We start from the raw sequence: 72,089 nt of genomic DNA, 5'->3' as shown, positions 1-72,089 counted from the left end.
ACCGACTGTTAACACCATGAGCCGGGGCTACGTAATATCTCCTTTGCCCCGCGGGGTTTTCCATACCGCCCCGATTAACCAGAATACCACGAACTCTTTCGGGCCGTTCCGCCCGATTAACCCTATCTCGACCCCTTCCATTTCTGTTAACGGGTTCAGCCCGTCTTCGAATTACCGGCTCTTCCACTTCTTCTTCATATTGATTATCACCCTCAACCTTTGGTTCATCAACCTCATTCTCGGGCTCAACCGCCCGATTCCTCCTAACACATTGTTCTACCTCATCATCAGCTGCCCGAAAACCTTCATTTCCATTATTATCTTCACCGTCATCCTCATCTTCAGTCGGAACACTCTATCGAACATCATCAATATTTATCCGAACACGGCGGTTTGGGTTATTGTTTGGAGCGGATGGTCCGGCTTGGTCGAAGTTGAGGTTTAAGTTTCGGTTAAGGTTTCGGTTTCGGTTTTGATTTCGGGTTCTGGAAGCACGAGCTGAGTGATTTTGGTCATTTGGGTTATTGAAGTTTGGTGGGTCAGGTATGTTGTCTGGGTGAAACTGGTTATTCTGTGGAAGTGGGTCTTGGTTTTGGTTGTTGTTCTAGTTCTGATTCTGGTTCTGGTTCTGGTTCTGGTTCTGATTTAGATTCTGGTTCTGGTCTTCCATTTGTGAGTTTCTGTTTTGTACTCGGTTCTGCCGAGCTACTTTCTCGATTTCAGGCTCGTAAACTAACGGAGACTGTCGGCCAGAATGGCGGGTGCGCATAAACCTGTGATCTGCACAACTAACACAACCTGCATAAAATGAAAAAATACAAATAAAACAAAGTAAAATTAAAAAAAAATAAAAACTGAAAATTAAATTAAACAAGAAAATCAAATAACACAAAAAACAAAAAGCACACTAACTCCCCGGCAACGGCACCATTTTGATGTCCGTCGTTTGAGTCAATCAAAAACCTAATTATTCTAAATAGATAGAGCAAGTAGGGTATCGTATCACAAGGAGTATATGGTCAATGCAATTTGGGTAACAAATTTATAATTATTAAGTAACTGGTTTTAGTGCTGATCACACAAGCAAATTTAGTAAATGTAGAGAACAAAGCAACGAACAAATAAACGAGTTGTAGACAGTTAACAAAGCAAATCACACCCGAGAATTCAAGTAACCAACCAAACAGTATCTCATGCAACCTAACAGATTTATTATTAGCGATTAACTGAAAACTGATCAACCAGACAAAACCTTATGCGTCAACAATTACTTTACACACGGCACTGGTTATCAAACAGTCCTTGCCAGTGTGACTCAGTTAAGGGTAATTGTACATTTTATCGTATTCAATATAACCAAACAGTTATATGACTAATTATCTAGCAACTGGTAACAGATCGTTCAGACCAACGTAAACCTAAACCAATCGAACACACATAAATACTAAACATCAATAATCATATATCAACCTTCAATAACAAAACATATGTATTCTTAATCACAAGAGAAAAACTGTAAAGGGTTACAAACTATACATCCTGGGTGCGATTCTAGGAGATTAGCCGAGCCTAGACATCACTGAATCTTCGATATGGATGATAGAAATCATATGTAGGGTCTTGACACGAGCTAGGATAGTGAAAATCGCCTATAGGACTGCTGGAAATCGCCTCTTGGTCGTCAAAAACGAAGTTAGGGTTTCATATGATGAAAAATATGATAATAACCAAAATTTCCGGTCTGCACACCCGTCGCGGTACGCGATGATTGACCAAAAAGTCAAAGCTTCATTTATGTCCCATCGCGGTACGCGATGGGACCCTCAACACACCCATCGCGTACCGCGATGGGTTCTGCTACAGCCAACTTCAACAAATGTCATCGTTTTGCGTGCTGGACATCCCGGGTCTTCATTCCGTGTGACAATAGGTCCAATTTGAATACTTTAACACCCGTGACCTGAAATCCAATAATACACTTATGAAGTATTGATAGTTCTAGAATAAACAGTTAAAACTAAATAATAACGAACTAAAACATATACAAATTAACCGACCATCATTGGCTCAAGCTAAGATTCTGCACATGAGCGTAATGGTATATGCCTGCTTGATTGTGATACCGACTGGTCTAACAGAGATGAAAGTCGGCCATAGTGATCCGGGAGTCCCGTGTGGAAGGGCTCTCACTCAACGGATCAAATGTACGTCGGGGATAACAGGCAGATGACTCCCAAGAGCTCTTATCGACGGAGTCGTTTGGCACCTCGATGTCGACTAATCACATCCTGGGGTTGAAAAAGGTCCCCAAGGGTTCGGTTGTTCGCCGATTCAAGTGGTACGCCAGTTGGGTTTAGAACGTCGTGAGACAGTACGGTTCCTATGTACTGTTGGTGTTAAAGGGAGAACTGCGAGGAGACAACCCTAGTACGAGAGGACTGGGTTGGATTAATCTATGGTGTACCAGTTGTTATGCCAATAGCAGCGCCGGGCTACTAATTTGGTATGGAAGAACTGTTGCGCCGTGGGAAATCCTTCTCTATACAAGTTCTCGGACGAGGATTTTGAACAGAACTTCGATAGGCAAGAGGTGTAAGCATCGCGAGGTGTGAAGCGATCTCGTACTAAACGAAAGAACTTTCACTTTCCATAACCAAAATGAAGAGGTAGCGACTAGGGGGGCGGCTTTCTTATGGCAGTCATTGAGAATGAGCAAGTAGGGGGGCAGCAACTAAAGAGGTAGCGAGACTGACCGCAATTGCAGGATTAGGTTTACTTTCTTTCATTTTGGTTATGGAAAGTGAATGTTCTTTCGTTTAGTACGAGATCGTTTCACACCTCGCGGTGCTTACACCTCTCGCCTATCGAAGTTCTGTTCAAAAACCTCGTCCAAGAACTTGTATAGAGAAGGATTTCCTGTGGCGCAGCAGTTCTTCCATACCAACTTAGCTGCCCGGCGCTGCTATTGGCATAACAACCAGTACACCATGGTTGGCCCAACCCAGTCCTCTCGTACTAGGGTTGGCTCCTCAGAGTTCTCCCTTTAACACCAACGGTAGATAGGAACTGAACTGTCTCACGACGTTCTAAACCTAACTCACATACCACTTGAATCAGCGAACAACCGAACCCTTGGGGCCTTCTTCAACCCCAGGATGTGATGAGTCGACATCGATTTGCCAAATGACTCCGTCGATAAGAACTCTTGGGATTCATCAGCCTGTTATCACTGGCGTACCTTTGATCCATTGAGCGAGAGCCCTTCCACACGGGACTCCCGGATCACTATGGCCGACTTTCGTCTCTGTTCGACCAGTTGGTTTCACAGTCAGGTAGGCTTATACCATTACATTCATGAGCAGAATCTTAGTTTGAGCCTACCTTCGCACACCTCCGTTACTCTTTAGGAGGCATCCGTCCCAGATATACTACCCACCTCGCAGTGTCCCCGCCCCCCCCCCCCCCGAATGATCGGTGCGACAGTTAGGCATCCTTAGAAGAAAGAGTGGTCTTTCAGGATTGGTCGTTGTGTGTCACCACCTCCCACCTATCCTACACATTCGATCAAGGTTGTCATTGCGAAGCAATAGTAAAGGTGCACGGGGTCTTACCGTCTAGCAGTTGGTACTCCGTATCTTCATGGATAATTCAATTTCACAGGGTCCATATCGGACACAGCGGGGCAGTAGTTACACCATTCGTGCAGGTCGCTACTTATGCGACAAGGAATTTCGCTAACTTAGGACAGTTAGAGTTACTGCCACCGTTTACCAGGGCTTCCATTCAAAGCTTATAACACTTCTCACTCCGACTTTCAAGCACCGTCAGGTGTCAGACTCCATACATCGTTTTACCACTTAGCAGAGTCCTGTGTTGTTAATAAACAGTCGTTATCCCCTGGTATGTGCCGCTTTCCTAATCAAAAGATAGAAGAGCACCCCTTCTCCCGAAGTTATGGGGTCATTTTGTCGAGTTCCTTCGACATGGTTCTCTCAAGCGCCCTAGTATACTCTACTTGTTCACCTGTGTCAGTTTGGGGTACGATCAGCTCACCGGGAGGATCGCCCTCCCAGTTCGAAGTTTTTTCCTGGAAGTTTCAACCTTGTTGACTATGACAACAGTCGCGACTATAAACAGACTCGTGACTATGGCAGGGCGGTACGCTCTGCTCTCTCGCGACCCCTACTCTAATCAAAAGACTAAGGCCCGATTCAAAGGGCGAGCACTAAAATAAGAAAGGCTTGTAGACTCGTGACGCTGAACGAGACATTCGAAAACTAAAGCACACACTAGAAAGTGCTTCGAAAGGTGTCAGCAGGTGCGCGGAGCCGAAGCCCGGTATGTTCGCCCTCTGGGTCGAGTGTTCTCCCACTTCCAAGTCTTCACCCTTAGATAACAAAAAGTGTCCGCCCCTTAGGTCACCAAACTATAACGAGAGTTTCGCCTTTTGAAGCGTCAGCCGCGTAATGCGACCGGTCCAGGCCGAGTCAGAAAGGCTTTGATGACTCAAGGTTCTTTTTAGGGAAAGGAGAGTGAGGGGAAGAGGGGAAAGCCCTCGGCTCGATAATCCAATTCGCTCCAACAGACGGGCATGGTTCTCTAGTCAAAGCAACAGACACGAGGAAAGAGAAGGGACAGGGGAAAAGACAATTATGCCCATCACTTTTATACACATGGGGCTGTTTAACGGGATAAGTTAACGGGTGTTAGCTTAAAGGAAAAAAACCATGTCAAACATCCAAATAAAGGACAAAAAGTGAAATTATTTTTAATAAAGGACCCATTCCATAATCTATGTAATTCAAAAGGACAAAATTTGTAATTTTTTTCTCTAGTTAATGATTAACACATCAACGGTGTATGGTCTTGTGGCCTTAAATCATGTGTTGATGGGATGCTTTAAATTTCTGTACACCATTGGGTCTTTGTGAGGCTTATCATCTGGGTTAATAAATGTGAATATTAAATTGCCTTATAAGCGAACCCAATATAAGTCATTAAACTTGATCACAAGTACTTCATTGTACAAATTCACTACTAACTGATCATCCACGCGGTTAGTCATACATTGTTCCTCCATTGATCGTGTCTTAATACCAGTAAGAAACGTGCTATAGGGGATACAATGTATGCAAGTCATACAGATGAAATTGTGCATACTCATCCATGGAAAAGGAAATTTGGGGTGTTGCTTGATCAAGTTGGTAACAAAGTTGAAAGTTGGGATTGCCACTGGTTAGATGATAGTTGGGATTATTATTATTAGCCAATAGTTACTAGTTTGGATTACTCAAATCCAATTTTCCTAAAATATATAACATACACATGATATGTTATGCTCTCATTATTTTCCACCCGTGGGTAATATGGGTAACAAACCTAGTAAACATTATAGTTATCAATATTGCATTATATTGTTAAATTAATATTATCAATACAAGTTCTAAACGATGAAACACAATAACACGTATGAACACTGTAACACGTTTTTAGTACAATATAGAAAGAGTATATACCATTAAAAATATATTAGAGTTAGACTGGGTGTAAGTGTAATTTGAGTGAAAAGTTCATACGCAAGTGACTCTTCGCGTATGACATGATTTTCAACTTGCAGTACTGTCAATAGAATTAGACACGAAACAACAAAATCATGTATCAAATAACTAAAATATCTACCACAATAAAAGAAACTAGTTTGCTATATTTTTGTACTTAATGAAAAACTTGCCTCACTTTAGCAATTTTAAAGTGAGGGAAAGGAATTTGAAGGCATTCCCTTTATTGAAACAATTAGGGGTGTGCAGATTTAGGCACGAACCGAAAAACCTGACATAATCGACCCAAAAATAACCGAACCCGAACCGACCCTACACTTCCCTGTTTTTTTTCTCGGTCTTGAAATAAGCTAATACTCCGTCTCGGGTCATGTTCGGGTCCAGACCCGGTGAAAACCCGACTAACCAAGGGAGACCGATAGTTGAAAGTCAGATATAGTGACATGCTTCTTGGCGAAGGCTTTGGTGAGGTTTTTTTTCGATGCGTTCATATTTGCATCATACAGGGACGAGATGAATGCTTGAGATGCAAACTACAACCTTCTAACTATCATGTATGACTCCATAAACGCATAAGAAGATAATGGTTTTTTTATGCTGAAAGAGATGTATGAAAGGAAGAAGCAAAGAAAGAGAGTGGGATGAGTAGCTTGTCTCTGTCATCAAATAGCTTTGCGTGTAACTTTAAATTATGATGTCATAAAAAGAAGAATAGACTTAGGCCATGTGTAGTGGGCGTGGGCTCGAACGAGAATTGGGTGCGAAGGGGCTAGAACACCCCCCCCCCCACCCGGCGATAATTAGGAGAAAAGGTGCGGGTGCGAGTTGTATTTGTCGCCTGATGGTTTAGAAAATAATAATATTATATATAAATGACCGTTGACAACGGTCAAATGTAAAAAAAAATAATTAATTAAACAATATATATATATAAACATACACCCTTCTTCTCCATTTTATGTCCATTTTATACATAATTCATACTCAAATTCTTACAAAAAATTAGCAAAATGAATCTTAGAAACAACCCGAACTACCAATTCCCTGCTTTCGGTCAAACGTATGGTTCGCAACCGAACCAACTGAACTCACAATGGAACCCGATGAACCTAAACCAACAAAGCTATCCGTTTCCATTTTCCGACCCGAACCTAAACATGTACACCAACTATCTCAGCCCCCAAAACACAATGCCGGCGTTCGGGTCTACACCACCGGAGTCGGAGCCGGTGACGGTGCCGGAGACGCAAACGGCACGGGCCTCCGGTTCAAGCAAAAAAGGCGACTCGTAAACACAAAAAGAAACAACCGGGGGAGCCGATGGTGCAACGTTATCCTTACAAGCATTGGAGCGGGGAGGAGGTGGTGGCCCTCGCAAGGGCTTAGATCGTCATTTCGGAGGATCCCAACGTCGGTAAGTTTTTTAATAGTAACTATTCATTAAAAATGTATTTAGTGTTTATTAAAATGTATACTAATTGTGACAAATAATTTTAATTTGTAGCTAACTTTCAAGCCACCGGGGTGTTTTGAAAGAAAGTCTTTGAAGGTTGGCTCACGATAACCAATAAACCCGAAGACTACCGGGGAAAAGAAGCGGTTGTAAAAAATTACCGGGATAATTAACTGGTTGCAGGGGTCCGGCTGGCGTAGCGGGCATAACGACGGCGACATTATAACTCAAGCCTTGAGCGACTTTCGAGCTCAGGGCCAAACTTTTGAGCGGCCCGGGAAACCGTTCAAGTATTTAAATTGTTGGGAAAAACTACGTCGTTGCGCGAAATGGAACGGGACACCAACCGTTCCGGTCGCCCGATGAGCTGGCTCATCCGGCCTTCAAAAAGGTCGAAGACATCGTCATCGACAAATCCGAGCACACCAAACGTGCTCGTAGCTTCTTCCTGGACGACACGATTAATTTAGTTGACGATGCTAATATAGCCGACGACGAAGAAGTAGAGGAGTTGCCTCGACCACGTGGGAGATCGAGAAAAAATAAGGGAGAAGGTTCGTCGTCAACACGATTCAATACGTCGCCCGATGAAATAAACGAGTTGGTGGGTCTTTTGGAAACAAATGCCACGGAAATAGGAAACAACCTTCGAGCATCCAACAAACAACAAGAAAAGCTTAACCAGACGTTGGAATTACGTTAAATGAAAGAAGACTACGAATCCCTCAAAGCGGAGGGGTTTCACGAGGAAGCCAAATTATTGTTTCAACGATGACGTGAAAAAATGCGCGAATATTACGGATATTAGTTTGTTTTTTAGTTATGTTTTTTTTCTTTAGTTATGTTTTTTTATATTTTTAGTTATGTATTTTTTTTAGTTACGTTTTTTTTTTTTGTATATCTTTTTAATTTTATTGCATTTTTATTTAATTATTTAAATTAATTGGTTTTTATTTGTTTAGTTTAATTATAAAAAGAAAATTATAAAAAAAATATTGTGGGCCCAATTTGTAGCCCCTACACCATTACATCCCAAAAACAAATTCTCACTGCTTGCTGACTGGGCGCCGCGTATAACAATTCGCCCCCATTTGTAGCCCTCCACTACGCACAAAAACTTACAATTTACTGACTGGGCGCCACATGGCGCAAATTGTCCATTCTGTAGCCCCTCCACTACGCATAGCCTAAGGCTATGCGTAGTGGAGGGGCTACAGAATGGAAAATTTGTTAGGCTATGCGTAGTGGAGGGGCTACAGAATGGACAATTTGCGCCATGTGGCGCCCGGTCAGCAAAGTGTAAGTTTTTGTTTTTGGGATGTAATTGTGTTGTAGTCGTGTAATATATATATATATATATATATATATATATATATACACATATACATATACATATACATATAGGTATTGGATCATTTCAGAAGTTTTTTTACAGCGAGAAGTGCGATAAATGAAGATATAACTCCATTAATCCTTAATTTCACTCCATTTCTTATGTGTAGGTGTGTTGTGTAGGTGCGTATGTACGTGTGTAGGTACGTATGTTTGTATACGTGTATGTATGTTTGTATGTGTGTAGGCACGTAGGTTTCAATGTGGCTCGGTACATTTGTATGTGTGTGGGTAGGTTGAATGTGTATTAAGACATAAATACAACCAACCTACATACATGTAGGTAACATCGTAAGAAAGAGAGTTAAAAATTAGGGATTAATGAAGTTACACCTTTACTTCTCGCACTTCTCGCTGTAATATCACTTCTCGCAAGATCCAATATATATATATATATATATATACTAGTAGGTGTGCCTGCGCGTTGCGGTAGGGGCTCAATGAAGATTATGTCTGTATGAGTAAGGTTTGCGGCGGAGACGAGGCGGAAATTTGATGGCACCAGTACGGTTTGCGACGGTACCGTAGTTTGCTATATGTTAATGCAACATATGCTAATGTATGTTGAGTAAAAACAAGGATAATTAGACAATGAGGGTGATGAGTCTTTAACGTCAACACGAGACAATTTGCAAAGTTACTTGAATAAGATTTAGGGGATGTTTGGCAAGTACTGAGCCATCAAGTGTTGAACCAGTTAGAGGTCTGAATGATTAAGAGACTCTGAACCAGTAAGTGCTGAACCGGTAAGTGTTGGTTGGTTGATCTCTGAATGACTGTACTGAATGACTATTTTACCCCAATAAACTATTTCATGCTAAATGAAAGATATCTATATATTCAGAGCTCTTAATAGCTGTATTAAACGACCAAATTTCCATTACAACCAACCAAAATACATCTTAAAACAGACTTTCATTATAACGAGCCCTAAAAATCAAACAAGGCTTGAGCTAAATCTGCGTGTTCACTCCATGGTTGAGTTTACACGATCCTTGTATAGTCCCCATTATGTTTCATTAGGTTCGTAACATTATGACGATTCAGGGCCTAAAAAATAATCTCGAAACACCATGTCTGTTGTGTCCAGAATATGTTTATTTAGAGCCTAAAATAAGTCCCCACTACTACAAAAGCGACCATTTGTGAGCGTTAAAACAGTTACAAAACACCCTTTCTAACAAACAAAACATAAAGGTTACACAAAATCACAAACATATGCATAAATCAACCTAAAAATATTTCAATAACATTTCCAATAAATCTCAATTTACTACATAAAATGTGAATTTACATGAACTGCAAGCTTGTTTCACAAATGTAACATTTTTCATCTCTTATCTAGAGACATCTTCAGTAACAAACCCGATTCATTCCACAATTTATTCCTTTATTTGAGATGGAAGTGATCATTAAATCAACACCATAGTAGTTGAAACAATGACATTTTGAAATGTAAAGCTTGTTTGGCACTGAAAGTAAAATATAATACAAATACAAATTAATCATCAAAAAAGTATAAGCTATGAATTAAATTCAAATACAAACCCTTGTTGAAAATCCTTGAACAAATGTCAAATAGGGGCCAAGGATTACTTAAAAGTAGTGTTTTGAAACCTGACTTGGTCGGTCGGACCGGGACCCAGTTTTAATCAAAAATAAGCAAACGTATATCTTAATTGTTTTGATTATCATTAATAAACATGAGCACCAAAACAAAACCAGTTTGAAATTAAACAGGCATCCCCTTTGAAGCAAGGGTCACTATGAAGTGGCGGTTCGGTTCATTCCAAATCGACTCTGTTTGAGTTCAGTTCCAACGGTCGGGTGAACCCGAACAAGTGGATCACCTGAATGTTTCAGATTCCACAATCACCATAGCGACCCTAACTTCAAATGGATCATGATAATTTTTCTATTTTTAATAGTAAAGCAAACTATTTAGAGCAATTAGGTCATTGTCCTTTTGTAAGTGCAACTCTTTTTTAACTTTATAGTTTTTATCCAAGAGTGAGTTGAATCATCTCATGTATACTTGGCGAAACATCTAGCAAGGTGAGTTGTAGATGAATACATACAAAGTTGTGATGCATCTCGTTAGATTTTAAAAAACAACTCGTACTGATATATACGTGTAAATCGCACCAGTTATATGCGCACCTAAGCACTGAATTTTAGTATTATGCGTCATGAGTATATTAAAAACTCGAAAAGTAAACACTTCAAGATATGTTTAAAATGATTGTATAATGAACTCACAATCATAAACTGACATGTTTTTAAGAATGTATAAAAGGTGATCAATATTTACATAATAAAGGTATCATATATATCCAGAACAAAAACATCCCACAAAACAATAATAAAGATTTTCATTTTAGAGCAATGGGAAAAGATTTACATTTTTCATACTTGGAAAACTAAAAGACCATAAAAGTTACCAAAATAACCATAATGCCAATGCACAAAACAAAAACAGTTAATGCTCATAATAATCTCAAACAAACCTTAAAACATCATAATCGCAACCCTAGTTTGTGAGTTCCATAATAGCCGATACTATATCTCCATCAGCAGCCTTGAGAGGTTTGACCGCCTTTGTAAGTCCCTCCGGAGCGTTGCTGATCGATACGAGTTCTGCACGATGTCTAGGAGTGCGGAATCCTCCTAGAGTCGTTTACGGTGTTATAGACGAAGAACATGATTAAACACAAACAAATACACGAATGGGATAAACGAATCTGCAGATCCTTTATATAATAATCAAAACCACGTTACATACCGAACAAAAACAAAAAACACGGCCGACCCGAGGTGAGCTCTACCTCGGGTCTGCCCACACGATTCTCCCTCTCTCTTACTCTCTCTAAACAATGACAGCTACACAAATACTCTCACTTTTCTGGATCCTAAACCCTAAACAAGACACACATATATATATAGATAAACCAACTTCGCGGGCTTGGGCTTGGGCCTGTAGGTGAGTTGTCCTAACTTCGCCAATGGCGAAGTTGTTCTAACTTCGCCTATGGTGAAGTTGTTCTAACTTCACCACTTCGTCTCCGCTGGTCAGAATTGCATAGCGACGGTAACAAAATGCACCAGCAGACTCCCCTTTGACTATTGCTCTCAATTTTAACAAACACAAAAGATCATCTGTTACAAAACATGCACCAACAGACTCCCCCTTAACTGATGATCTTCTGTTTTCTTCTTCTTGTAGGACTCGATTGCACTGTGATCTTCAAACTTGAACTTCACATATACATGCAACATCCATCCTGTCTTCAACCAGCCGTGTCTGAAACTGTCTTGTAGCTTCACAAATCTACCAATCACCCGGCGTCTTCCATATCAGATCTCCCCTTCAGTGTAAGCTCCTCCGAACTGTATCGATCGAGATCTTTGACCTGCATCCCCGTGCCTAATCGATCATCTCAACCAACATGTGAAGTTGTTCCTAACTTCACCAACACGTGAAGTTCTTCTAACTTCACCAACACGTGAAGTTGTGCTCCCTCCACAACTTCACCCAACTAGTCGGAATTGCATAGTAAGATAAGGTTCAATCTTCAACTACTCAACATCAAGTGATCAGTTTCATCACAATACCAACTTGACAGAATCTAACACACATGACCATTAATAAATCCGAAGCATCTTCAATCACCAGGGATAACGATCAAGAACTTAAACAATTTAATTCCCGATCAAATCCAACTTGTTCCAAAATTTTCACCTTAATAAATAAGCATCCCGGATGCTCGTATCCTACATTTCAGGATCCAATTCTCGAACGCCTTGAAAATAACATAAATAATATGCTCTGACCGCAATTCAGTAATGACGAAAACCCGAACAAAATTTGACTTAAACCTCGAACAACACTTATTTCTTGGCCCAAAAACACCCAAATATGTGTCAATATCCAGTTTCAATCAAAATCCCATTCGCAACTTCAACTCCATATCCAGAGTTGACCCGTATTTGTTCACACGTAAGACCAAGAGATATCAATTGTCTCACTTTGTTGTTACAACACTTTCGGTCTCACAATAATCGTGTACACCTGGCCATATAGACGAAAACACCAAACAAATTTTTTTTTTTTTTTAACTTCGCCCCCAAAAGTCAACTTCGCCAAAAAGTCAACTTCGCCAAAAAAGTCAACTTCGCAAAAAAAAAGTCAACTTCGCTAAAACCCTAAAATTTTAGCGACAACTTCGCTTGAACCCAATAACTTCGCCGACGGCGGCTGTTCGGCCAAAAACACATCAGAAACGGGCCAGAAACACCAAAACGCAGATCTTGAACCATAGCATAAGAGCCTAAGGCTCTGATACCACTTGTAAGTCCCTCCGGGGCGTCGCTGATCGATACGAGATCTGCACGATGTCTAGGAGTGCGGAATCCTCCTAGACTCGTTTACGATGTTATAGACGAAGAACACGATTAAACACAAACAAATACACGAATGAGATAAACGAATCTGCAGATCCTTTATATAATAATCAAAACAACGTTACATACCGAACAAAAACAAAAAACACGGCCGACCCGAGGTGAGCTCTACCTCGGGTCTGCCCACACGATTCTCCCTCTCTCTTACTCTCTCTAAACAATGACAGCTACACAAATACTCTCACTTTTCTGGATCCTAAACCCTAAACAAGACACACATATATATAGATAAACCAACTTCGCGGTCTTGGGCTTGGGCCTGTAGGCGAAATTGTCCTAACTTCACCAATGGCGAAGTTGTTCTAACTTCGCCTATGGTGAAGTTGTTCTAACTTCGCCTATGGTGAAGTTGTTCTAACTTCACCACTTCGTCTCCGCTGGTCAGAATTGCATAGCGACGGTCACAAAATGCACCAACAGCCTTTGGCCTAGACACTCCGGCTTGAGTCATAACCAACTCAATATCCTTGGGCTCCACACCGGCCTCATCAATGTCTTCATCATCTTGAGCCGCGGCTGAGGTCTCTGGCTCGGGCTTGGTTGAATTGTTACCCAGGTTAGGGACTTTAAACTGCTCTGCTGCCTGACTCTGTAATTGCGAGTTTAAATCTTCTATTTTGGCCTCACCAAATATAACATAAGTATCTGAAGTAGGGCTTTTAAATACATCAGGCTTTGAAATAACAAACAGAATCTGCAAGACGAATAAAATTTATTAACATGTGAACAAAAACTACCAAAATCATTGCTGTATAAAAAGAGTTCCCTTTAAAAAAAATTTAAAAAAAACTCTTGAACCAGCAAAAATGTTACCAATTATGATTTTTGACCCATTAACCAACCCACTCATTTTGCTAATGTCTTTTGCGGATAAAAAAACTTACACTTTTGCTCTTTTTGACAGTAACACGGCTAACACTAGGAATGGGCTTCATCCTGAGCTTTATCATAGCCTTTCGACTCTTTTTTTCACTTCTACTTTGCTTAGACCTCCCACTTGCATCTCCATGTCCTGCTTTTATAGACAAATTATTACATATTTGCTTTAAACTGCTCTGCTGCCTGACTCTGTAATTGCGAGTTTAAATCTTCTATTTTGGCCTCACCAAATATAACATAAGTATCTGAAGCAGGGCTTTTAAATACATCACGCTTTGAAATAACAAACAGAATCTGCAAGAGTAATAAAATTTATTAGCATGTGAACAAAAACTACCAAAATCATTGTTGTATTAATAAAAAAGAGTTCCCTTTAAAAAAAACCCTGAACCAGCAAAAATGTTACCAATTATAATTTTTGACCCATTAACCAACCCGCTCATTTTGCTAATGTTTTTTGCGGATAAAAAAACTTACACTTTTGCTCTTTTTGACAGTAACACGGCTAACACCAGGAATGGGCTTCATCCCGAGCTTTATCATAGCCTTTCGACTCTTTTTTTCACTTCTACTTTGCTTAGACCTCCCACTTGCATCTACATGTCCTGCTTTTACAGACAAATTATTACATATTTCTTTAAAAAAATTAATAATATAAATTAAAATACTGGTCCCATATTTCCACTAAATAGAGCAACTATTTTATAATCAAGGTAGGTATTTGGTGGGCACCAAGACTACAAACAGCACAAGCGGAACTAACTTTTGTTCAATATTAGTATTTTGGCTAAACAGGCTCAGGTTGACACAGAATAACAGTTTTCTAAATGCATCATGTTTTCTAACGGTTACCGAAATAAAAAAACTGAAAATTTCAGATTTTGGTTCAACCCAAAACTGATCCAAACCGACTCATACACAGTCACAAAAACCTCATTTGTTCTTTTTTGGCAAAAATATTTCAAGCACAAGTAAGAAAACTAAAACCAAACCATACCCATTGTGAAAACCGAAACCGAACGGTTTTTAAAATACAAACTCGGGATTTTTCAGATTTTGGTTCAACCCAAAACTGATCCAAACTGACGCATACACATTCACAAATACCTCATTTGTTCCTTTTGTGGCAAAAATATTTAAAGCTCAAGTAAAAAACTAAAACTAAACCGAACCCATTGTGAAAACCGAAACTGAACGGTTTCCAAAATACAAATACGGAATTTACAGATTTTTGTTCAGCCCAAAACTGATCCAAACCGACTATAATACATATTCACAAATACCTCATTTGTTCTTTTTTGGCAAAAGATTTTCAAGCTCAAGTAAAAAAACTAAAACCAAATCAAACCAAACCTATTGTGAAAACCGAAATCGAACGATTTCCAAAATATAAAAACTAAAATTCTCAGATTCTGGTTCAGCCCGAAACTGATCCAAATCGACTCTTACACATTCCTAAGTATGATGTCAGCCAAATAGAACCCACAATTACATCTTTATTTCATAAGATGTAATATAAGATAAAACTATGGTCTACACAATAGACTTTAATGGTATGAACCAGAATAGGGTAGTTGGATATGCTACAAAATGATCACCAAGTAATAACCAGTTTTTGGTGTTTGGAGAAACCAATAAAAAACTCTAATTATTTAGGGTCAATAAAATAATATCTTAGCAACTATGGCTTTGATAGAATTTTCATGTGATAATGATTCTTGTAATTAAAAGGTCTTTCTTATAATTTACACCCATCTATTCAGTTCCTAACAAAATTTTTCAAATCAATTATTTAAACACAAAGGAAGAGGAACTTACTTATCAATACATCAACAATAGCGAATTACAAGTATGAATCAATGAATTGATCCCTAGAATTTGTTGTTAAGTGCAAGAATTAAGAAAGTATTATTAGCTTGAACAAAATCAAGGAATGAATCAGTGAGTCCTAGAAATTTATGATTATGGCAATAGAAATCAAGGAACTATAATTATTAGCTTCAATAAATTAAAAACCCACAATCTTAGCATATGAAGTCGGAATTTTCAATTAACAAACAAACAAACGAAATTGTTGTTATTATACCTAGACGAAGGAGGAGATGTCGAGGATTTGAAACTGGAAAGTGTCTCTATTTGATTTAAGGGTTTTTAATTTCACAAGCCTACAATTGTCAGTCAGTTTCCAGCGATTGTGCTTTGGTACTAGCACATCTCTCTATTTGTTAGCATATCTTATATTGTATACAACTTTTTTATCTTTGGTTGTTCTTTTCAGATTTTGGGGTGATTTTAGAGCTTTCAGTTTTCGGCAAAGCCATGTTCAATGCAAAGTACGACTCCGATAAGGCCATCGTCTCCGTCACTCTCTCCCGTGATGTCATCGTTTTCACGGTAATCAACACTTATTGTTTTCACTCACGATCTGTTTTGAACGCATTTTTGGTCAAACCATGAGCCAAACCGTTAATACGGTTTTATTATTAATAACCGAAACTAAACCGTTGAAATTTCTATTAGCTCTTAACCGTGCTGCTAAACGTACCCCCCCCCATACCATTTTTACTAAATATACTCCTCCCTAAACTTATTGAATAAATTACTATTAGCTCTTAACATTATTTATATACAATAGCGTCTTGTGAATCCAAGAGCGTCTCACCTAGAAGACATGCCCGCGCATTGCGGCGGGGACGCAGTGGAGATGTGTTCGGTATGAGGTCGGTTTGCGGTGCGGGGGTGATGCAAAGAGAATTCAGTTAGTAACTATTTAGGGCAACGTGGCGAGGGCATGACCGATGTAAGTGAGCAAATGATTTATATAATTGAATAAGAAATGGAGCTACTATGATTGGAATTGGATTAAGGAGTAAACTATGAACAAGCCATAACTATATGATGTTATAAAGCGGGTTAGTTGGATTAGGTGTGGCAATTGATGTTAGTTTAAATTTGGTTGTGTACTATCAGCCAAGCCAATGTTGAGTTTAAACGTTTAATTCTATCCATAAAAAAATAAAGATAGAAGTTTAATTGTATGGCGCGTATGTATGTGTGTGTTTGTGTGTGTGTGTAATACGTTAATTTAATCCATTAGTGGCATCTACGTCGACTGTAGATGATTTAGTATGTAGCATAGCTGGACAAAAGAATGCATACGACAAGTAATAATAACATGTTATCATAAAGACATGTTTTTGCTTTGTGAAATTCACCCGAGCGAAGACATGTTTTTGCTCATATCAATTAACATGAAAAGCTAGTAAGGATAACAATAGTAAGAATCCCATACGTGTTCAGAAAAGGGGGAACCAAACCAAGATTTACACCTCCAAACATGTAAAGTTATCTACACCTTAACTACTAATCTTATTATTAGTTAAACCTAGCCCTCTTAGGTGAGAATCACCTTAATCAAATTGGTTAGGTGGCATTATCAATGATAACTTCTCTATATACAAAAACAACCTCCTTTTGTTTATTTTAAATATCACACACATATCGATAGTATCTCCGGCCTTAACGCACCCAGAGGTCGCCTTTGTCCCTGCAGAATGGGCATGATAGCGATATCTCGTGCCTAGAAACACAAATTTTAACATGAATTTAGTTTTATGTCAATTTAAGCGTTGGAGACGTGCTTGATTACTGCTGTAAACAAACGACTCCCAGCCCACCCATTGAAGATATCTGGAGGTGGGTCTTGAGTAGGCCCTGTAAATGAGCCAATCTGAGCAATGGTGGGCTAGGGATCGGCCCGGTTCAGCAAACGAACCGAGTCGTTTCTCTTAATGAGCTGAAAAGAGCTCGAGCTCAGCTCGTCAAAAGTTTGGGGCTCATGGATTGCCGAGAGGACTTGTTTAACTTCTAAAAATATTTAAGCTTCTTAAACATTTTATTTTAACATATTTATACAAAATATAAAAACTAAATATAATATCCATATAAAATACAAGATTCATAATTTATATTTGTTGAAGTATGGGTTATGATTTCAATTTACCCTAACGAGTTAAAATGTTGAGCTCGGCTCATCATATGCTTGACTTTTTATATGTTAAACATACTATGTATGGATATAAAAGCTAAAATAATATACTTAACCTACACGTAATGTGCAATCTATAAACAACAAAATTCATAATTTATATAGTAAAATCTGAGTTATATTTTCATGTTATATTATGAGAAATTTTCAATAATATTTGAAAAATGTCACGCGCCTTTAAGTTTTACAACAAAATTAAGGGAAAATCTAAAGGGTCTTAGTGGTGTTACAACAAAACTAAATAAAATGATATAAATAATTAAGTATGACATATTGAGAATGAATTAAACATTAGAAATAGTTAGCTACAATAACTCAAGAAGTAATAACAAGGCAAAGAAAGTAACAAGCAAAATATGCAGCTAAATGAACTGAATTGGGCATAAGCCACTCCAAACAGATCAAATTGAAATGGTTGTACAATTGTAACTAACAAAACCTAGAAAGAAAATACATTTAGTGATTAGCCCGCCCTGTTTGACCATATTAAAAGTCAACCGTTCTGACCCAATAAAAATAAAAGTTTTCAATTTGAAAACTATAGCCTTTTTTATGGTAAAAGTATCCCTATTATGAAAATAGTGTCCAAAATGAATTAAAAATCGAACCTCACTAATTTCGACCAAATACACAATAGTTTCTTAAGCTTCAAAAAATGCCAAATATGCATACAGAATACAAACTAACAAACTATACATGTAGCAAAATGAACTGAATTGTGCCCAGGCCGACTCAAACAGACATCAAAGCGAACTGGTTGTACGCAATTGTAACTAATATAAGCCAAAAAGAAAGAAAGTCCATTTACTGGTCTGCCTGGCCTGTTTGACACATACTAAAAGCCTCAAATTTCATGTTCGGTAAAAAAGACAAAATATACAACAGTTTCTTAAGCTTCAAAAAATGCCGATTATAAAATACATACTACAAACTAAGAACTAAAATATGCAGTAAAACGAACTGAATTGTTCGTAAGCCGATTCAAATAGACATGAAAACGATAATTCAATAAGTATCCTTAGCACGTTCAATGATGATACCATAATAAAAAACCAATCACAAGTTTAACACATTCTATCAAGTGATCCAAATCATTGTATTTCTCAAAGTAATTATATAATATGGGTATTCTTCATGAGTAAAAATGATACCAAGTTTGCAGAAGCATAAGTTACATTTACGTCACACAAATAACAATATAAAAATACACCAAAATAAAATAACTGCAACACAATTCACCATCAATATCAACTTATTTCCCAACAAACCGATCCAGGCAAACCGAGTAAGATCCATAATGGCGGAGCAGCAATCCATGAAAAGCAAGGCCATGGCTGCCCCGGTGGCAGGCCCATTAAGTATCCCCAAACAGTTGTGTCCTAGCGCCACGTAACACCATTCCATGCCCGGAAACACAAAGAAAACAAAAATTACAATAAAAAAACTTAATCCGCTCGTTCCACCTATAAAACGGGTTACCAGCTGAGCCGGTGTACAGTTCTTTGAGTGACAGTTTTAAACGGGTAACCCAGAACATTTATGTAAGCGAGTCCTAGTCCGATCAGTTGACTTTTTGATTTAAGTATTGTCAACCTTATAATCTGTATAAAAAAATCTACGCGTTGACTCGATCAAAATTCACAGTTGACCAACCACAACAGTTTCAAAATCTTTGAGATTTTCAATTGTGAACAAACATTCTGTAGCCAACCAATTATTCCAATTTTTAAATTACGAACTTCTGATCTTGTAAAAAGAAATTACCAACTTTTCATATTGCATATTAATTAATAAAGTAAAAATACCATTGGGTGGTCGAGGTTAAGTAAACTCCTGTAACATCTAGGCCCCGATATGCAACATCAGTCGCTACCTGAAAATCAGAGTGCAGGCAAAGGAAAAAAAATTCAAAATAATAAGTTTTAAATATTTTAATTAAATATTATAAGTTTTCTGACATACGAAAATATTAGCGGGACTGTAGCGAAAATCGCGCACAATACCTTCTCTTTCACTTTGAGTTCTACCTCCATCAAGAGCAACAACATTTAGACCTTGAGCTATCAAAGATTCAACAACTTCACCAAACCCCATCGACGTGCACAACATAAATTAAAAAATTTTAAGATGTTAAGTTGCAGGCGATGGTTTCAAATTATAAAAATAAGATAAGAAATAAAATTATTAAAAGAACATGTGGACACCTTTAGTTCCAAAAACAATGGTGAATTAAAATGTCAAAACAAAAGTCAACATAATTACCAAAATGTCAGCTGGTACATCAATGTCTTGGCCGGTTTGATTAAATGACCGCCATGTCGACGCTAAGCGTTAGATTCGTTTACAACCATAACTAAACATTTCTGTATATTAGATTTAGAAAAAAATATAACCAAACAAAATCTACCTCGTCGCAATTGTTCAAACTTTTTAATATACTGGTCAAGTTGTTGAATATGAGCATCCACCTGTGAAAGCATAGCTTTCTTTTAATTATAGCAGTAAAAATAATTGAAACAATGTGATAATGAGTTTTTTATTATTTTTATTTAGCATGTACCTGTCCGAGAAGTATTTTATTAAGTTCACTCATAGATGGAGTTCTTTCAACAACTTAAACCTGCAATCACAAATAACAATATTTAATACATATCTCAAAGTATCCAACAAAAAAAATACAAAGTTTAGATTACTGAGTTGGAAATGGTAACATAGCAATACAAAATCAAGAAATGTCAAACTAATGTTGTCCAACCTCCACTCCAACAGGAAAGCTGAATGAAGGGAGATCCATGTACTTTATCATGAGGGTATACAAACAAAAACTGAAAAAAAATATAAAAAACTTAATCACATACTCAATGGAACCTATTAAAAAATAAAGAAGCAGATACATACCAGGGTCTGGGAATGGAAGCTAAGCTCATTGATGTTTTTGGTGGTTAATACTTCTGGATTGCATGCATTTTTCCCTTTAGTGGTTTCTGATATGCTTTAAGTAGTCTAAAAGCTTGATTTTGAAGCTTATGAAGATAGCCACCACTATCCTCTTTCGATGAGTATACAACTCTCGCAACATCTTTAGGTGATTTGGTGACCTTCAAGAAATTGCAACCATAAAATCACCAAATACAAACCAAGCTTTTCTGAATAAAGAAGCCATTAAATTGAAATAATTGACCTTGTATTGCAAATCAATAGAAATTAAACAAAACCCAGATTACAATGATCTTGTTATCGAAACAATAAATCTTAGAGAATCACAAAAATAAAATAAAAAATCAAGTAGTTGAAATTGTTTTCACAAGTGGGTTTTCTGGAATACCTATAGCAGATATACATACATTACATGATACGAAATTTGAATCAGATTGTACCTGGATTCAATCTTCAAAGAGAAACCTAAATTTTGGATGAAGTTTTCATCACTCAGTTAATCATTCAATTTATGATTGCACCATCAAGTTGATTATTCAAAGAAAAACAAACAGAAAACCAAAAACCTGGCTCAAATTAGGGTTGTAAAAATAAGACGAATAATCAGAGCATGAGAGGGATTAATGTTTCCGGGTGGCTCCGCCTGCACATACAAATTAGGCACGAATGATAGAGGGAATTAAAAGGAATCTGTAGGTTCAGTTTACCCATGATTAACTGGCGACGATATGAATGGAGCAATCAATTGTTTTGTTACAAATCAGTTGAAGCTGATGAAATTGGAGATGGAATAGACGATTTAATACTGGTAACGGTCGATACACCGGAGATCATTGACGTTACGCCGGAGAGTTGCGGTAGACCTGAAGAGCATTCAATTGAACATTAACTTTTAATGGCGTCTCACATTTGGTGGGAGGTGAAAGGTTGCCTATCCCTGTAATAATAATAATAATAATAATAATAATAATATATCACACATAGATATATAATAATAATAATAATAAAAGAAACAAACAAGCAGACTTTACCCGTTTTCGTCCAAAGTCCACGCCCACTACGAATGGCCTTATGTAGACTTTACCTTTATAAATTAAACTATCCTTGAGTTATCTTTTCAAATTTTTCTTTTCTCAATCTCTCTATTCTATTTTTTTATTCATCTCACTTCTCTTTCATCTTCATCTTGAAGGATGATGAGGTCGACGTATTGTTCCACCGCCTCCCCCATCTTCTTTACTTGCATCCATTTATTGTTTGCTTGAAGTTTTTATCGGTCTCGGTCCTTTTCTATATACCTGGAGCATCAAAACCGAGGGTACCCGATACCCGATGTGAGTCAAGTGGGTCACTATTCGGTTCTCAAATATATGATTTTCGGGTTTCAGTCCGGATCAATTATTTCCCGGTTCAGTCGGTCCAACCCAGATGCTCACCCCTAAAAACAATGATGAAATATTAAAAAGGGTAATTAGTCTTTCTTTGGAATCACCCAAAACCTGTCCTTTTTTTCCTGCCCAATTTTGACAATCATGAAAAAAGGAGCAAGTGGAAGTCTCAAATATACCCTCCACAACCAAAACAACTTTTATCAATCAAATTTCCTTTGATAACTTTGTGTCAATATTTAAATAGGGATTTTAGTCTATTTTTAAAACTTTTGTGATTAATAATATAATGAAACATATTTAGAAAAGAATATTAGCACGAGTGATGATTATGCACCATAACACGTAATAAGACGTGTGTGCCAAGTAACCTTTGTTGGTTTTTACAAATTAACTACGTACTACTATTACCAATTAATTCCTTTCTTCAAGTTACCAACATATACCATTTATAGTTTTAAGTAGAGCTTTTTTAATCATACCGAAGGTGTGATTAGAAAATTGTCATAACCGTCACTTATAGGTCTAGTTGTGGCTTATAGGTTTTTCTAAAAATTCATGTTTTTTGTCTTTTTTCTATCTGTGGCTTATAGTTCTATATGTGACATATGTGTTTTTTTAAAAGACGTGTTTTTTGTCTTTTTATATTTAATGTATATTTTAGTTTTAATTTAATTTTATTTATTTTGATTATTGTTTTTTATTAATTTGTTGTTTTATCAAAAAAAAAGTTTGTTGATTTTTTTTATCAAGATTTATAAAAATTATAGCGAAGCAATGTAAATAAACGATATATATACACACAACCATTACAACAAATTTGTACAAATAATAACAAAATGTAGAAATCTATCTAAATGACAGTGTCACCAGCGTGCTAACAGGCGGTGTTTAAATCTTAGGATTATGTGACGATAAAAAACACAAAAAACCACTACCACGTTCTGACCATGAAGCGAGCACGTCGAGCATTAAGCGTTGTCGCGAGGACAACGACGACGTTGTACAATAAAAAAAACACGAAAACCACCACCATTATAACGAGTTTGTACAAATAGTAACAAAATGTAGAAATATAAATGACAACGTCATCAGTTTGTTAACATACGATGATTAAATCTAAGGATTTCTGTGACAATAAAAAACACAAAAAACCATCACCACGTTCTGACCATGAAGCGACCACACCGGGTGTCAGGCGCGGCCACGAGGACAATGATAGACCGGGATTCAAATGTAAGTTTTATAGCGACGACGACAATGATGACATTCGTGGCACTGCCATTAAGATATATTTTTGTTATTATTTGCACAAACTCGTTGTAATGGTTGTGTGTATGTATATCGTTTATTTACATTGTTTCATTATAAATTTTATAATTGTTGATTAAGAATATCAAAAAAAATCTTTTTTTAATAAAACAACAAAATAAAAAACAATAATTAAAATAAATAGAATTAAATTAAAAGTAAATTAAATTAAAACAAAAAGACAAAAATATGTATTTTTAGAAAATACCCTTATATGCCAAGGATAGCACTATCCATGGCATATAAGGGATGTGGGGTGTGATTAGCAAGACCCTTTAAGTACCCATGGTTAATTATGTGATTAAATTGAGTCATGCTTTTTTTCCTTTTGGGTTATATCGTTAGTGCTTAACAAATTATTTTGCTAATGATGAATAATTAGGCTTATGTTGCCTTTAAAATCACCCAAATCTGTCTCATTTCATAGCCACCTTTTGGTAACTAGAGAAAGAAAGAGAAAAGTGGTGGGCAAAAAAGTTGTGTTTGTACACAATGTGGATGGTGGTGATGATTGATGCTTCTCTATAATCTTTTACTCAACCATCACAAACAACAAGCATATAGAATCCTCATTCTCTCTCTAAAATATCTCTCACATCAGGATTTCTTGTGTCAAAGACACTCACATATATAAAGAAACACCTCATGTTTCTTGAATTTATAAACACCCACATATAAATATATTAATTGGTATGTAAATCTTTCATATGATTTCAAGATTTCTTGAATCATTAACACCCAAATGAAAGAGCATCCATTTTAGAGAGAGAGAGAGTGGGTATGGAGAATAAGAAGAAGTATGGATGTTGGTCAGTTTTAAGGCGCAGTGTTAGCAATGGTTCTTGTAAACCTTCTGTTGAATCAACAACAAACTCTGCCACTTCTCGCCCAAGAACCAGCCTTGTTTATGATGCAGGTGCTTTCTCTTTTCTTTTCTTTTTTTTTTTTTATTTATTTCTAAAAGCTATCACCTTTATAATATTTTATTTAAAAGTATTCAATCGTGTATTCTTTGTTAGTAAAATTTCTTGAATATTTGGTTAATAATTGTTTTTGTCTACCTTTAAATAACTAACTATATGTTTATGTATTAGTTAATTCAATATAGAACCAATTTTTTTAGGAAAAAATCCGAAATCAAAGTCCCTCCAAACTTGTTTCTAACAACGTGTCTTTTAGGTCAGACAACGTGTCTTTTGTCCAACTAGAAGACGACATTTGTCATCAAAGAAGTCGGCCCAAGGTGTTCGTCGAATACTTGGTCGGGTCACATAAAGTTTTGTTCCCATATTTGGTCAGGATGCATAGATATTTCAAATATTTTGTCGGAACGCATAGATTGTTCAAATTTTCGATCAGGACGCCTTGTTTTGTAAGACATGTGTCATCTTCTTGTTGGACGAAAAAACTTGTCATGAAGACTAAACGACACGAAAGGACAATTTTTTTTTTTTTTTGAATAGATAATACAAGAATCTCTCTTTCAAAAATGGACATCTTGGGGTTCAAGTGCAATAATGCTTAATTATTTTACAATATATGTTTATATAACCATCTTATATATTTAAAATTGTCTGTAATGTATTTGTTTAGCAACCGAGACCCGTTACTTGAATTCTAGCAACAGGGAAATGCGTGCTCCAAACGAACCACAAAATTCGTCGGATCCAAATCAAGAATTTGACCAAAAGCCATGTCAACTTCTTGAGTTTAGCTTCCATGAGCTGAAATCAGCTACGGGAAACTTTAGACCAGATAGCATATTGGGTGAAGGAGGATTCGGGTTCGTGTTTAAGGGGTGGATTGAGGAAAACGGGACCGCTCCAGCTAAACCAGGGTCGGGTATAACGGTTGCGGTAAAGAGTTTGAAGCCCGATGGTCTTCAAGGCCATAGAGAATGGGTGGTGAGTACTTTGTACTTGTACTTTAGTAGTTACATGGTTTTGTGTAATAGTACAACTTCACTGCTTTATGTGCATGTCACCAATGGTAAAATGTTTTTACCATTTATGAAGAATGGTACCAGAATTAAGCATACCCGAATATAAAACTGTTCTTCTTGTACTAGTGCTATATTAGGCTATTGATGTACAACCAATTAATGCATGGTACACATGGTACAACTTATAAATGCATTGATGCTTATTTGTAGTTTGTGCAATTACGATACATGTCTAATTGAGTAATTGGACAAAACTGTTAATACTAATACTCTTTCATTGATGGTAACATGACACAACGTTTTGATGCATGATTGCTATAGTAGTTGTACATCCTACAAAACAATAGTATCAGTTTTAGTTTTGTTACAACTAACATATATTATTATGGTGTTTATAGGCAGAGGTTGATTTTCCTGGACAACTTTATCATCCAAATCTAGTTAAGCTCATCGGATATTGTATCGAAGACGATCAACGGCTACTTGTTTACGAGTTCATGACTCGTGGAAGCCTTGAAAACCATCTCTTTAGAAGTAAGATCCTCTAATAATAAAATCAAGAATTCTTTGAGAACCAAATAATTTTATAACGGTTAAAGAACTGATGCCATTTGAACGTCGAATACATAAATAGAACAACAAAATCTATGTGAGATAAATTAAATAGTTAATAGATATAAAAATTAGTATCACATACTATATAGTCCATAAATAATTTTATACATTGGCAATAATAATGTCTCTAATGTGGCAAAACATGTTTGACCATAAAAGTCAAAATGAAGGTTACTTATAACACATGGCTAAATGTTTTGAAGGAACCATACCGCTAACGTGGTCAAACCGGATAAAAATAGCAATGGGTGCAGCCAAAGGGCTGGCATTCCTTCATGGAGGGACAAAGCCTATTATTTATAGGGATTTCAAGACCTCAAATATCTTGCTTGACACGGTAAACATATTCAATTACTTGCAAATGAAGTTAATATTTATATGATACCATTATTAGGAAAAATGTATTTAATTATAAATGTGTGTAGTTGATGGCCTAGTAATAAACTAAAAATGACATGCATCTTCTTCTCATGCATGTATGACACGTTTTCATTACTCGCATTTACGATACCAATATATGACTGACATTTATATATGCATGTCATCGTATAACATTTTTAATATATATAGGGACGGGTTCAAGAGAGAACTCATTTTACATGTAAAAAAATACTAAAAAAAATTATTTTTCATGTACAAAACACATTTTTACATAAACTTTTTAAAGTTTTACATATAAAATCATGTAGAAGTCGTCTTAAAGAAATTATTTTTAGTTAAAAAACGGTAAAAAAATATTTTTTTTTACAAAATTATTTTTTTATTGAAATGTTTTCTACGTGTATTTATAAACAAAAGGTTCAAAAATTTTTATGCTAAAACTAATTTTTACATCAATCACACAAATATAGAGCAGCAAAACTATTAATTTCATTGCATTTCATGAGTTAAAAATATTACAAATATTCCCAAGTTAACAAAAATATTGGTAAATAGTTAATACAATGCATCACTATCGGAAAATAATATGTGTAGCATAGCCCAACCATTCTTCTCGATCTGCATCAAAATACGCCTCCATGTATTCATTTTTCCACCCCCAACCTAAGAAGAAAATTAAACAATAAAAATGTGGTCAAGACAAACCAATATATAAACATAATCAAACATTTAAATTACACTTACATTGTTATTAATGAGTATTTCAAGTCTTTCACAAACTATCTCCTTTGTGAAATTTAGGATATAATAACTATACTCAGTACTTCCTAGTTGAGTTGGACATTGCATAATTAAAAACAACTAATTCAAGATTTGAGTTCAAATAAGAAGATTGAATATCCTAAAAAGGATATGTGTCCACAATAAAAACACATCACCCCCACCATGTTCAGTCACACATCAGCACCATCTCTACCACCCAACCTCCACCACTGCACCCCCCTGTGACAAAGCTGCGCCACCGCCACCAACATCACTGACGGCTCAGCTCTTCTTTGTCACCATCACCGGCACCGCCACCTCTGCAATGTCTGAGTTTACCGACGGACGACGGAGTTGTTGTTGGACGATTTCCGCCACAACATGCAACCTCCTTCAACCCCTCCACCACTCGTCGCCATCACATCTTTTGATTTCATGATGCGTTCGAGATTTTTTTTCCGGTTAAACGTATTTCCGGCGAACTTGAAAGGTCTAGATGGTGAACAGTGGTGCAACGACGAATAAGGGAGGTGTGGTGGTAAACATCACCATTATGCTTTTCACCCCGTTGTGTTTTTCACCCATTGTGTTTTTCCGGCGAGATGCAGCAGACCATTGTGATTTCCCGGTGAGATACGACATAGCATAAGGTGTGCCAGAGCAATTTATAACGGATATTTTTTAAAGCAAAGTGGAGTTTCACAATCCACGCCATATGTATATAAATCAATAATTGAGAAATGAGGATAAATTAATAATGGCGTAAATAATTAAGAGCGATTCCGAATGAAACATAGTAGTTTTCAAACACTATTAAATAAAATTGTACAGAAAATTACTATAGCTTAATAATCGGTAAAACACGATTTTTGTAATACACAATTTTGATAAAAAAACATAAATTGTAAATCACATGAGTAAAATAACTAGGCTAAATTTTTTTTACCTCAAAAACACTATTCAAAAAACACAATGAAAAAAAGCATTATATTAAAACAAAGTTTGTAAAACACAATTCGGGAAAAGACAGTGACCATAACCTATAATACAATATATAAAAAAACCCACAAAATTTTTTAACTTTTTTATAACAATGTGGTACTTATATTAAAGATAAAAAAACGTTCGTTATTAAGGTGATTTTTTTTAAAAAATGTCGTGTAAAAAATTTATGTACGTTTTAAAACGATGTGGAAATTGGCATCTGTCTTACATACGGGGAGAGAAAATCAACAATTACATGTTATTTCTTTTTTGTCATTTCCCTTGTTTTATACTTAATTTTTTCTCAAACTAATCTCAAACATTCAAATTCAAAATTAATGGTCTAGATCACTTATAATCTGTGTTGTAAAAATCGCTAGTCGCTAGTCGGGCGGTGGGGTGGGAACTAACGATTAATCGGGATTAATCGGATCGGACTTTAATGTATAATTCTCAGTTTATATATATTTGCACACATTTATATGTAATTTTCATGTTACGTACGCAAACACATTTTGGCTGAAAATTGGCTGGAATCTTGCTGGGAACCGTTAATTTTTTAGAGAATCTCGCCGAAAACTGTTGATTTAGGCCGGAATATCGCCGGAAACCGCCGATTTTGGCCATAACCTCATTAGAAAACGCCTATTAAGTCCGATTAATCCTGATTTTGGCTGGATTTGACCATTGACCGATTAATCAGCCGTCTAGCCCAAAATTAATCAGTGAACTGGGGACTAACGATTAATAGGAAATTAATCGGTGCCTAGTCAGGATTTTTGCAACACTGCTTATTATCCTTTCCACAAAGATCATACTTGTTACTCTAAGTTGACCTCTAAATTCAATTCAACATATACTTATTAAACTGGTTTTGATATAAGCGAACTAATTAATACCAAACTATTTTGACAACGATCTACCGAATGCAACTAATTCCAAAAGATACATATTATTCTGATGCACAATGTTGAACACTGAATACACTTATAGCCATGTAGTGTGTGAATACTCGAAATAACTCACTTATATAATTATATGGTAGCCGCCTAACCAAAATAAACACACTGTCAAGAAATGTCAAGAAACTTAACCCGTGTATTCAAGAGCAAAATGAAACAGATATTAACCTATACGTTATATAGTTGTCGGCATCATCGACACCATTGATTTTCAAACACTACCCACTCTGATTGAGAAACTTTTACTCGCTTGCCATTTTTAAGCTCAACATATATGCAAATATATATTAATAAAAAAAGTAATAATAATGAGAATAATACTTGAACACTTTATCTATATCTATATCTATATCTATACTATATATAATGCACCACATATGGTTAAATTAAGACACTTAACTTTAAGTAATTTATAAATTTTCAAACAAATAGTACAACATTAAATAAGGGCATAGTAGCATTTTAACACTAAATTCAACGTTTCTTTCATATTTCTTCAAATTATTTACAACCATGCCCCTCAACTTTAATCACCATTTGGAAATTTAAAAAATAGTTACAACTTTTATCCTCTATTTTTTAACTATATATTATTTATAATTTCACTTTTAACCCAAATTCCCCCACGATTTTTAAACGGTCATAACTTTTTCATACGTTAATATTTTTTAAAAAATATTACACCATAAAAACGAGCATTTAATTCTCTTTAATTTGAGTATGATATTGTCATAGTTAGTTTTCAGTTAAAAAAATAACATCTTGCGTATAGGCGTTTGTGGTCCGGTTTTGATGGTTTTAAACTAAGCCGTGAGCCAAGCCGTTTTTTGTCATAGAAAACTGAAACCAAACTGTTGAAAATTAAAACCCAACAAAAACAAACCATTAACAATGGTTAGATTTCGGTTTCATTTGTATTTCGATACTAAATTGAGTTTAAAATAAGAATTCTTAATCCACAATTTCAAATGGAACGATGAGCACTCAAAAATCTCTTACGTAATTATTAAGACTTGTATTTCCCGCCACATCACGCGGGCACTCATCTAGTAATAACATAAAGTGCGTAATAATGATATAATAACCACCTTTAAGAACAGGTGGAGCCCCGCACACATCTGATACGATTAAAGATGCCAATATATGTGGGTTGGGTTGGATTTAGGTGGTTGGTTAGAATGGATTTGGGTTAGAATGGTATGAGGAAGGATGAGTTTTTAAAATAGAGGGGTACGATGAGTATGGGTCAAGATGTGTAAAGTTAACCTTAGAGGTGGCAATATGAGTGGGTTGGGTTGAATTTTGGTGATGGGTCAGGATGGGTATGGGTCAGGATGGATTTTTAAGTTAGAGGGTTAGGATGGATATGGGTCAAGATGGGTAAAGCTAACCCGTCTTGACCCAAGTTAAAGGTTGACATAAAAGGGTTTTAAAAACTCCTCAAAAAAATATTCAAAAAAACTGTTAAAAAAATACTAACTCAAAATATAAATAAAAAACGCAAAATGTAAAATAACTAAAATGTTTCCCCCGTCATCCTCGTTCATTAAAAAAAAACCGTTTTGTACCGGTTCAGGTTCGAGTTTTCCGGGGTTTTTTTCAGTTCGGTTTTGTTTTTTTTTTTCATTTTGGTCGGTTTCAGTATTTGCTCGGTTTCAATGATTTCGGTTCGATTTCTCAGTTTTTTCGCTTTCAGTGTTGTTTTGTTTTAGTCAGTTTTTTCGGTTTCATTTTGTTTATTTTGGTCGTTTACTTCTCAGTTTTTTTGTTTCGTTTTCGTAAGCTTTTTGATTGCATTTCGCTTTTCTTTGTTTCATTTTGGTCAGTTTTTAGGTGTCATATCGGGTTTTTTGTATCGTTTTGGTCGTTTTTCTATTTCAGTTGAGTTTCATTTCAGTTTTTTTGTTTCGTTTTGGTCGGTTCGGTGTTTTTGTTTCGTTTTGATCCGGTTTTTAAATTGCATTTAGTTTTTTATGTTTTCTTTTGGTAAGTTTTTCAGCTTCAATTCAGTTTTTTTTGTTTCGTTTCGGTCGTTTTTCTATTTAAGTTCAGTTTCGTTTCGGTCGTTTTTGTATTTCAGTTTAATTTCGTTTTGGTTTTTTTGTTTCGTTGTGGTCGGTTCAGTGTTTTTGTTTTGTTTTGGTCATCTTTTCAGTTGCATTTCGTTTTTTTTTGTTTCGTTTTGGTGGTTTTTCTATTCCGGTTCAGTTTCGTTTTGGTTTTTTTGTTTCGTTTTGGTCGTTTTCTTATTTCAGTTCATTTTGTTTTGATTTTTTTTGTTCGTTTTGGTCGGTTCGGTGTGTTTTTGTTGTTTTGGTCAGCTTTTCATTTGCATTTCGCTTTTTTTTTGTTTCGTTTTGGTCAACTTTTCGGTTTCATATCGGTTTTTTTGTTTCATTTTGTTCGTTTTTCTATTTCGATTCAGTGTTGTTTCGGTTCGGTCGATTCGGTGTTTTTGTTTAGTTTTGGTTAGCTTTTCGGTTGCATTTCGCTTTTTTGTTTAGTTTTGGTCAGTTTTTCGATTTCATTCCGGTTTTTTGTGTTTCGTTTTGGTCGTTTTTCTATTTCGGTTCAGTTTTGTTTTTGTTTTTTTTTTGTTTCGTTTTAGTCGGTTCGGGGTTTTTGTTTCGTTTTGATCGTTTTTTGGGTTTCGAAAGAGTTTTGTTTCGCACGTGATAGGTTGGGTATTTTGAATTAGATAAATTTTGGATAAGTTGGATATTTTGTTTTGACCCATTTTAACGTATAAATGAAACTCACTTGTATATTTCTAACCCATCCTGACCCACTTGAAGAATTTTTATGATCCATCATAACCCATTTTACTTTTAAAGTTTATCCATCTTGACCCAAAACAATCCATTTGGGTTGGGTTTGCCACTCTACCTATATTGATCCAAGTGACGGTTAAAATACAAAGAGTTTCAAAAAGCCCTCAAAAAAGTATTCAAAATTTTATAAAAAAATAATAACTCCAAATATTAATCAAAAACGCAAAAAATAAAATAACTAAAATGTTTCCCCCGCCTTCCTCGTCCACTAAAAAAACCGGTCTTGTCTCGGTCCAGGTTCGATTTTTTCAATTTTTTTTTGCTTCGGTTATGCCTTTTTCATTTCGGTCGGTTTCGGTATATGTTCGTTTTCAATGATTTCGGCAGGGCTGGCTGTAAGAGAGGGCCAAGTGGTCGACGGACCCTGGCCCAACACCCCGATAGGCCCGGATTTTTTCTAAAAAAAATTATATATATATTTTATGAAAAACAATATGTATATATAATGTTTATACTTAATTAAAGAACCATTAGCTTGTTTTAGTGGCAAAGGGGTATGACTTTCAACCAAAAAGTTGTGGGTTCTAACCTCACTTTATATATTTTAACCTTACTTTTATTTAAAAAAAAGATTTTTTACACAACCAAATTATAAAGTCCAAAAAAATAAGGCTTATTTAAAAATTAAATTTATTAAACCAAACAAGATACCCCTTTTTTATTGGCCCAAAAAAAATTTCGCCTTCGGCCCAAAATTTTTTAACCGCTTTTAAAGCCGGGCTGGATTTCGGTTTCGATTTCTCAGTTTTCATTCGGTTCCGTGGGTTTTGTTTGAAATAAAATTGGATAAAGCTTGTTTTAGTTCATTCTAACCCATAAATAAACTCATTCTAACCTATAATCAAAAGTCACTAGCATTTTCCCAACTCATCTTGACCTTCTTGTAAAATTCTTTTGATCCATCCCGACCCATTTCAATTAGTTTTATACCCATCCACCAATTCATAAACATAAAGTAATAAGTGCATAACTATTAAGATATATGAACAATGTACTTAACTTGTAAGTGCAAAGCTGATCGACTACATTAAAAGAATGAAAATATAGCGAAAACAGTTCTTAACTACTGAACCGTGAAAGCATATCTTATTTAAAATAAAAATGTTAATTAACACTCATGTATAGTACTCCGTATAATAGCATACTGTTAGTGCTACAAACAACTTCACAAATAGATTAAAAACAAATAAATAAATAAACTTATGAAATAGCATTGGGTACATTAAAACTTAAACCAAAATCGCCTTCTTGCCAATGTTTTGAAGTCCGGATTGGGACCCGCCATGCATACCGGTCAACCCTTAGCCCCTTTTTTAAAAACCCGGCCGGTCTACGCGGTTGCGGTCTGGCCGGACCCGGTGGACCGCCGGTCAAACCGGTAAACACTTTTTTTTTCTTTTCTTTTTTTTTTAATTTTTTAATCAAAAAGTAGTCAAAATCCGTCTGAAATCTAACACCGGACTATTCAATCTCTTATTCGCCGCCTACCTTGGGCCGGATTCCGAAGTTATGTGTTGATAACGACATGTACCAAACGTATTTTTGTGGCTAGAACGTTAAATGCGGACTCTTAGATTGGCTGCATAGAAGAAAGATGGCTAAAAAGAACTTGAAAGGAAAACGTATTCCGAAGACAGCGGCGCCGGCGCTGCTTTGTGTTTGCAAATGATGTAAAGAAAGAAAGAATACATATAGTAGGTTAAGAGGGGGGAATAGGAATTTAATGGGCTTTAGCATCCAGGGGTGTTCAGTATTCAAATCGGACTCGAATAACTCGAAATTCGATTCGACTTGCTTTCAAATTTGACAATTCGAATTCGATTTCCAGTCATTCGAATTCAATTCGGTTTGAACTCGATTTTAGTAATCGAATTTCGAATCAAATACGAATTTATGATTATAAATTCGTATTCGATTCGAAATTCGAATTCAAATTATACATATTATTTTTATTATATATATACATACTTATGAAAAACTAAACTACATAAATCTTTTAAGTTATAGAGATTAAAAATAAAACATTCATCGTTTTAGTTAATAGTTAATGTAATCGGACATTAACATTTTAAATATTTAGGGTGTAATAACTTTAAATGATTTACTTATTTTATAGACCTGTACCTTTTGTTGTTAAAAAACTTAAATTTATAATGGTTTTGAAATTGAAATATATTTTTTTAACTGAATTCAAATCAAATCGATTCGAACTTCATTTTCAAATCGAATTTCGAAATAGCTTTTCTGAATTCGAATCGAATTTGCCGAATCTATTTCGAATTCGAATCGAATTCGAATCCAGCTTCAAAATTTCAAAATTCGAATAATCCGATTCGAATATTCGAAATTCGATCCGTTGAACACCCCTGTTAGCATCATAGCCCAGATAATGTGTAATTGATGTTTGGTATTTGAAACATAAAAGTATAAAACTTATTGTTGCACACTTACAACAGTAAAAACTAAAAAGGAAAAACCAATACTACAACTAACAAATGTCGTTAAAAAAATGTATTAGCATAAATTCTTAATTTTTAGTCACTATATATGCATAATTATATATTTAAATTATTTATAACTTCATCCGAGTCAAACACTGGTCCGCCCTCCCGGGTCGGTCCGGCCTTTGACCCGGTAAGGCATCTGGGTCGACGTCCGGGCCGGGTCTGAAAACATTGCTTCTTGCTTCAGATAAGCATAGTAAATTAAATCCTTAAGTGGTTATGAATAAATGCAAAAAGAACAAATTGCTAATTATTGATTTACCCACTAAAATAAACAGAACTAATGAAGACGGAGAGCATTAGGCTGCATTAGTTGATATTTCTAACTATCAAACAAATAATGTTTCGTTAATCATTTAGAATAATCTAAAATAACATATTACGCTATAATACATTACAACCAAAAGAAGAGAACTTTCATAATGCTCAAAAACGAAGTAATTTAATTGTACTTGCAAATCCTTTATAATTGAATGTTAATTGGGCATGTTCTTCATTTAAAAAAAAACTGAATTGAAATATAAGTGATGTCCTACTCATATGAGTATGTAGACTTCCCTCTAAAACAAACGCAAAGTTAAAAAAACCTTGTTCTTTGTAAGTCCCGAATCTGGATCACTACAATATGATATAAACTAAACGAGTATTGGTGCGGAATACCAACACTCGGTGATTCAAGAACACGAATAAGAACAGTAAAAGTAACACGTAATTGCTTCAAAACACACGTATATTATTGAATACGTCGGGTGCTTAAGCACTTACAATGATCGATCACAATCCTTAGGAATGAACAACCTCTAGTTCTACTCTTCTCTGTTCATGTGAACAGCCCCTACCCTATACATTATGTAAACTATATATAGGGAAACCAAACACCTAGGCCCATATTAATCACAAGCCCACCAAGAACTCTTTGGAGTTCTCGGTTTACATAGCTAACCCGTAGCCCAGCCCAATAAACACATAACTAAGTACAAACCACCAAATATGGACCCAACAATCCCCACCTTGGTTTGTAGCTTCGTTCTTGTTTATTTTATTTCAAACTAGCCTAACCGAAATCCATAGGGATTTCGGTATTGCACCAATGTAATTCTTCAACTCGTTGTCGTTTATATCACTTTAGTCTTGATCATGTCGTGACCTTTTGATATGCGTCAGTCTAACCAATTTATGACCCAACAATCTTGCCCTTAGACTGATGCTTTCAAGATCTTCATAATCTTTACTAGAACATAATCAGCAACTTCAATGATCAGCAACTTCAGCATCTGCATCCAATACTCTACCATCTCCCCCTTTTTGACAACATCATCCAATTGAGTCTCAGATACTTCATATGCTTCCGTTGCAAGAAATCAGTCTTGAAAGAACAATCAACTTTGATAGAAAGATCAACCAAAATTTTTGAAAACAATTAAATAAAAAAAAATAAGACAGACATATTTTTGTAATTTTTATTTTTCTGTTTTTTTTTTTAATTTTCTTGAAAAGACTTGAAATGAGATCATACGAGCTAAACCAACTATAACACAATAACCGATATCAGATTTCATGAGCTGAAAACTTCCAAACAATTTCTTAACACATTTGTTTCGACAAGAGTAATCAAGAAGTAAAAATAATATAAATGAAATAAATTAAAACCAAAAACAACAAATAAAACAAATTTAATCACCCGGCCTTCTTGTAACTTAGCAAAATTGGGATCAAATTTCAGTTTTTAATAATAAAAATGCCGCCTTTATGAAAAGATCCGAACAAGGAATCATATTGTTTAAGGTGCTTTCACAAAGATTCATGTTCAGCGTTATTAAGACATAAAGAAACAGGTTGATAGCAGGTATAACGAACTTAGCATGATTTTCATTGCATCAGTGATATGATTTAGGTTCAGTTCGGCATAAAGCTTAGATGGACATCACTCATGGACCTGTGATGCCTCCTATCTCTTCTCAAAGCGTATTTGGCTTTCCCCAGATCACCCCAATTTGACTCCAACCCCCTAGTGCTTGATCAAAAGATTTTATATAAAAGCAAATTTAAGCTTTAAGGTTGAACGTTGGACTTAGTGCCAGTAAACTGACAAGCCTTTCATTCGAGACATGACAGGACTTACTTGTGTGCCTCCATCTCTGTAGTTCTAGTTTGACAGTTTAAGCTTTTGAAATACCCTTTTTTTAACTGCACAAATTATATACATACTCATAATAAGTTTTTTTTTTCTTTTCCCTTTTTTTTCATCTTTTCCCCTTTTTTTTCTTCCATCTTTTCCTTTTTCTTATAATAATAAACATAATAGCACAATATTTTTGGTGATCAAGACACTAACGGGCTCGTGTATGACTGGGTAATTGCTTTTCTGCCTATCATTCGGAGAGTTGTATATAGAGACATGCACATTTCTTCAAAATGACTCTCCACAGTAAGTTTAGCATATTTAGTTTATATCACTTTAACTTTTACGCATCATGGAAAGCTACCATACACATCAATGACTGTTCTAGAGCCTTTTAAGCTTAATAACTTCACCCGTTAGGCACACAGAAACAATTTATCTATCACTTTCCAAAGCTTGGATCAATTTTCATTTGAAAATATTTTAAAGCTTCTAAAAATTCGTTAACTGCATAGTAATATCACTTCCCAAAGAATTTACAGAAGACAGACATGTTAAGAACTCAGTCACCCCGGTCACTCTTCAGTTTTCAGGTAAATGGATATCCCATATGACCACTAGTGGTTAACAGGACCAAAACACATATGAACTACGTGTCCCTCCAACTTGGAATTACCGACATAATTTTAAGTGAAAGAATTCAAAATACAAAAACACATCACAATCGCCCCGGATGCTTTCAGTCTTTAGATGAATGGCTATCCTGTGAATCTACAAGTAGATCACCAGACCAAACATATACAAGTATATGTTCTTCAAACTTGAGCAACCGACATAATTTTAAGCGAGAGTGAAGTTTGAAAGACATAGAATTTATTATTATTAAACGCGCACACACACTCTTTTTGAATTTTTTAAATTTCTCCCCCTAAATTTGTGCAAAAACTTTTATGTACAAATTTAACCTAAAAAAGACTCAATCGTCGGAACGAAGTATTTAATAAAAAATGAAGTGTGATACTCAGCCAACTGATGTACTATCATTTCTCATGGACGTTCAAGTCATTTTCTCATTTTTTGGAAACATAATACACTATACTTGAAAAACTATATGTGAACATATTTTTGTATTTTTAAAAATTTAAAATTTTAAAATCTTTTTGATTGATCAATCTTTCATACCAAAGTGATACGGTTACCTTTTATCTTCAATACATCATTTTTCATTTGTGAGAATCTCCCCCTAGGAATAAGCTTGTTTTGAGATTCTGCATCTTTGCGAGTTGAATGTCTGGAACAAGCCTTTTAATATGCAATGTATTCCCTGATTTGTTCATACACACTTAGAGAGCAGATTAAAAAGGTCCTATCACCCTAAATTCCCGTCCAGGTCAACAAATAATCCATTTTCATGGTTTAAAGATTTTAGAAACAATGGATATTTTCCTTGTCATGTGCCTGGAACAACCCATATAATAAACAAAGAGTTTGTGGCTGTTCCTACACGCATAGCGGGATCAGTTGGACATAGGAACCCAAGTCATAAATGTCTTGGGGTTCCCTTGAGCATCAACATATGTGACCTCTTGCTAACTCATATCTTTCCCATAATTAACAGAATCGTTTGTTAATACAGATTCTGTTTGCTGAGTTTTAAGTTTCCAAGTCTGTCTTGGTTTAGTGAAATTTGATAAAACAGACTTTGGAGTGTAGCAATTCGAATTCGAATTCTTAGAACTCTCAACACCCTTTGATTTTTGAAAATTTATTTTTCTTTTAACAGTTTCTAAATCATTTAAGTGTAAACCTGTCACATTAACTTTGAATCCTTGAGTATCTGTGACCCGTTGTACAGATACACGTGGTTTTCTAAAATAAGCATTTTGTTTAACCACTAGATTTTGTTGAAACCTGTTACCTTTCACCTGAGGGGCTTGTCTATCAACAGCATGGTAGTGACACTCCTGTGCCAAATGTCTGCCTTTCCCACAGACGAAACACGCCTTCATCTTTCTTCTAAAGTCGACGGAAGCACTTGCCTCATGTTGGAATTCCTTCTTAGGAAAGGTTTTTCCATTCTTCTTGCCCCTTGGCGCAGCCTTCTGATTTTGCTTGTAATAGGGAATGTATAGACGATGGACACAATTTCTGGCTATATGTCCTGGTGTGCCACAGTGGTAACATGTTTGCCTCTTAATATAAGTAGCACCCGATGATTTATCAACACATGGAGATCCGTAGGATCTATGAGGACGAGACTGTCCTTGTTGTGCTGATTTCTTATGTGCCTTCCTTTTGTTGCCACAACTCTGTGTATTATTATCGGTACAATTTTGTGTTGTGGTGTCATCTAAGTTTAATGACACGTTAGAATGAGATTCACTTTCACTAGCCTGAACCCCTTTACTATCAGAAGCAACATCATTTACTATATCTGAAGCAACATTATTTACTATATCTGCGCATGAAGTAGAAACATCAAAATTGTTCGCACATTTAAAAACAGGCTTGATTTCCTCTAGGGATCCTGATCCAACAGTTTCATATTTAACTTGTTTACCATACTTCATGTCTTTTATCTTTTCCTCCTGTTCTTTGGTAACAGGGGTAGGGACATAATTGTGGTTGTAAGGTGGGGGAACTTGACTGTATCCTATTCCCTCACCTTCATTTTCTTTCCACCACAGTTGGTTTTCAATCATTGAGTTGACTACTTTACTGGAACCTTCGAATTTTTTAAAATTAAATTCAGCCTTTTCAAACTTGCTAATTAGATTTAAGATTTCTAACTTAGAAGCTTACAGTTTAGCAGTTTAGCCTTTTCAAACTTGCTAATCATTTTTCTTAAGTTTTAAATTCTCTGATTTTATTCTTTCCATATCTCTACTTAGACTGTCATTATGAAGCTTATACATTTCTATTTTCTCACCACAATTTAGAGAACATGGTTGAAAAACGAGTTGTTGAGAATCCATGGAGTAATTAATCTGATTAAATTGATTTTCCCGCCAAAATTTCTCGAAAAAAAAATGATCGCCAAAATTCTCAATAAAGTTGTCCCGCTCAAAAGAGGCGTCCAAGAAAAATTTCGTTCAAGACAAATTTTTTCGAATTTCCAGCCAAAATTTCGCCGAAAATTACCCGAAAAAAAATTGTTTTTGCCAAAATTTTCAAAAATGACTTTTTAATTAATAGGAGTATTCTGGAAAATTTTCGTTCAAGAAAAATTTTTTTTGCTCCTTGGCCGAGAACTCCTTTGACCGAAAACTCTAAGTATTTGACCGAGAATACTTCTGGCCGAAAACCTTTGTTGACCGAGATCAAATATGGTTGACCGAGAACACAAATTGTTGACCGAAAACTATGAAGACTGGCCGAAATCACTTGATTTTGGCCGAGAACTTGTGAAATGTGGCCGAGAACACTCTATAGTTGGCCAAAAACACTGAACAGTTAACCGAAAACCCTTCTGTCTTGGCAGAAAACACCTTTTCTTGGCAGATAACACTTGTTTGACCAGCTGATTTTGGTAACTAAATAAAATCCGAAATCTATGGGATTTGAATTTAAATCCAAAATCAATCCAAATTCTTTCCAAGTTATCTGATCTACAGCCAAAAATAATACTCCTTCTCCGATAACCTTCTCGCCAGAAAATTCACCACAACCACCAAAAAACAAGATCTTGAATATGTTAATATCACAATAACGAGCCTGAAAATGTCAAAGGCTCCTATACCAATTGTAAGTCCCGAATCTGGATCACTACAATATGATATCAACTAAACGAGTATTGGTGCGGAATACCAACACTCGGTGATTCAAGAACACGAATAAGAACAGTAAAAGTAACACGAAATTGCTTCAAAACACACGTATATTATTAAATACGTCGGGTGCTTAAGCACTTACAATGATCGATCACAATCCTTAGGAATGAACAACCTCTAGTTCTACTCTTCTCTGTTCATGTGAACAGCCCCTACCCTATACATTATGTAAACTATATATAGGGAAACCAAACACCTAGGCCCATATTAATCACAAGCCCATCGAGAACTCTTTGGAGTTCTCGGTTTACATAGCTAACCCGTAGCCCAGCCCAATAAACACATAACTAAGTACAAACTACCAAATATGGACCCAACATTCTTTTTTAATATATACCTGAAAAAATAAGTTCATTTCATCTTAGCATGTCTAACATTTTTTTGATAATCAAGCATTTGTTATACCTTCCTCTAAACCTCAAATGGCCATCGGTTATAGAAATAATCAAGGTCAAAATTGACGATTTGACAAATAATAGTCAATTGAGTTCTTATTCTATTAAAAGGTTTGTGGTTACGTCTACTTCAATCAATTTGTTTGTTGTTGTGAGTACCATCCCAGTTCTCCCAATCATTTTCTTTCAATCACATATTAACTTTGAAACAGAGTAGACGAGAGTGACTTCGATGACCGATTTTAATAATAATAATAATAATAATAATAATAATAATAATAATAATAAAATTTATGGAGAAAGCAAACCCTAGAAAAGCAACTGATTAGACAAATGTGTGAATAGAGAGAGTAAGATACCTATATTAATTTGTCGGAGCGAGAATAAGAGATATAAGTTGCAAGTGTTTTGATGAGGAGGTTATTGATGGCGGTCAACCACCGCAACAACAGTGATAAATTGATTTTGCCGATTAGGTGGTGATGAAGGAAGTTTATAATGGGGGTCGGTGTTGAGGGAGGGAAATTAAGGGGAGGGACGACGTGGGTGGTTGGAAGCTGAAAAACCGCACCAGGCGTAAACCTCCGTTAAGTGATGCTTCTAGATGAAATTTCATGGGTTTCTACGGAACAGATTTAAAGATAGGGACTTTATACGGTCAAGATCAACCCAAAATACAGTTTTCATGACCGAGAAAAATATATTATATAATTTTAAAAATTATCTAAATTGACCCAAAACAACTCATTGGGGTTTGTTTTGCCACTCTCAGATACAATACATGATCTCCACAGCGAAATTGACTGCACAAAACAAGATTACTTCAAAAACTAATCTCTAAAACATATGACACTTAATATTACAAAAGTAAACCAAGAACCGTTAATGTTGACTTTTAAGGGTTAATTGAGCTGATTTTCAACATCGGAACTTGGCATCGATAATTCATCTATTATATACAGAGTGTTACGGACTGAAACCATTGCAATGTATGAGACTTGTCTCACATCGGTTGTATGGGCAACATATGTGGAATTTATAAGCCAAATGGCTTCCCTCACCTATCATACTAGTTTTTTGGGTTGAGTTCTTCTGTTTGACTTGTAACATTGGTATCACAGCCAACCTCGGAGTGGTGGACTCGGGGAAGCCAGCCGTGACCAACGAGGACTCAGAGTGGTGGCCCAGAGTGAACCAGCCGTGACCAATGAGGACGTTGGCCCTTAAGGAGGGTGCATTGTTATGGACTGAAATCATTGCAAGGTATGAGACATGTCCCACATCGGTTGTATGGGCAATTGATGTGGGGTTTATAAGCCAAATGGGTTCCCTCACCTATCAACCTATCAGACTAGTCTTTTAGGTTGAGTTATTATGTTTGGCTTGTAACATTGGTATCACAGCCAACCTCGGAGTGGTGGCCTGGAGTGAACCAGCCGTGACCAACGAGGACGTTTTCCTGAACCATTGTAAGGTATGAGACTTGTCTCACATCGGTTGTATGAGCAATTGATGTGGGCTTTATAAGCCAAATGAGTTCCCTCACCTATCAGACTAGTCTTGAAGTCTTCTGTTTGCCTTGTAACATAGAGTAAGCAAAAGTTTGTGTTGGATGGGTCATTATTAATTTATATTATCATAAAACTTAACTCTATCAAGCAGCGATCGACAACTCAATTCAAAATTATACAATAAAAAATAAAAAGAAGGAAAACTTCGATCACTAAAACAAGCAAAAGAGACTTGACCAGTTTCATGATTTTCATATAATTTAACTCCATCAAGCAGCTGCACCTTAATTCAAAAATATTCCACTTATCAGTTACAAACGAAAACCAAATTATATATTCAAGAATTTACATAAATTCTTTTTTTTTTAAAGAAGGAAAACTTCAATCACAAAAACACGTGTTGACCTTTTTGCTGAAGATCTTGAGTCAGGACATTCTTCGAACGGTTGGCGTATAAAATATTAAGGGTTGTATTTAAATGCATATGCTGATCTTGATCATCAATGCGACAATGTTTATTGTGGATGAAATAACTACATATTGCATAAACTCTTGAACATTCTATTTAAACATAATCTAAAGCCTAACAATGACCATATGAGAAACAAGCTGAGCTTTTTCGAGTCTGAGCCTCTAATAAAGCTCGTTTAGATATCTAGCCTGAGTTCTAGCCTTGAATGAGAAGTTAATTTAGGCTCGTCGAGTCTTACGTATTTTTTTAGTTTTAGCTCTACTTCTGTATATTAATTTCACATTGCACAGCCGAGCTTAGGCTCATTTAAGGTACTTTGCATATATATAAACATAATAAATTCATGCATATAAATTGTTTATTAATTAATAAAATAATAAAAGGGCCAAACCCGAGCTTGAAAAAACAACTCACGAGCCGAGCTCAAGCTTTAAAAAAGAGCTTAAAACAAGCCGAGCTGACGTAAATGAAAATGAATCACGTTTGAAGCCTAGTCGAGGCCGGTCTCGATTCACTTACATCCCTACAAGTTACCCACAAATGCAATGAACCCTGCCAAAACATTCTAACTAAATCATATGATTCAACTATAGGTAACTGAAGAGGTATGCACCCGCCTTAACATCGGGCGGGGCGGGTCAACCCACAAGATATAGACAAGAGGCTTGAAATCAGGATGTCATGAAGGCACAAAGCCAAAACCTATGCGCATGGCGCATATCACATATGCTCACGCGTATCACATATGCTCACGCGTATCACATGCTCACGCATATCACATCTGCGCGTGGCGCATCTGCGCATGGCGCATATCACATATGCTCGCGCATCATATATGCTCACACATATCACATCTGCGCGTGGCGCATCTGCGCGTGGCGCATATCACATATGCTCACGCATATTACATATGCTTGCGCATATCACATCTGCGCATGAAACATCTGCGCGTGAGAATAAGGAGGAGACCTCGCGCATCCCCAGGATAGGCGCACATTACACATGCACATAATCAGCCTCGTCCTTATCCAAATCAGGATAAGGACAACCCTGATTGTGCTCATCAGACAACCTTCCAGAAGGTATCCTTTAAGGAATAAAGAATATGCTGATGTTGACAGCTGCCAATGAAAGGTGGACAACTCAGCAAAATCCATGTGCTACCACGTGATTGCACATGGGTCAGGTGAAATACCTTGGTCAGAGAATAATCAATAAAAAAGCACCAGGTTTCCTAAGGACACGTGGCGCGAAGCAATAGGAGGAGGCCAAAAAGGCCCTAATGGGATCTGAGCCCAATCATTGGAAACCCTAACACTATAAATACCACACCACCCCCACAGGGGGGGTAAGCAAGAAAATACACTCAAAATCCTTACTCACTTTCTGATTATTATTATTTTCTCCTACAATATCTTATTCTCACACCGGAGGGTTACCCCAAAGAGGACCCCTCTGTCCCTTTCTGAGGGGTAAGTTCATGGTGCTGCTCGTTTTGTAGGTGGAAGAATTCATACTCCGGAAAACCATCGGTGAAATAGCACACTCATACTCGAGGAAAGTTGATCGTCTACCAGTGAGCCGATCCACGTTTCTTCATTGGCGCCATCCGTGGGACAACGGCAACAAAATCACTATCTCATCAGTTCTCTCTGAAAAACTTCACCATGGTTTCCGGTGTTCGAAACAGCGATCAAGTTTTGGAGGATAATGAGCTTGAGGATGTTAATGAGGGACAGCAGTTTCTGAGGGCGCCGCGTGATACTGCGCGCACCACCAGTAACCATCCCTTCATCACAACACCTCATAGCCAGACTGAAACTCCTCCAGACGATCTCACGTTCCAGAATCTGACTGGCGCAAAACAAAAAGGACCAATGGGTCCGGAAGTTGAAACCAATGACCCTAAAGAATGGCTCATAAATGAACAACGGCGTTTAATGGACAAATACAATGAGCTGGTCAAACACAAAAAGTTAGCTGACTTAACACAAAGGCTCGCATTTGACAAACAAACCATTCAGGGGACAACAAAAGGGGCGCGCGCGCCGGAAGATGGTCACTCTGTTCACACCGAACATGCTGATTTTAGTGATGAAGAAGTGCACAGCATGAGGAAGACGCGAGATACTCATGCAGGAGGCTCACAGCTCCGCGCGCACATGAACATAGCGCCTGGAGCCAAAGCCGATATGGATCTATACACACCGTACAACCCACCAGCGAGAGGGCAAGTGGACGTAACCACACCATATAGGCCAGCCATCTTGGTGAAGCATTCAAAATTCACTGAGCGCATCGCGAAGGCTCCCATTCAACACAAAACCAAGATGCCAAGTGGTTTGGGCAAGTACGATGGCACAACAGATCCAGACGATTTCTTACAAGGTTTTTACAACACTGGAAACCTAGAAAGCTGGACGATGCCAACATGGTGTCACATGTTTGCTCGCTGCCTCACGGGCGCAGCGCATGTCTGGTTCGAAAGCTTGCCGACTGGACAAATCGATGGGTTCGAAGAGCTATTGGAGAAGTTCCAGGCTCACTTTGCACAGCAGCGCAGACACACGCGCGACCCCGATGACATCATGCACTGCGTGCGCAGGAATGATGAAACCATTGAAGACTACATAACCCGTTTCAATAAGGAATCTCTTGCAATTGGAGGTATCACTGAGCAACTCTTGCGCGTGGCCTTTATACAAGGTGCGCGCAGTGATCAACTCCGCAGAGCTCTCGTGAGCAGAGATGGCATGCCAACCACTTGGGCTAAGCTAATGGAAGCATCGTGAGTCTTCGCGCGAAATGAAAAACAAATTGCCCAAGATAGAGCAAGAGACAGAGGGCATCAAACAGAAGCACCACGCAACAATGAAAGGAGGGGCAAACAAAACTCCGTATGGTCCAGGTTGCAACAAACCAGCTATTCTCCCGTAGAAAAGCAAGCGCAACCAAGTTCACCCCAGCCCTAAAAAGACATTCGTAATCGCGGAGAGGGTGACAAGAGGGAAGGCGGCAGAGAGCCTAACAGACCTCTACCAAGAATATGGACTCCCCTCACCAAAACGCCTTCGCAAGTGTTAAGCACAGAGAATGTCCAGTTTAAAAGCCCCAAGCCATTACTCCATAAGGGACCACCAAACAGTGGCAAGTATTGTGAATTTCACAAGTCCACAGGGCACAACACTGATGCATGCCACCATTTGAAGGATGCGATTGAAAGAGATGTGAAATCAGGCAAGTTGGCTCACCTGGTGAAAAACCAAAGACCAGAGAATGAACAGCCAGATGGAGCCCCAGCCAGTAAAAAATTCAAAAGAATCTGTGTAGCCGAGGGAGGAAGGCAAGGGCAAAGATCGAGAAAGAGAAGCGCGCAAGTCCAAGGAGATTGGCGCGAGCAACAAGTAATCTTCCCAAGAATCAGAGGAGGCCCGTCTATCAGCAGTCCTCTAGTCATCACTACACACATTGCTCATTATGAGGTGTCAAAAGTCCTGGTGGACACCGGCAGTGAATCAGACATCATGTATGAGCAATGTTTCAGGAAGTTGGATCCAGCAGGCCAAGCAAGGCTCGAAATTGTGAATGCACCAATCTCGGGTGTCTCAAATGAAATTATTCACCCCCTAGGTCAGATACAATTCGAACTAACTATGGGGGATGAGAAACACAAGCGAGCTGAAATTGTCAACTTCTTGGTCTTGCCCACCACTTCATGCCATAATATGATCTTGGGTAGAGGAACGATTGCCCAATTCAACGCCATACCGTCACCAGCGCACGGCGCGTTGGGGTTCCCAACACCAACAGGTGTAACATTTGTATACCGAGATCATTTGTGCGCAGTGACAAGTATACCGCGAGAGGGAAGAATGAGACTTCCAATGGCAAACAACGCGCCGGAGGAATGGATTCTCAACCCAAAATTCCCAGAGCAAACAATCACAATTGGAGCTACGATATCAGACGACACAAGGTTGAGAATGAAAAGATTGCTCACAACGTATATGTCGGTCTTCGCGTGGCAACATTCTGATATGACTGGGGTTCCACGAGACCTGGCGCAACATTCTCTCAACACGTTCAAGTCTGTAGAGCCAATTGCTCAAAAGAAGAGAGTCATGGGGGATGAGAAGGCAAAGGCCATGAATGAGCAAGTAGAAGATCTACTGCGCGCAAATATCATCCGCCCAATACGATACCAAACATGGGTAGCCAATCCTGTGATGGTAAAGAAGAGCAACGGGTCATGGAGGATGTGCATTGATTTCAAGGACCTCAACAAAGCATGTCCAAAAGATTGTTACCCCCTCCCAAACATTGACGCGAAGGTGGACTCTGTGGCGCCATTTAAGCTCAAATGTTTTCTGGACGCCTATAAGGGCTATCACCAAATTCAAATGGCACCACAAGATGAGGACAAGATTGCCTTCAGAACTGACAAGGGTGTTTTCTGTTACACAAAAATGCCCTTTGGTTTGAAGAATGCAGGAGCCACTTACCAAAGACTCATGGACGCGGTTTTCAACGAGCAAATTGGAAGAAACCTAGAAGTCTACGTGGATGATTTGGTGATTAAAAGCAGAGAGGAAAAACAAATGCTCAAAGACATCGAAGAAACCCTTTGGCGCCTAAAGGAAGTAAACATGAAGCTCAACCCGAGCAAATGCACATTCGGCGTAGAAGAAGGGAAATTTCTCGGTGTAATGGTCACCAAAGATGGTTTCAAGGTGAACCCAGAGAAGGTGGAGGCTATCCTTAACATGCCCTCACCATCCACCATGAAAGAAGTTCAAAAGTTGAATGGTAGATTGGTATCAATTAACAGGTTCCTAGCGAACCATGCAAGCAAATCTACCCCATTCGTTAACACATTGAGAAATTGCTTAAAGAAAAGCCAATTCAAGTGGACGCCTGAGGCCGAGCAAGCTTTCAATGAGATAAAAGAGTGTCTGATAAATCTGCCTGCGCTCACAGCTCCACTACCTGGCGAAACTCTAACGTTGTACCTGTCAGCAGGAGAGCGCGCCATCGGCGCAGTGTTGTTGGTGGATCGCAAGGGAATCCAAACACCAATCTATTATGTAAGTCGGGTGCTGACAGATCCTGAGACGCGCTACTCCATCATGGAAAAGTTAGTTTTATCACTAACGCATGCGTCACGCAAGCTTCACAGATATTTCAATGGTCATCCTATTGAAGTCCTGACTGGTTACAACATCCAGCAAGTCTTGCGGCGTCCCTCGCTCTCAGGAAGGCTGACAAAATGGGCGGTGGAATTAGGAGAGCACACGATCTCCTATAAGCCCCGTCCAGCAATAAAGGGACAAGTCTTAGCTGATTTCATCGCAGAAATCCCTGAAGGAAAAATTGAAGAGGCTCAGCGCGAGGTAGACCCTCCGCAAGCCAATAATGAAGAAAATGTTTGGAGATTATTCACTGATGGAGCTTCAAACAACGAAGGGTCCGGCACAGGCCTCAAACTGGTGGATCTAGAAAGTCATGAGTATACTTACGCAATCAGGTTGGATTTCAAGAGCACCAACAATGAAGCTGAGTATGAAGCCCTGCTGGCTGGTCTGCGCATCGCGCACAAGTTCGGAGTTAAAAAGCTAGAGGCTCATGTCGATTCATACTTGGTAGCAGCACAGGTCAATGGCCTTTATGATGCCAAGGAGAACACTATGCCTCTGTATTTAGAGCAGGCAAAGAAGCTTACCGAGCAATTTGACTTCTTCAGAATCATACATATTCCGCGCAGTGAAAACAAGTCCGCCTACGCGCTGAGCAAGATGGCATCAACCAGCTTCGATCACTTTAGCAAAGATGTCAGGGTGGAAGTAATGAGCAACCCGTCGGTGGGAGCGAAGTCTGTCCTTGTAATTCATACAACACCTTCATCATGGATAACTCCATTAATGGAATTCTTGAAGGAGGGAAAGGTACCGAACGATCGCGCACAGGCGAGGAAGATAAGACACAAGTCGCAGAACTATGAACTACTTGATGGTACGTTATATCGACGCTCTTATCTTGGACCGCTCATGAAATGCCTGGATGCCGAGGAAGCAAGCTATGTGATCAGAGAGATACACGAAGGAATCTGTGGAATACATGCTGGCCCGCACATGGTGGTTGCCAAGGCAATGAACGCAGGTTACTATTGGCCAGGCATGTACTTGGACGCGTTAAAAGAGATCCAAAAATGCAAAGCGTGTCAGAGCTATGCGCCAAACACCATGCGGCCAAAGAACAATCATAATTCCGGTGACCTCCGCATGGCCTTTCCATAAATGGGCAATCGATATTGTGGGTCCCTTACCACAAGCGCAAGGGCGAGTAAAGTTTTTGGTAGTGGCAGTAGACTATTTCACAAAATGGGTTGAAGCCAAACCACTAGCAAAAATCACAGCCGAAGTAATGAAGCAATTTATTTGGAGCCACATTATATGCCGTTTTGGCCTGCCAATGGAAATTGTGAGCGACAATGGCAAACAATTCACTGACAGGAAAATATCCAGTTGGCTCAAGGAATTGCGCATCAACCAAGTCTTCACTTCAGTATACCACCCTCAAGGGAATGGCCAAGTGGAGCGCGCGAACCAAAGCTTGCTGAATGGGCTGAAGAAAAGGTTGGAGGGAGAATCCCATTCATGGGTCGAGGAGCTACCTAATGTCCTGTGGGCGCACAGGACATTAAGCAAAACCAGCAATGGCGAATCCCCGTTCAGCCTAACCTTTGGAACGGAGGCCATGATTCCAGCAGAAATTGGATTCCCATCCCATAGAGTGCTCATGATGAGTAAAAAAGACAACGAGCAAGAAAGGAGGTTGGATCTCAACTTACTTGAAGGGCGCATAAGTGAAGCCAAATACAAGAAAAAACTAGAGAAATATTACAATCAGCGCGTGAAAGAATGCCACTTCAAGAAGAATGATTTTGTCCTTCGGAACAATGAAGCTAGCCGCGCAATACCTCCGGGAAAAATGTCCCCCAACTGGGAGGAACCTTATCAAGTCTCGGAAGAATTGGGAAAAGGCGCATACGCTTTAAAAGATTTGAATGGAAAGAAGATCCCGCGCACATGGAACGCAGCGCAGCTTAGAAAATGTTTCATGTAAAAATTGTCAAGTTTGTAATCAAGGCTTTTTAAGCCATTATGAATAATGATACGCGCTATCTTCTCTTAATGTGTGTGCTATTACCTTTTGCATACATGTTTCACACTTCCCTTTATTAATTTTGAGCAATATGACAACATTGTATTGACATCAAAACTAAAAATAAAACGAAGTAAAACATACATGCGCGAGCTTCAAGCTCAAACGCGTTAACGAGTTTTAACTCTAAAACGTCAGGGCCTTAGCCCAATAATATGAGCCTTAGCTCAGGGCCTTAGCCCAATAATACGAGCCTTAGCTCAAATTACTTACAACATCCATCCTACATGCTGCGCAGCTAGACTATAAAAATACCTAAGCACAGCTAAGGCAAAGCACATGCCAAAACATAGTTGTTAAGGTCTCAGGTCGAGGTCGCGCATGGGATTGTAATGGATATCAGAGTAACACACACTGACACGTAAAGGCTAAAAAACTCATTCATAATTCCCTATAATAAATGCGCGATAATGTCGCGCAAAAGGGGGAATAATGAAATGCCAAGGCACGTGTCAGTATATTCAGAATATTGCAGAATAACTTGAAATATGACAAGGATTAAGTAAAATAATTTCCTTACAACCTTGTTCAAGTTTCAATGTGCAAGCATATCTTATATTCAACAAGCAAACACTTTCAATATAAAGAGATGAATTGGGAATGCGCAAGATGCGAATAAGGGAAAAAACAAAATTTCATTCCAAAACATAGAAGTTTACAAATTTACAAAATGATGAGATACAAACTACAAAAAAAAAAAAAAAAAAAAAACATGAAGGGCTTCTCAAGTCTCTATATCAACATCAGCCTCTTCATCGCCCTCATCATTACCTCCCTCAGCATCTGGCGCAGCCCGCTCCTCGTCATCTCCAAACTTACCATAATCAAGCTGTTCATCTTGAATGGAGTCGTCTTCTATCACGATAGTGTCAGGAGTGGGTCCGTTGGCCACGCCAGAGCCGCTAGCAGAGGCAGCATTGCCCGCGCCATCATCGCTGCCACCAGTCCCTTCACACTCGTCAAGTAATTTCTTTAGCGCGCCGAGATCGGGCTGGTCAGCAAGCGCGGCTATCTGCAAGTCATAAGGAAAAGTATGAGTACAAAAGACTAGGAAAATAAGTCAAGGTAAACTCATTAAGGTTAAAATACCTGCTCAAGGATGGGAATTGGAGTATTCAAGTACTTCTCCCCCACCTCGGCCATATCAGCGCAGACAACGTCGAGCTGATAAGGGTAGTCGGATGGATTCTTCTTCAGCATGCCATATTCATAGCCATCCTTAAACCCTTCAGCTCGACCAACCAAGCGCGACGCAGTATTGCAATCCATCACAAGGGTCTGAAACTCGTCTGAGTATTTCATCGCATAAGCGCAACGAGTCATACCCTGTGAAACTAGCTATTGGCGATCCTGCGCGAGGGAAGAAACAGACGTCTCAAGAGCAGGAATCTGAGAGTTTAACAACTCAACAGTTTCCTTGGTCTGTTTTAGCTCTTCTCTGTCGGACGCTGCTGCCGCCAAGGCCTCATTCCTTTCCGCTCGCGCAGCATCGAGCTCTTCTTGGCCAGACGCTGCTGCCGCCAGGGCTTCATCCTTTTCTGCCCGCGCAGCTTCGAGCTCTTTCTTCAGGCGCGCAACCTCACTCTCTAATAAAGATTTGTCAGTGATAGCCTGCACAAGAGTTTGATCACGCGCCTCTGCCTCTAACTCCAAATCACGCGCTCGCCACGCGTACCTGGCCGCATCCGGCTCTGCCGCCTGCAGCTTCTCCCGCGCAGCCTGCAGCTCATGCCCGCGCTTCACAAAGGCAGCGTTGGCACTTGCTCGGTTCTCGCTAAGTTCTGCTTGGAGTTTCTCAGCTCTCTCTCGAGCGTCAGAAAGATTCCAAGCAGAAACCTTAGCCTCTTGCTTGGCCTCCCCAAGAGCATCACGCACTTTTATATAATCATTGCGAAGCTCTTGGGAGGCAGCAAAGAACGCAGACCCAGCAAAAAGATGGTCGTTGAGCAAGTCCACGCGGGCGCGGTCCTCCTGAAACCTCCTTTCAGCCGGAGGCACAGAGTGAGCCCAGAAGTCTTCACACACACCCATGGACTGAAATGAGCTATCCTCAGTAATATTCCATCTCGGGCGGTATATGTGATCGGCTTCCTGCAAACACAAAGCAACGCAAAAGCAACGTTTTAGTCATCTAAACACTAATATGGAAGTCCGCACAGCGGAGCAAAACAAACTTATACCTGCGGAGAGCCAGCAGAAAAGTCAGCGCCAGCCCCACGAGAAGGCTGCGCCACGAAATCTCGTGGCGCTGCAGGGCTTGCGCGGTCGCCATCGGAATCTTCAAAATTGACCTCATCATCCTCTGTAACAGGTCTTTTCTCCTGCGACTTGGAAAAATCAAAAACAGTCTCGCGATGAGGGCTGCGCGCAGGAGGAGGTGAGGGAGGTCTCGACGCCGCTAGATCAGCGCGTAAAATAGTCTCCTGCTCCTTAGTAATCCCAATGAGAGGAGATTCAGTGCTTGTTGGAGCAGGAGCAGAACCAACGGCGCCGACGCCGGCGCCAGCAGTGCCGGCAGCAGCTTGTGTGCCAGCTATAATTCCTACGAAAAAACCAACAAAGAGAAATGATTCATGACTTGATCTAAAAGAAAAAAATCAGAAAATCAAAGCGCAATGAATACCTTGGCGCACCGACGTCCGCGAATTGAGCATCGCCATGAAGTCCATTTTTCCCCTCTTCGAGGGTAAAACAGGGGACTTCAAAGCAACCTTCGGCGCAGCCTCGGTACCTTGCTGCGCCTGAGGTTGAGCCACCAAAGTCGCCGGCTCTACAAACATTTGAGCGAGCAAAGATTCATTAATAACTCTATCGGAATCACGCTCATAAAACCACAAAGTATACCTGTTGGAGAAGAGGAAACAGCAGGCGCAGCGCCGCTTCCCTTGTCCGCCGCGCGAAGAGATGAGGTGGCGGCACCATACCTCATGTGGACAGGAGGAGTGCCCACACCTCGAGGCAAGGAAGACGAGGAAAACTTGAAGGTAAACCCCTTGGTTTTCTCAAGTCCCTTCGCTTGAGTAGGAGGATCCTGAGCAACAGGGGCATCATTTTTCTTCTGTTTTTTACTGGCCCCTGCGCCAGTTTTGCCTTTAGCTTTGCGCTTGAGTTGTGGCGCCTCAGCTTCTTCCTCCACCTCTTCTTCCGCGAGCTCCAGCTCATAGTTCTCGAGCGCATCTACAATACGTGCAACAGAAATGTTAACCAAATTTGGTATTCTAAAGGCATAAGCATAAGTACAAAGGCTTACCAGGCGCATCGCTGTCAAAGCAAAATCCCAAATCAACAGGGATGAACATATCATCGAAGCGATCGGGGAAAGCAACTTCCCCAGTGCCCAGCGAGACAGAGCCACCCTCCATATGCTCATCATAGGCGGCGTGGACGTATTCCTTGCTGACTGCATAATACAAGACAAATGATATCAGTAAAACGAATTATATTCGCGCAGAAATAATGCAATGAGCTAATAACTCACCTAAGCCATCAACTTGAATGACAGGCTCAGTCGCGCTGTCGGTCCACCTCTTGCTCATACCAACCCCCACCAGCGCCTCCTCGCAAATATTCTTGGCGGGGGATGGTTCAGCAATTAACTTGTTAACCCACATGCCCGTGGGGTTCTTAAGAACATTCTCATCCGCGGGCGCAGAAGTGATCGCGCGCATGGTCATGCGGATGGGAATCACACCAGCCTTAATATAAAAAAATTTCTCAGACCAGTCATGAAGGCTTTTGAAGGAAACAGTGCAGCACTTAACCTTCTGACTGCGAGGTATGAATGAGAACCAAGAATCTTGGATTTTTGGCTTATAAAAATATTGAAAGCGCCGAGGGGTGGGCTCCTCGCGCTGAGCTTTGCACATGAACTCAAAACGAGTCATGCGCACTAGTCCACAAGGATGGACTTGGGATATGTGAATCCCATAAAATTGAAGGAGCGCACCCATAAACCTTGTCATCGGAAGACGAAGGTTACAGTGGGTGAAAAAGTGAGAGTATAAAGAGATGTAGCCGGTGGGCGGATCTGCCGCCGTTTTCCCGGCCGCCGGGAGCAAACAGCCGTACTCAGGGAGAAAACCCTGAGAGGCGATGAGATTGTCGAAATCAGACTGTTTCAGTTTGCAGGGAATCTCATCCCATCTCTTCACCGTTTTGCTCTTCCCCACCTCCTCCGACGAGGCCTCGGCAGCCCGTTTTCCCCTGCCGGTCTTCTTCAAAGTGGACATAACTAATGATTTTACACGGCGTTTGCTGGGGAAAATTGTGGTGTCTGGGTTATCAGACATACAACTGTGAATCAAACAGCGGTTACTTCAAGAACGGAAATCTGGAAGCAAAAGACAAAAGCTCTTAATCGGAATGAAAATTGAAGAAGAAAGAGCTCTGAAATAACAATGAAGATGAAGAATAATAACTCAAAAGGCTTGCTTTTATAGGCCCAGGAGAGAGAAAGAAGCAGGTACTGATCAGAGTTCACGCGCCCCCACTCGCAGGTGCAGGCCAACCTGAGCGCGACACGTGTTCCTGACACTGTGTGAGGAGACATGAAAGGCAACTGTAGCACCTCGAGCACACGAAAAGTCTGACACATGTCTCCATCTCTGACGCATGTCAGCACCAACCAACCACGTATATGGACGATTCATTTCAACCAAAAGGATAGAATTTCGCGCAACGCACATATGAGAAACAAAAAAGAAAAGACAAACCCTATTAAAAGAGCAAACTGTTAAAGTCTAATATCTATCTTACCTCGCTCGCGCGAGACAAGACACACATTAGACTGGGGGGGCTTGAAGAGGTATGCACCCGCATTAACTTCGAGCGGGGCGGGTCAACCCACAAGATATAGACAAGAGGCTTGAAATCAGGATGTCATGAAGGCACAAAGCCAAAACCTATGCGCATGGCGCATATCACATATGCTCACGCATCACATATGCTCACGCGTATCACATGCTCACACATATCACATCTGCGCGTGGCGCATATCACATATGCTCGCGCATCATATATGCTCACACATATCACATCTGCGTGTGGCGCATCTGCGCGTGGCGCATATCACATATGTTCACGCATATTACATATGCTTGCGCATATCACATCTGCGCATGAAACATCTGCGCGTGAGAATAAGGAGGAGACCTCGAGCATCCCCAGGATAGGCGCACATTACACATGCACATAATCAGCCTCGTCCTTATCCAAATCAGGATAAGGACAACCCTGATTGTGCTCATCAGACAACCTTCCAGAAGGTATCCTTTAAGGAATAAAGAATATGCTGATGTTGACAGCTGCCAATGAAAGGTGGACAACTCAGCAAAATCCATGTGCTACCACGTGATTGCACATGGGTCAGGTGAAATACCTTGGTCAGAGAATAATCAATAAAAAAGCACCAGGTGTCCTAAGGACACGTGGCACGAAGCAATAGGAGGAGGCCAAAAAGGCCCTAATGGGATCTGAGCCCAATCATTGGAAACCCTAACACTATAAATACCACACCACCCCCACAGGGGGAGGTAAGCAAGAAAATACACTCTAAATCCTTACTCACTTTCTGATTATTATTATTTTCTCCTACAATATCTTATTCTCACACCGGAGGGTTACCCCAAAGAGGACCCCTCTGTCCCTTTCTGAGGGGTAAGTTCACGGTGCTGCTCGTTTTGTAGGTGGAAGAATTCATACTCCGGAAAACCATCGGTGAAATAGCACACTCATACCCGAGGAAAGTTGATCGTCTACCAGTGAGCCGATCCACGTTTCTTCAGTAACCTAATAGAGCTTTTAGGTTTTCGAATTTACACTCAAAAATCCACAAATTAACCGAACATGAAATTGCTTGATTTGAAGAAAAATCTAACGAATTTTGAGCTTAACTTCATAACAAATCAAGCAATGAAGACAGCGATTTTGAGATTCTCCACCTCCTCTGCGTACAAATTGATTACATAATTGCTCGTCTTTTGTGATGCTGAACTCTCTGCCCCAGGTCTAATTTGTGATCAGGGTTTATAAATTAAAAGATAACATCCAAAGATGACACACAAATCTTTCTAAGTGTATCCGTGATTTTTATTTTTGCTTTTATGGCATTAAACACAAAGTCGGTGTCATTGTTTCTTTAAATTTTATAGATTATGATATTTTTATGACATATTCTTTTGCATGTCATAAAATTATGTATATCATTAAAGACATTTTTTCTAGTAGTGTAATAAATATTTTTTTTCTTATCTTTTGTTAGGATTATAACGTGAAGCTTTCGGATTTTGGTCTCGCGAAAGCAGGACCGCAAGGGGATAAGACTCATGTCTCTACTAGGGTTGTTGGAACTTACGGCTATGCTGCTCCAGAATATGTGATGACTGGTACTATTATTTATTAATGTACTAAGAACGAAAATTAGTCTGTGTGAAAGCTACATTATTTTTTATTTGCGACTTCTTTTACAGGGCATTTGACAACAAAGAGTGATGTTTATAGCTTTGGAGTTGTATTGCTAGAGATCTTGACAGGTCGGAGATCAATGGACAAAAAACGGCCAAGTGGGGAGCAAAACCTCGTTATGTGGGCTCGTCCATACTTGGCCGACAACAGAAAAGTCTATCAACTAGTTGACCCTCGATTGGAGCTAAACTACTCGGTGAAAGGAGTCCAAAAGGTTTCTCAAATAGCATACAATTGTTTAAGCCGAGACTCAAAGGCCCGACCCTCAATGGATGAAGTTGTTAAAGCCATGAGTCAATTGCAGGACTTAAACGACTTCGCAATTCTATCTTATCACGCGCGTATGTCACAACAAGGTAGGCGTAAAAAGAAACAACCTGAAAGGACCCAAAATGTTACTCTTAGTCAATCTAAGGGTATGTAACATTGTAAATAGATCAAAATTGTAGGTTTATGTTAATTTGCGAACATATTTAGTCGATTTTAAAGATCTCATGGTGTAAGTTTCTGGGTGTCAAATATTAACAAAGCTAATGTTGGATTGGATTTTCCATATTGTGCATTGAGGGTTGACTACTGTCAAAACCCAACTATTGGTTAACGGATTAAATCGCTATGTTCTAAGGCCGATCGAATGTGTGTTTAAGGGTTTATCTAAGCGATCTAATTGTTTCTCTTTGTTTTATTTGACTATTTTAATACTTGCAAAAGGGTCGTGTTTGTAACCTTTAAATATGTTGATGTAATGATGGTGTTCGAAGAACAATTTAAACATAATTGCATATTTTATATGTATATAAAATGATTTACTGGACTGTATGCATTAGAAAATGTCCTTTGGGGATTGTTTTTTAATATGTATATTGCAACAATTTTTGCAGGAAGAGATCCAAACCTCCTCATATAATGCAACAATTCAGAAATAAAAAACTCTTTGTGCTGGTGATATCTACAATGTATCAGTGGCAAAATGTTTACAAATTTGTTGAGAATTTAGAGTAAGCTGTGGTTTTTGTTTATGCGGTTTGGCCAAAATATTCTTTTTAGTCCATCTTTTTTTGCTTTGGAGACCATTTGGTTTCAGCTTCTTGCCATTTTAATTTAGCTCTCAAACTTTGTTACAATAATCTGCTAACTTGTAATGACCAAAATATCCTTGGTGATTAATGAATTAAATGTATCATAGAATTGAAAAGTGAAAACCCACCCCACCACAGGCCCTATCATATATGTTCACAAGATAAATCAAGAACAAATTGTAAAACTGCATTTATAAATGAACGAGCACACGAGAAGTCTAGTAAACTCAGAGAACATTTCTTTAAATCAAATACTGATCTAGTGTTCATTGATTGCTTCATGTTTAGATTGGATATATGAATATTAGTCAAGTTGGTATTATCTTTAAATTGAATACTGGTCTAGTGTTCATTGATCGTAACTTTCAGACAAAAATGGGTGGCTCAGGTCAAGTAACGAGTCATACCAGGTTCGGATTAGAAAGGCCGAATTAAAATTTTAACTTGGTTCGGGTCAAAGCCAATTATGACCAAAATAGGTTCGGGTCAAAATGGGATGTTTTGGGGAAATAAGACTAGTCATTTTGATTTCCGACAAAGAAATGTTCAGGAAAAATGCCTCAATGAAAAAGCGACGAGTTACTAACAGACCAGCAAAACACTTAAATTATAGCGGTTTCCAAATTATGACTTGAATTCGAGTTTTGATTAAACAAAATTGATTTTTCTATCATGTGCCTTCTAAACATGAACCTGTTACAAACCAAAACAACCTTAATTAGTTCATATTTCCTCAGAATATTCAAACAATCACATTTTTATAATGAAAATTGTATGAACTATGAAGTGGTCACAAGACACATAAGATCACACAAAATCCATACATTGTGATACTATGGTCTTACTGTTTTTGAATATCCTGTATGGAGAACAAAACATGAAGTGTATCTCACCTGACTACCGGTTACAACCCTCTGATCTTGCAATACGCGTAGGTACATGATCCAAGAAACCCAAGAGATTGGCCCACCACGTTCAACTGATTATATCCAACACAAATTCAAAAAAAATATAAAAGAGATCTTGAAAAACACATTCAAATGTTATAAAAGATGAATCTTGAAGAGGGTCAACCATATACCAGATCAAATGGGAGACCACCAAACAGAATCCAACCTAACCCGATCGTGAAAAGATCCTACAATATCATTGCATATGTCAATACATATTGCCTATGTCCCAAAAGTCAATTGTTTGACTTTCAGAGTCAAACTGTTGCCTTTTAAATGTCCACAATAAGTTGACCTTGTGCGACATAAAATGCATATATACATTTGTAGTTAAAGAAGTCATTCGTTAACTTCCTTCATCCCAAAAAATAAAATTTTGACTTCTAAATGTCAAATTAAAAAGTTGAACCATAATCTATATCAAATCAAAGCTTTGCAAACCTTTAAGTTCCCGCAAATCGTTTGCGTGAGGGCCGAGTTTAGAGTTGTGTTCAAGAAAACTGCATAGTTCAAAAGGAAAGCCAAAACACATGATAGAAGCATCACAACCTGTATAAAAACATTCACAACTAAGTATAAGACACAAGCACGTAATGTTTTACGTAAACTGTTTATATAATATTATAAATTCGTACCTGAAATCCGACTGATGACAAGTAAGAGAAGTTGGCGGTAACTTGGATATCACCGGATACCCATGTCCACAGTAACAAAATTGGAGTACATATTATACCTACAAAATGATTTGGGTCAACATATTGAGTTGACGTATGTCTTTGATAAAGGGGTGGTTCTTACCATTGCACCACATAAGACCAAAGCTATTCAGACCACTAGATTTTCCTGAGAAAATAGCAATATGCATGTCACAAACTATCTTGAAACGAAAGGATCCATAATGAAAATATATAATTACCTATTCGAGCTATCGAAGCTAGATATATTGCGGTACAAATGTTTGCAGAGAAAACTTGGGGTAGGCATATGCATCAAACGACAAATCCCGAGCTCCAGCTATGTAGGCACCAAATATGATTATCCCTACACTGAAATACAGTTGTTTGATCAACTTGTTAGTTGGCGATCACGAGAACCCGTTAGAAAAAAAACTATTGGGCCCTACAATACCCTAGTAACCAGTTTGATCAACTTATGATATGATATTACTAATTTGGTTTTCATTTTCATGTGGTTTTACGGTTTTAAAGGTGGATTTGAGGTAAAATAAAATTTATTGACATAATAAAAAGGTTGTGAAGTCTATGCCAACATATGTCACAGTTCCATGGTCCCTATATTATGTGTTATAAAACAAAAATTACATAGTAAACTGAAATGTACAATATCTTGTCTTTAGTGTTAGGAAATGTACCTGCCAATGATGTAACGTGAATACTTTTGTCGCACCAAAACATACTCTACTACCATTGTAAATGCTACGGTGGTCCGTCTAAGTGTTGTGTACATGGGCACACTCACCCCACGAACTGATTCCATTGAAACTAACTTTTACATACAAAAGAAAAAATGTCAAATTACCGATAATCCATGTTAAATATATATGGGCGCGAACAATATATAAACAATTTTTATGCATGTAGAGAACTCTGAGAACCACGTAAGCATTAAACACTTGCAGCAGTGCATATCAGATTTAGTGAGAGTGAGAGAAAGTAGGCGGTTATGAGCTTACATGATCGCCTTTGTATCACAATTAAAAAAAATATGTAAATGTGTTTATATGGTTATTGCAGTTCTCAACATATGTGCATTATAGGTGCGTGATTCTTTGTTCAAATAAAAAATCTGACTAGCAAAATATATTGTACCATGTAAAGAAGATAGGAAATGGCTAGAGGAAGCGTTGTAAGCAATGCATTTAATGGTACCAAAATCCCTGGGATATTATTCGTGCTCTGGTTTTCATTATTGACTTGGAAGGAGATGATTTTTCGGCATTGCATTGCATAAAGAACTGATGAACACACCAACTACAAGAAAACATAAGAAAAGGTAACCCAAGTCAAATTTTACATATATTTTGAAGTTAAACATATTAGTTTATATTTTAAACCATTAACAAGTATACTCGTTGTAAAGATAAACTCGATGACTATATCAATTTAGGAAAAGGTTACCTACAACCTGAATTGTTTTGAACTAAAAAACATAACCTATGGATGTAAATTTCTACTATGAAAAAAATCAACTTTGACCTATTGAAAATCAAAATTAAAATTAGTTGTTGAGGTAAACCTGGAAAAGGGTAATGACATTGGCACATGGAAATTTGTATGAGGAAAGAGCAGCTTTGTTGAACAGTATCAAGAGAACTGCAAAATCAACATAAGAAATATGAAAAATAGTCAACAAATATTAAGATCTTAATATATACATATAGAGCAAGGTTATAATAAGAAGTAATTGTTTTCTAAAAAGTGTAGAAAGTGCGTTTTCACCATTAGATTTAATAAAACACACCGCACAATAAACACACTTTTCATATCCACCATCAGATCAACATATCTAACGCACCAGATTACTTCTTACACTTCTTAGACACACTCCACTTCTTATTTTAACCCACCCTATATATATATATATATATATAGGGGATGGTTCAGGAGAGAAGACATCTTAGTGCGAGAAATGAGAGAAGTTAATTACAACCATTGATTATGTTTCATCTAAGGCCTACATTTAAGATGGCAATCTTGTAATATGAAGATGTAGGGCTGTAAGTGAATCGGACGTCCGATCGTCCGTTCGGCAAGAAGTTTGTTTGTGTTTGTCCGTTTAATAAATGAACCGGACATGGACAAAAAAATTTCGTTCGGTAAGCTTAATGGACGAACACGGACAAAGAGCAGGTCCGTTCAGTAGTGTCCATGAACGTCCGGTAACGTCCATTCGATTCCGTCTGATAATGTCCGAACGTTCGTACGGATAGGTTTGTGTATGTCTGTTAGTCGTTAATGACAGCATTAGTGCCTGTTGTCCATTAGTGTCCATTAATGTTCATTAGTGTCCATTAATGTTCATCTGTTTGTTTGTCCATTAGAGTCAATTACTGTCCGTTTGTCCATTAATGTCCCTTAGTGTCCGTTTGTCCATTAGTGTCCGTTAACGTCCGTTTACAATATTAATGGACGGACACGGACAAACTCAATTTCTTAATGGACGGACACAGACATAAATTTTCGTTAGGTAGAGTGTTCGTGAACCGTCCGTTTGTCCGTCAAAAGCTTAACGGACGGACACGAACAAGGACTTGTTCGTGTCCGTCCAGTCTGTGTACACCTATGAAGATGTCTATTATTATGGATTTTAAAACAAAAAGGTTGTTTAGTATTTTGTTCTTTGTATATATCTACAAATTGTTTCCTATCTCGTAACTCAATTTCAAACCTTCTAAAATAACACTTACTAAAGATCCTCATAAATGCATTTGTCAAAGAATTAATAAATCATGATTAACTGATTGAAGGTTTATTATTTTTGGTATAACAAAAGGGTTGTATTGGTTGTGCATTTTAATGTGTTTTTTGTTATTTTTATTTTTTATGTTTTTCTATTGAATACTTGAGTTCATAAACGATCTCACATGAATACCTACATTACTTGAGTTCATAAACTTGAGTAACTTAATTAATTTTTCTACACTTTTCTAAATTTGATTAGCCTAATTTTTTTTTCAATTACATAAACAAAAATAAAAAATCGTAGTTTACGTATTAAAGATGCACAAGCCTAGGTAGGATTAACAGTGTTTGGTGTAAGACTGTGTATGTACATCCTTCATCTTTTATACAACGATCGTTAATTTGCATATCTAACTAACAAAGTTGTGTAGTTGTCAAAAGTTTATGCAGGTATAATATGGTTCTTCAAATAATTATTAACTGTGTAGGGTGTTAAAAGTTTGTGTAGGTATATGTTGTATGGTTTCTTCAAATACATATAAACTGTGTAGGTTGTTAAAAATTTGTGTAGGTTATGTTGAACTGGTTCTCCAAATACATATAAACTGTGTAGGTTGTTAAAAATTTTTGTGGGTATGTATTGGTTGTGTCAGTGGCGGATCCAGTTTAATTTTCCAGTGGGTTCACCATTCGGGTTGGTTTAGCGGTCCGGGTCAGGTCGACGGTTCGGTCGGTTCGACGATTCGGGTCGTTTAAGGTTTATCACATAATACAAATATTATACAATAACACAAAAAAAACATCGTCATTAAAATTAAAAAAAAAAACACATAATACAAAATACAAATTTGATGGTCAAATCTACTAGTTTGCATATCTATTCCATTCTTCCTCTTTGGTTTTCTAGTATCAAATCTATTCGTTTGCAACATGCACCAACAATATTTATTAAATTTGATACTTTAGAAAAATTAAAATTTTCATGATATTTGATTGCAAAAGCCACAACAACAATTTAAAGTTGGTAAGCAAAACAAAAACATCACTAATTTCAACAAATAAAAAAACATAGTGAGATCAAAAGTCAAAACATAATATAAACAAAAAAATTGTGATGGCCACTGTGTTAGGGACTTAGGGGTTGATGGAGTTTGAACGTGTATGAGAATAGGTTATCATTAAGGCTTTTAAAAAAATTAGAAGTAGAAACACATAACCAGCAATGAGGGATTCTAACCTGTGACCTTTCACAGTGGATAGCGAAACTGTGGAAGGCTTGCCACTAGACCATGGATTCAATTAGTTAACATGTTCACTCATAAAATATACGTGGGTTCACTTTCATATTTTACATAAGCGTTCTATATAAAATCCGAAACTCAGTGGGTTCCTGTGAAACCGTACTATTGTAAGTAGATCCGCCCCTAGGTTGTGTAATGATCTCTTTTGCAAGGATCGTGTATGAAAGATTTCATGTGTAGGTTATTTTCTATTAAGTGTAGGTGAATATTAGTATGTTATGTTGTTTGTATTTTTTAATCTTTACGTACATAAATTGAAGTTGTATTTAGGTATGATGAATATTTAAATGGAATATGTGACTGCAAGAAAAAAAAAGATTTCAAAGGATTTTCAGTTACGTTTGTGAGAATTTGTGTGCTTTTAAGTTTATTTAAACCATTAGAAAATAATTGTAAAAAATACTCATTACATTTATATAAAATAAAGTCAAATTTTGATTACTTTTAGATCTAATAATAATGTAAGGAAAGTAAAAAATTAAGTTATTACTTGATACTTTCAACATTTAACTACTTACCAAAATAAGATTCTCATCTTTACCTTTATACCCTTTTAATTAATTAAAAGAAAATATACAAAGAAAAATTCTGATTGGCTGCAGTGATTTCTCGCATTTCTCGCAATAACTTGACTTCTTTTCTGAATTTAAACCTATATATATATATAGAGAGAGAGAGAGAGAGAGGAGATAGAATACAATAATTGCTAAAAGTACATTAGGTACAAAAATACTTATATTCACGAAATCGATCCACGAAATCACATCACAAGATCTCGAAATCGTCAATACATATCCAATTAATCATTGGTTCACCGAAATAAACAGTTTTAGATTGCTAATCGATCAATTTTTACTTTTTTTCACGAAAACCGCTTTTGAGCGTTTTAGGTTTTTGGCTGAGCGTTTTAGTATTTTTGCCTTTGAACGTCTCGGGTACCTATCAAATGTTAAACAATTATTGTACAATAATCACCCTATATATATATATATTTGCATTTGAACGTCCAGCGTACCTATCGTATGTTAAGCAATTATTGTACAGTAACCTCACCCAATATATATATATATATGGGTGGGTTATAATAAAAAGAAATAGTTTTTTAGGAAGAGTAAGAATTAATTTAGGCCATTGGATTTATGATCTAATGGTTGAGATTGGTATTTTTTAAACTACCAAATAGTTTCCTAGGATTAAGGATTTATGCTACATGGTTTCTTAATTCTAAATTTATGTTATTTCTACTCTTCCTACAAAACTATGTATTTTATTTTAACCATTTTCTATATATATATATACACACACTCTATATAGGGTGAGGTTATTATAAAAAATACAAAGTGTCTAAGAAGTGTAGGAAGAGATATTGACCATTAGATATAGTTATCCAATGGTCAAGATGGAAAGTTGATCTAATTTATGATGTGTTATATTTTTGTACTTGTTTTATAACACACAAAGGACATAATCGTCTATTGTGTTATATTATTTATGGAAAGTATCAATTTTAATTAATAATTTTAATTCTCCTAGAATAGATAAAATCAAAATTATCAAAAAAAAAAAAAAAACACTATATCATAAAAAATAAGAACACCCAAATAAACAACTAAATATTTAAATAATATTGTGTTCTCATTTGACCATCACAACATAAATAACTAAAACAATTTGTGTATCATCATGAACATTTGTCTATAACTAAAACACACCAATAACAAACTAAAACACAGTGATAATAAAGTATGAACTTATCCATGATCCATATGAACTAAAACACAATAAATTACAGAAACTACAAGTGGTTATAAACTAAAACACAATAAAGGATCACTAATTTTGTTTTCTTATTATGACTTGATGACAGAAAACAATAAAATCACAACATTTTTATCCCAAAAATAAGTTATTATTTATTGTTTCATGTGTGCATTAGAAATATAGACGTGACGCAAATAGACAACTAAATCAATATTTTATAGTTATTGTTATAATTTCTTTTCTTTTCTTTTGGTTCTATATAAGTCGATTTATTTTTGCAAAAAGTTCCATGGAGGAAAATGACTGTAGATGAAGATGATGATGCTTGGAAGGTTTTTAAAATATAATTAATAATAAACTAGTAATATGGAAGCTACCAAAATTTAAGGCATGTCTTAACCTACTGATTTTAATTCCAAAAATAATAAAAAAAACTATGGACAATCCTATCCTTGTGTGTTATAATCCATCCAAGGGTCTATATTGTTTCCTACACTTCTCATGAAATTTTGTCTTTTTATTATAATCTTACTCTCTATATATATATATATATATATATATATATATATATATATATATAATTATTTGATTAAATTGAACAAACAGATCTATATTATATAATGGCATATACACAATACAATGTATGCTTTCCCATATATGTATAGTAGGACATTGCTTGTTTATCGGATATGACATATGAGTATAGATTAACAAGCCATTCTTTACTTGATGGTGGTAAGATAATCTTGAACCGAGTTTGATAGGCTAACAAATGTGGACTTGAACATGATTCGAGGAAAATTAGAGTCGAATAATACGAAATTATCTTATTTAAAATTGTGTTTAATGAATCTATCTATAAAACATTTGCAGAAAAAAAAAGAAGGCAAATGAATCTATCTACAAAAATATTTGCAGCTAGAAAAAGAAAAAAAAATTATTTGTTACTGTAAAAGATCATGACGAGAATTCAAATCGAAATGAATACCTTCATATAATTATCATAGATGTACATGTACACTTATTTTTTTACCTAGTGGAAAGTGAGATGATTGGTTCATATTTATCCTTACAAATGCAAGATTAAGAGGATTTTATGTGGAAAAAAATTGTTATTTAAAAGATGTACACTTAAGTTTCACCGAAAAGGAAGGAATGTTATTGTTTTCTCGTTTTACTCATAATCATGTATGTGAAGAAAATTAAATGTAAATGTATGATAATTATGCCCGTGTGATTGTTATCGTCAACATGAAAGTTCGTAGGGCCATTAATAATAATATCAGCTATACTTTGTTTGCCTTAAAAATGTAATGATTCTAAAGTCTAACTAAGTAAGGTCATGGGATATATTCTAACCCCAACATAAGGTTAAAATGACATGATACTTTAAAGATGAATTAAATCACTCACCACTTGTGTTAAAATTGTTAAAAAAGGGTCTTGGATTATGCTTTTAACGGGTTAAAAGACAAAAAACAATATATTAAGTTAACAATTAATAGGAGTGAGATGAAGTTTAAATGATTAAATCATTTCCTTTGAGTGAGATAGAGTGAAAGAGAGAAAAATAAGTGATATTATACTTATGTGAAGTAAAGATGAGTTAAAGTATACGAATCTTGCGTTAAACTTTATTCCACATGTTTTAGAAGTTTTTAATTTTTCTTTTGTCGATTTTGATGTGCAAGGATATGATATATTTTACAATAAATCTCGTACATGCATTGAATATATAATCAACATATTGCAGTATTGATTTGATATTTTGGTGGTTATACATTTACCTATACTATTAAAAGAATAAAGTTCTTGTACAAATGTCATGTTTCTATTGATTCATTACTATATTTCCATATATACTAAGGCTTTTCAAATTTTCTTGATAATTAAATATTATTTTGTTGGATTCATATATTTATATTTTACTTATTATTTTGTTGGATTCAATTATAATATTCAAGTTATGAGATATACTATAAATGTTAATTTTAAGTAAATATATTTTTTGCTATGCACTATGTATTTTACAAAATTGAACATACATCAAAAAATGTGGATACTCATTTTAACATGTTACTATGTTAAAAACGTATACTTATATTAACAACAAAAATTTATGTCAAAATGATTACAAATTGGAATGATAAGAATTAAGATTGTTTTTTTTTATATTTCCGTTGTATTTTTATATGTTTCCTTTTTAACAACCAAATACCTTTATAATTACATTAATATATTACATAACCACTTTTTTTTTATATTTTACAAAATCTAACATACGTTAGTATAGACAATAATTTGTTTTTTAAATATGTTAAGTTAATAATGTTTATTTGTTCTAATAACAATTAACCATGTAGTTACTTGTCCAATCACATCATTTAATGTTCATCGATTAGACGTTGGAGAAGAAAATGAACCGCCAACTACTAAACAAGGTTCTATATGTACAAACTCAAATGACACATGTTACTTTTTTCTATTCATTTACTTTTTGGATAAAATACATGTGTTCACACTTTATTTCATAGGTTATACCAAATTTTTTTATAATCATTCTTCTGTTTTTATATTTAATAGTTGTCACGATAAATACCAAAGAAGCAATTGCATAGGGAATTTCACTAGTGAAGAGTATAAACGGTGTTAAAATGCTTATATTAGACAAACACGATAAAGTTACAAACAAAACTACAAATGTGGTTTATAAGAAACTATTTAGCAGTTAATGAAATTTTCATTTTGAACTTTGGATTATCTATCGAATAATTGTATAAAGGATGTTAATTTCGTTGATAGTTATGTTTGATAATCAACTTTTTTGTACTGGTATTATTAACAACTAAATATCATGTACCCATCCCAACTATATGACAACCTATTTTATAATTTTATAATAACTGCAGTTTTTACATGATTTATAAATTTTCATCCGTGTCGTACACGGGTCAATAGCCTAGTATATGTAATTTAAAAGAATAACAAAAGATTTAGAATTAGACCATAGGGTATGGCTTATGGAGGATTATTGAGGGTGCTAAGGTGGCGCGCGTGATGTGATACTGTTGGAAGTTGGAACACAACACCGCCCCCTCTTTGAGCACTAGTGATGGGGTGCAAATAATGGTCACTAGGCTAACACAGTTGGAACAAAACACCGCCCCCTCCTTGTTTTTTTCATTTTTTTTGTCTTTTTCATATCATTTTGTTTTTAAATAAAATAAATAAAATGACAAATAATGGTGAATAATGAAGCATAACATGAGTTGAGTAGCGTGGGTTGATAATGAGTGAAAGATTAAGGTGACATTGATACAACAAATGATGAAAAATAATAAAGAATTAGTCCAAAATAAAGATGACAAGAGAATCCTACAAAAGGATATGTCACTTCACCTAATTATTTTTTAAGTCAAAGTAGCATACAAAACAAAATTATGCGAGCCTCTCATCCTGTTGGTAAATAATTTATAAAATTTGATTTTTGCTGATATGACTTTTTGAGAATGCCAAAAATGATATTTTGGAAGTACAAGCACAGAATAATTGTACTAAAAGAATCATTGTCTTTCTCTTCTTGTTTTTATTAATTAATATATTTAATCGAAACCATAATACTATCTCTTAAATCGGACTACACTAATTTAATAATAAACAATTAATTATAACATTAATCTCCAACTAAGTAGGCACTAAACAAAATATTAATTTATCAACACAAATTTGACGGAATGGTATATGAAAATGCAACAGATGTTTTCTACCTTCACAAGTCAAGGGTTCAAATCTCATAACAAGATTAAATGAATTTAAAAATAGATTACTAGTTGTTCAAATATAAACATGAGGAAAAACATTTTCAATTAAAATGTTTGAAATTATAATAAATGTATTTTATATAAAAAGAAAAGTTTGTTTTTATATTTATTAAAATCCATCACTTTTTATTAAAATAAACATAGATAAGGCTGAGGGGTGTGGGGGGCGCGAGAGGGGGCGCGAGTGGGGGCTCCAGACAATAATATTGTGACGTGTGGCAGAGAGAGAAACTTGATAAGATGGGTGTTGGAGCCCCCGCTCGCGCCCCTGGCCCTGGTGTGGAGGGGCGCGAGAGGGGGCGCGAGCGGTTTTTTTTTTATTTTTTTATAAATGTATTAAAAAAACGTATTATTAAAAAAACTCATAAATTATTTAAAAAAACACACATTAATTAAAAAAACACATTAATATCTAAAAAAAAAATTAAAGTACAAAATAAAAAAAAACCTTATTCTTATTCTTCGGCTTGGTCTTCTTCGATCAACCTCTTTCGGATACGTTCATAATGCACCTTTATGATGAGGGGGCTTCGAAGCCCAACATTTTCCTTTTTTTTTCTTATAAAACAAAAAAACCAATACAATAATATATAATACAATAAAAAAATACAATAATACTAAAATACAAAATAAATTAAATAAAAAAACATATAAAAAAAATTAAGCTTCAAAGTACAAAGTCCAATTGGCAACTTTATTTTAATTTCTGTTTTAATAAAGCTTCAAAGATCAAGGGCTAAAAGTGAAAATACATTTAAATTATAATATGCTAATTTATTTTAATTTCTGTTTTAATTAGCCATCTCCTTCATTCTGTTTTTCCGATTTGGGTTTCCGGCCGTCGGAATCCGACGCTGGCCAATGTTAATATTATCCAACGGCTCTATTCTTCATCCCAACGGCTCTTCACGCATTCCCAATACCCCTTTACGCCTCTGCCCTCCCGCTAGCGGCCTTGCGCCTGCTTTGAAAGCCGTGCTCGCGCCCCTCTCGCGCCCCTCTCGCGCCTCGGTGGTGTGGTGCTCGCGCCCCGGGGCGCGAGCGGGTGGGCTCACGCGCCCCCTCTCGCGCTCCACACCCCTCAGCCTAACATCATAGAGTTAGGCAGCACTATGAACGGTTCTTGGAAAACCTCACCACAGATTACCTGTCACACTCTACTTCGTGGGTCCTATATTGGAGATCCTTAATTGTACAAAGTTTTAACCAATTTAAATAAACATTTACGATTTGAGCAAACGTGAATCGATGAGCAAAAGCGAATAATCATAAATAAACATTTACGATTGTAAATGAACAAACGAGACATTTGTTTATTTCCTTCATCTAAATAAAAGGGAAATAGTTGTGTTTATGTTTGTCTGTTTATTAAATATGAACAAATATATGTAAACAAACTTATCACTGAATAGTTCACTGAACGTTTAGTTCGTTTAAGTGTGTACATGTATAGAGAGAGAGAGAGAGAGGTGGGAAAGAACCTGCACATGCCATGTAAGAAATGGCGGCATATACGCCTTTTCTTGTCATCGGAGAAGAGAGACGGCGGCCATCATCGTCACCGGATTTCGATTCTAACAAGGCTTTCTGATCCTTAAAGTCCATTTCTTCCTTTGGATTGAATGGTATATGCAACAGAATTTTAGAACTCTCTCTCTCTCTCTCTCTCTCTCTCTCTCTCTCTCTCTCTCTCTCTCTCTGCCGGAAAAGAACAAGAGAGATGGGATGAGAATGAGAAAGGCTATTAAAAAGTGAGGGTCCGCAAAGATTCTAATGCACCAACTTTTTATATTTTTCATATTTAACGCATCTATTTTATTCCTAGTTTTAATTCGGTCCTTTGACTATAAAAAAAGGTTGAAGACATGATGATAAACTTAGATGTGTTGTAGTGCTATTAGTTAGGATGATTGTTTTCTTTTTTTATTTCACAAGGTTAATATGACTTTAGGTTGTTATATGTGTAACTCCTTTGATAATTAAGTTGTATTAATTGGGTTAATCTATTTAAAATGGAATTTAAGAGATGTTTATTATACAAGGCAACTTATTTACGATTCGTTCACACCCACCAAACCATATATCTAACAAGATTAGAGCATCTTTGATGTCATGAACAACATGAAAGTTAAAAACAGTATATATCTTATTTAAGAAAAAGTATGAAAATAGATAACAAGATAAATTGATTACGTAAGTCGTGATCAGATTACACGATTTTATGTGTACCTTGATTATGGTCAAAGTCTTTGACATGAATAAATACATGAGTTGTATTCGAGTTTATTAGTTAACTAATCAAACCATCGAACTCATTAAACCAATGTAATACCTTTTTGTTATAGCATATTATCTTCTGCCTTATTGAATTAACTTATATACTTGTTGTATCACGCATTCAAACAATATACAACTACGCTAACAATTTAATTCACTTCTTTTTTGAGGGACTTGATTTGTATAAAAAAAATTATGTAAAAAGGTTTAACAAAACAAAATTATTATAAAAACAATTTTTTGAATATCCCAAATTTTATAGTATAATAACTAAAAACAGAAATCTGATTAATATGAAAATTAGCACTTTATTATGTAATCTTTTATGGTAATTATATTAATGCACAATCAATAATATATAAAACTCAAAATAAGTATAAAAGGAATGAAAACTAAGATGAATCATTTAATGTTATATATATTGTTGTGTTATGAAACAAGCCTAATAGTCAAACATGTGAGAAAGAGATGTAGGAAAAAAAATGGAGATTTCATTAATATGGTGTATGTTACAAGGAGATACAATGAGATGTATATATAGGATAGGAAAACTTGAAGAGAAAGCTAATCTATATTAGGTATTGATAACCATAATATTAATATATTTATAACACTCCCTCTTGGTTATCAACTTAATACGTTTGGAGATGCTGTCTCATTAAAAACCTTGCTAGGAAAACTTAGTGAGACAAAACCATAGCTAAGGGAAAAAGAGTGCAACGCGTATTATCTCCCCCTGATTTATATATCCGTTAAAATGGTAAATATCGATCTTCTGTGAAAGTTGTCCAAAACTTTTTGTAGTCAGTCATTTGCGTCTTCGACCCTTGAAATTTGAATCCTCAAGTTGAATAATGTTGTATTATCTTCACGTGAAAACTTCTACGGCTTCATCTGGTAAATACTATGATCCTGTTGTGTTTCTCTGCATCAACAAGACTAAACAAACTTGTTTTGATGGGATAGTAAAATATAAACACATATATTTCATACATGAAATATATGTTTTAACCCATTTTGATATCTCCTAGCAGGACACATGTCGATAAATATAATA

General features: G+C 36.8%; 1 protein-coding gene, 1 long non-coding RNA gene and 1 pseudogene across 6 annotated transcripts; 1 reads left to right on the top strand and 2 right to left on the bottom strand.

Annotated features, from left to right (window-relative positions):
* Window positions 1–18,956: 18,956 nt before the first annotated feature.
* On the bottom strand, window positions 18,957–21,581 carry LOC143629612 (uncharacterized). 4 transcript variants are annotated; one of them, XR_013152995.1, is made up of 4 exons: window positions 21,436–21,581; window positions 20,686–21,371; window positions 19,597–19,664; window positions 18,957–19,392 (listed from the first exon to the last, which is right to left on the bottom strand). It is a non-coding gene; the product is annotated as an uncharacterized LOC143629612 (long non-coding RNA). The 4 variants fall into 4 exon arrangements; XR_013152994.1 differs by having other exon boundaries at window positions 18,957–19,664; XR_013152996.1 differs by lacking the exons at window positions 20,686–21,371; window positions 21,436–21,581 and adding an exon at window positions 19,795–20,095.
* Window positions 21,582–23,860: 2,279 nt separating this feature from the next.
* On the top strand, window positions 23,861–57,238 carry LOC143629611 (serine/threonine-protein kinase PBL34-like). The gene is made up of 6 exons (XM_077098841.1): window positions 23,861–24,343; window positions 25,021–25,331; window positions 25,768–25,903; window positions 26,188–26,321; window positions 56,219–56,342; window positions 56,427–57,238. The coding sequence occupies exons 1-6, from the start codon at window positions 24,208–24,210 to the stop codon at window positions 56,843–56,845; spliced, it is 1,260 nt and encodes a 419-aa protein (XP_076954956.1). The 5' UTR covers window positions 23,861–24,207; the 3' UTR covers window positions 56,846–57,238.
* An 813-nt stretch (window positions 57,239–58,051) lies between these two features.
* On the bottom strand, window positions 58,052–70,402 carry LOC143629599 (UDP-N-acetylglucosamine transporter UGNT1-like; annotated as a pseudogene). The gene is made up of 11 exons (XR_013152985.1): window positions 70,237–70,402; window positions 60,707–60,783; window positions 60,280–60,441; window positions 59,823–59,956; window positions 59,367–59,496; window positions 59,249–59,293; window positions 59,086–59,183; window positions 58,892–58,999; window positions 58,582–58,638; window positions 58,394–58,479; window positions 58,052–58,193 (listed from the first exon to the last, which is right to left on the bottom strand). The product of XR_013152985.1 is annotated as a UDP-N-acetylglucosamine transporter UGNT1-like (transcript).
* Between the last annotated feature and the right edge of the window lie 1,687 nt (window positions 70,403–72,089).

Source organism: Bidens hawaiensis, unplaced genomic scaffold, assembly GCF_021521415.1.
Source record: "Bidens hawaiensis isolate Kalapana, Puna unplaced genomic scaffold, B.hawaiensis_p1.1 tig00005344_1, whole genome shotgun sequence".
Classification (NCBI taxonomy): domain Eukaryota; kingdom Viridiplantae; phylum Streptophyta; class Magnoliopsida; order Asterales; family Asteraceae; genus Bidens; species Bidens hawaiensis.
The sequence above is the reverse complement of the archived record's forward strand: the minus strand, read 5'-3'. Positions and strand labels throughout refer to the sequence as shown.

Bases quoted from the DNA above. Each gene is read 5' to 3' on its own strand.
- LOC143629611 (XM_077098841.1), top strand. From the start codon at position 24,208: ATGGAGAATAAGAAGAAGTATGGATGTTGGTCAGTTTTAAGGCGCAGT. The intron at 25,904-26,187 runs GTAAGATCCTCT...AATGTTTTGAAG, and splicing joins TGAAAACCATCTCTTTAGAA to GAACCATACCGCTAACGTGG. The intron at 56,343-56,426 runs GTACTATTATTT...CTTCTTTTACAG, and splicing joins TCCAGAATATGTGATGACTG to GGCATTTGACAACAAAGAGT.